Genomic DNA, 72,089 nt, shown 5'->3' with positions numbered 1-72,089 from the left:
AGCGATGTGAATCTTTGTAAGTTACCGTACTGGAACAAATAGGTCCAACTGCTTTTAAACATTTCCAGGTTTGGATTAGGGCCTACTCGCCGTATAGACGTAAACAACTTACGAGTGGATATTCATACGTATTCATAGTACAAAATGATAAGGGTTTGACTTCAACACCACGGTATTATACGATTTTTCGCTCCAGGTGAGCGAAAAATAGTATAGTGTTAAAGTTAAACCACTAAACCCTTTTAGAGCGAATTTATTAGTTTATAACATAGGCCTAATGTTATTTAAAGCGTTGTATGCCTAATATTTGGCAAAAATTATTTTACAAGAACTTTTCCTCTCAGGAGAACCCTTGAACCTCTAAAAAAGTTCTTTTATTTTGGAGAACCCTTAAAGGTTCTATAAAGAACCGAAATCGGTTCTGTATCACATTTTTGAGGCCATTTTCGATGGTTTTGGAACCATGCTTCTGAGAGGACAACTTTAGAACCCTTTTAGAACCTTTATTTCTTCCCAGCAAACACAAAACGTTTTTGGCATTATTCGCAACGGTAGGTATAGAAAAGGTTGCAGGAAACGTTTTTAAAAATGTGTAGTTAACGGGAATATTCTATAACATTCAAAAACATTTTTTTTTAAACTTTATACTCAGTGCCCTAATATAATGTTAGGCCTACTAGTATTTAGGGGCTGTGCAATTTGGGGGGGGAAACTTTTGGCGAGCCGAAAGGGGGGGCAAGCAATTTTTGGCCAGCCGAGGGGGGGGCAAGCGATTTTTGGCATACATTCATGGGGCGTGTTTTAAATAAAACGCTCTAAAAAGGCTTCGGAAAACAGCACGGAAACGCTTTAAAGCCATATTATAACATTTGCTGAGAAGAACGCCCTCAAAAAATGGTAAATGTAATGTACTTTAGTAAACAAAGATTCTCTGCAAAAATCAAGACTTTAGGTGCTGTAGTTTTGTCAAAATCCATGATTTTGAATAAACCGCCGGAACCGTCGTATTATTACGATAGAAATATTAGTCGAACGTTGTTCATAACACAGTACTACGTACACGGCGTGCGGGACACACACACAACCCAGAGGATCGTGCTGTATACTATTACAACCGCCGGAGTAACATGCATTGGCGCTAGTAGTAAATTCCAATTTTCTTTGCTTTACCTCACTTGTTCGGCTCAAAATTAAAAGGGACATATCTGACAGTAAAAGCTAACATTTTATGGAAAATAAATACTAATCTATTTTTAAAGAAATGTTATAATATGGCTTTAATATGCAAATTTTTCGAGGTGAAGAGTATTCAGTATCACTTTTGTATACCCACGGTACCGCCAACATAATAACTCTATTATTCCATTTATATGGTAATATATATTAAAATACCAATTCAAAGTATAGACCTCTGGAAAAGGCAACCGTTACTACTAGTTTCACAGCATACCCTCACTTACGATCATTGGGTATACCGATCATCAGACGGATAATTTGTCATGATTTCAAGTTAACACAAATGCATATACAGGTATATACATTCTGTGGTGTCAAAACCAGGACAAACCGAGCCATTCCAGCACAGTCCCTACTCCAAAAGTAGTCGAAAGTGCTCAACCACTATAAATAGTGGGGGCGTAATATAAGTATTATTTTTCAGGTGACTAACTTTGGAATTAAAAGTGCTCAAACCCATTACAGGTGAGCGTGAAACAAATTCAAAGTATAGACCTCTGGAAAAGGCAACCGTTACTACAGTTTCACAGCATACCTCACTTACGATCATTGGGTGTACAAATCATCAGACGGCTCGGTTTGTCCTGGTTTTGACAGTTAACACAGAATGTGCATATACCTGTATATGCATTTGTGTTAACTTGAAATCATGACAAATTATCCGTCTGATGATCGGTATACCCAATGATCGTAAGTGAGGGTATGCTGTGAAACTAGTAGTAACGGTTGTTTATTTTTCCAGAGGTCTATACTTTGAATTTGTTTCTACGCTCACCTGTAATGGGTTTGAGCACTTTTAGTTCCAAAGGTAGTCACCTGAAAAATAATACTTATATTACGCCCCCACTATTTATAGTGGTTGAGCACTTTCGACTTACTTTTGGAGTAGGGACTGTCTCAGAATGGCTCGGTTTGTCCTGGTTTTGACACACAGAATGTATATACCTGTATATGCATTTGTGTTAACTTGAAATCATGACAAATTATCCGTCTGATGATCGGTATACCCAATGATCGTAAGTGAGGGTATGCTGTGAAACTAGTAGTAACGGTTGCCTTTTCCAGAGGTCTATACTTTGAATTTGTTTCTACGCTCACCTGTAATGGGTTTGAGCACTTTTAATTCCAAAGTTAGTCACCTGAAAAATAATACTTATATATTAAAATACCTTCATATTGAGAGAGATCGGCAGAATTGGTGATTATTTTATGATTTAATTATGAAATGGAATAAAGTGACAATAATCGAGTAGACAAACACTAACTGTCTGATTATGGTAATTTAGAGTTAGGCCCAGGGGGGCCACTTATATGCTTTTATGTGTTGTCATCATCAAGCAGACCTTCAAATTTAACACCCTAAACACGGATCTCGAGCATGTGAAAATACCTACCCTAATCACTGACCTTCTTGTAAAAAAGGGAGGCTTTTCACTGACCACTTATATTTAGGCACTCTTTTCACCGACCACCATAAAAAGGTACCCTTTTCACTGACCAGAAATGCCAGAAAAGGTGGTCAATAAACCGGCCCTTCATGTCCTCCAAATCCATACCTTCAATCGCCGACCTCATGTCCGTGATATCCATACCCTAAACGCTGACCTGTGTTGAAATGTATACCCTTTTTCCCAAAATAGCATGAAATAGCTACCCTATTCGCGGTCCGCGCGGACCGCGACTATGCGTGAAAAAAGTACCCTTTCCCGTGGATTTCTGCTCGGTGATGACAACACATATGTATTGAGTGCCCCCCCCCCCCGGGAGTTAGGGACTAATGATAACATGGATAAACAGACTAAACAGAATTATTATCTGTCTAGATCTTTCTTTATTAATTGTTGGTTATTATTAATTATCATTGAGACAATCTTTTCTCTACCTGTCCATTCTGGTCTCTTACATTTAGAATGGTTACCCCCGGTTTTCTAATTCGACTCTCAAAAATTTAGATTTGCGCCACCAATCAATGGGACAGCCAAGAATTATCTTGTGTTCATATGCTCCGAAAAACAGTGTGGGCGCTCTTCTCCACCCCGTTGTCATTTTAGCTCGCTTCGTAGCTATCAAAAGGTGTTTTTGGAATTCGCTTCGATCAGGTACAAAAAGAAAAAAAAAAAAACCCTAAAACTATGTAATGTATTTATAATTATCGTCACAGAAAAGTTGTAGACCTATGTAGTTCATTGTCTTTTTTCAAAAGGAACCCAGGACATCATAATATTCTCACATTTGAAGCTGACAAGCACGCCATTTTGTTTTTTTCTTTGAAAAGCAGGACATGCCTGTAGAACTGTAGGCCCTATATACTAAAATGTGTCTTACAAATGTAATTGTTGCGATGATTATATATCGATAAATGTTCGATCCGTTAATAATTTTGTTGACAATCTTTGCACTTAATGCTTTATAAAGTGATCTACAACTTCGTGAAGCAAAAATCCATATTTATTTATTTATTTATTTATTTATTTATTTATTTATTTATTTATTTATTTATTTATTTATTTATTTATTTATTTATTTATTTATTTATTTATTTAAGTATTTATTTATTTAAGTATTTATGTATTTATTGACTTATTTATTAACTTTTTTTTTTTAAATTTATTTATTTATCTATTGACTCATTCATTTCTTGATTTGCTTTGCAGTTGAAACCTGCAAGAAGGTATGGGTCAACCTCCGCGCCGGTTACAGGCAGGTCGTAAATGCCCCGAAAAGCAAATCGTTTTGACTCCTATTCAGGTCAGGGGCGTAACCAGACCTGACCTTCCGGGGGGCAAGATTGAAAAATTTCCCAATTTCTGATCAAAAGTTTTAGTATTTATGTTTGAGAGAAAGCTCGCTTGCCGCGAAGCGTGAAACGGTGGAGTCGGTGGGGTCCAGGGGCAAAGCCCAGGCGGGGGTCAAAGGGGCTGAGCGCCATGAAGCTCCTGGTTTTTCGCTTAGAAAATATCAGTGTTTCAGAGTACAAATTTCACAATGAAAGTAGTAGGCCTATGGATCTTCTTCTCTCTTTCTTTCCCTTTTCTCTTCTCCCTTGAGTCCCTTCCCCTTTTCTCTTCTCCCTCCCCCCTTTTCCCTCTTTTTTCTTTTCTTCTTTCCCCTTTCTCTTCCCTGTTTCTTTCCCTTTTTCTCTTCTCCCTTCCCCTTTTTTCTCTTCTTTCCCCTTTCTCTTCCCTCTTTTTTCATCCCTCTTTTTCTCTCTTTCCTCCTTCCCAATTTTTGACTCTTCTTCCAGGTTTTTTGTGTCCGGGGGCAGCTTGCACCTCCCGGCCCCCACTGGTTACGCCACTGCTCCTATTTAGACCCATTTATACAGACATTAAATCATGACAATAGTTCAATGGAGTTTACATATTATGATTTTATTAACTTCGTTAAAGAAATTCTCTAAATTTTGCTTACCTTGGTCAACGGGCAATACTTGTTAACAGTCGGGCAACGCTGTGAATTGTAGAAATATATCTTCTCCGGTTCATAGTTTTATATTCGAAGCCGCATATATTTTGACGCCCAAAACGTATTCGAAGCCGAATATTCGCCTTCGAATATTCACTTTGAACCGGCCTTAACCCGTTAAAAACATTGTACATTGAATACGTAAAATCTATAAGGCTGCGGTGGCAACGCCTCAAAAATCGGCTTAACCTTGTCCGCTTACTAGCAAATCTCATTATTTTATTTTACAGAAAACTCTTTTTAAAATCTATTTATAGTTGTATATATTTATATATTTTTCTATGTCTGTTTCAAATCTAGATATTTGTGTTGTTTGCTCCAAGACTATCAAACAGTGTCATGAAAATATAGCATGCAAAAAGTGTAAATCTTATGTTCATAAAAAATGCACCAAATTGAAACCTAGGGAGTTAAAAAGTGTACGCCATATTGAATGGATATGTCCCAAATGTACAGGGTGTCCCAGAAAAAATTACCGGGCAAACTAATTTGGCTGTAAGTTGAAAATTAAGCATCCAAATCAAAAAAATTAAAAAACAGCGTGTAGCCCATCTTATTTTGCAACCTACCTGTCAATTTTACTTGAATCGGTTGACCAATTGCGAAGAAATGAGCGATTACATAATGCATGCGTCAATGCAGTTCATTCCAAGTTTGATCAAAAGGCCCTTTTTCATATTCGCTCACCTCTTCCTAAGTTCCGTGTATCTCATTAAATCTAGTCCTCGTATCTATTTTATAATCTATAATGTTTTGTTATTCATGCTTTCACCTTTGAACGTGGACGACCTGAATTCAGTCAATGAATAAGGGTAAAGCTGATGAATGAAGACATTACATCTCAATAAAAATTCCTTTAAAAAGGAATGTGGCGCCCAATGTGAACTTGGACGTGATATGGTGAATTCCATGGTGTGTAGATTTGGTATTATAATGATTTTTCTAGGGAAGAGTAGAAGATGATCAAATGCAAGAGAAATGTGTTTGATTGGGGAAGGTGTTCTGACAACCCAAATATAAACTTAGTCCACCTCAAATGACCTGTAACAATTTGTGATTGACATTACTTAATTCACCTCGGATGACTTTGATCTGAAATTCAACATTTTCGCGCTTACACCAATCATATCCATAACAATTTTAAAACTCTTACAACTTCCTGTCAACTCTCTAATTTAAAACTTTAAATTTCTGTCTGTTTGCCTTTTCTGTCTTGTGCCATTTAGTACACTACAGTTTGTTACAATTATTAAGATAAGCAAACATTGCTGGGTAGATAACAGGATTTAGTTATTTACTTAATCCAATCATGGAGTAACCGCTATATAGATTCTATGGTAATTAGCAAACAAAAGCCATCAGTTTAAGAGGCCTCGTTAATTGATCTTATCACTATGGGCCACAAGAGTCTCATCCCAATGGCATAGTCCAATAACCTCAATTACATAATCATAGTGCAAAATTTGACCTCAAGTTGCAGAGTATGAGTTTGTGTACAAAGGATGAATGTACAAATGTATTAGGGTTTAAGAACTGTTCCCATGATAGATGAGCATGTTGTGGATCCTAGTGTGTGGTCAAATGTCACCGTCTATCGGGTTCTAAGGCACACAGTAAACTGGTTGAACGCATACAAAGGTCAGGATTTATATGGTGTTTTTATAAATCCTAATTTTGTATTTTAAACAAAGAATATACGCTCACCATTTTATCCCGTGCATATCAGAAAACAATAATAAAATAAAATCCAAGCAAATTGTGGTTTTATTTCTGAACTGGGCATAATTTTAGCAAAACAATTGCGAAGGCAATCTAGCAAGAGTGAAATTAGAAGCCGTTCACAAAGTCATGCCTATATTGTGGCGCCCTTATTGTGGCGCCTCCGTAGAGGGCGCCACAAAAACTAATAACAAGCCCAACAACTCATCCCGTCTTCCAACAATGCTTTTTGATATTCCGACAGGTTGGTTGGAGTGGACATTATTTTATAAATGATGGTTTAACAATGGGTTTCTAATTAACATGATAATAACTGGAAAACCAGCATATAGACCTAGCTGTCAAACTCAGATTGTACTTCACTTATAGCAGTGCAGTGCAGTCTATGCCCATTGCTTCAGTGTTTCTTGTCAAATATGGTTGGCGAACAGCTTACTGCCCGTCAAAGGGCCTTCGTTGTCTTAAGATATGCAGAAACACACAGTGCTGTGCAGGCCCAGCAAGATTTCAGACGGCGATATCACAGAAGGCCTCCTTGTGAACAAACAATCAGGAACAATTTCAAAAAGTATCAGGAGAAAGGTACTAGCCTCAACCTGAATGGACAGGTCACTGAAAAAGGGCAGGTCAGGGAGACCAAGAACTGTACGTACTTTGCACAACATAGCCGCTATCAGACAAGACTTCCAACGCAATCCCAGAATGAGTACAAGGCGGGCGGAACAACATAATGTCCAAATCCGCATTTAACAGGGTTACTTGTCTGGACATTTCCTTCCATCCCTACAAGATTTAAGAAGTTTGTATTACCATTTCTTGGAAATATTCCAAAAATAAGAAAGAAAACCGATATTTTTAACAAGCTCGAATTCATTCTTTATGTTGTCCATACGGTGTACCATCTCCGCCAATTTCCTTTTTAATTTCCCTTTTTTTAATTTCCTTTTTTTAATTTCCCTTTTTTAATTTCCCTTTTTTTAATTTCCCTTTTTTAATTTCCTTTTTTAATTTCCTTTTTTTAATTTCCCTTTTTTTAATTTCCTTTTTTTAATTTCCCTTTTTAATTTCCTTTTTTTAATTTCCTTTTTTTAATATCCCTTTTTTTAATTTCCTTTTTTTAATTTCCCCTTTTTTTAATTTCCCTTTTTTTTTAATTTTCCTTTTTTAAATTTCCCCTTTTTCTTTTTTAAATTTCCCCCTTTTTTCAAAAAGCAGAATCTCGGTCGAGTTACAAATAGATTTGCTGTATTGTGGTAGTAACTGGATACTAGAACTTGTCCAAGATTCTGCTTCCTGGGTAATCTACGTCGCAGCCATCAACATCAATGCCAATCACAATAGGGCCAAACATAATGTACGTCTAGAAACAGGCCGTGTAGACGACTACGACTAAGACGCCTTTATGTTGGCTTCATACTAACATGCCGCTTGCTGCTGACCGCCATAACGCATGCGCATTGCAGCCAAATGGATATAATTTAGGCTATAAATGATTGGCTGATACTTCGTACTGATTACCGCAGCGGTCAGTCCCGGCAGCGGCTTGAAAGCTGATCAGCTGGAGCGTTCGATAATAAATAAATACATAAACAAACAAATAAATGAACAAACAAATAAATAAATAGATACATAAATATAGGCATATGGCCTATAAATTAAGTTAATTAATTAATTAATTAATTACTAAAGAAATAAATAAATAAATAGATAAAATAATTAAATAAATGCATAAATAAGATGATACTGATAGACCTACTCATGATTACTTGGATCTCATTTATTCTTAAAGATGATACTGATAGACCTACTCATGATTTAATACTTGGATCTCATTTATTCTTAAAGATGATACTGATAGACCTACTCATGATTACTTGGATCTCATTTATTCTTAAAGATGATACTGATAGACCTACTCATGATTACTTGGATCTCATTTATTCTTAAAGATGATACTGATAGACCTACTCATGATTACTTGGATCTCATTTATTCTTAAAGATGATACTGATAGACCTACTCATGATTACGTGGATCTCATTTATTCTTAAAGATGATACTGATAGACCTACTCATGATTACTTGGATCTCATTTATTCTTAAAGATGATACTGATAGACCTACTCATGATTACTTGGATCTCATTTATTCTTAAAGATGATACTGATAGACCTACTCATGATTACTTGGATCTCATTTATTCTTAAAGATGATACTGATAGACCTACTCATGATTACTTGGATCTCATTTATTCTTAAAGATGATACTGATAGACCTACTCATGATTTAATACTTGGATCTCATTTATTCTTAAAGATGATACTGATAGACCTACTCATGATTACTTGGATCTCATTTATTCTTAAAGATGATACTGATTGACCTACTCATGATTACTTGGATCTCATTTATTCTTATTCGCTGATTCCAAAGATTTATAAACCAACCAGAATTACAGAACACTCAGCAACAATCATCGACAACATAATAACGAATTGCGATAACGTGCATGCTAGCCATGCGCTTCAACGGAAAAAGTTCAAGTTTTAAAATATTTTCTCAAAATATCAAGAGCTATCTTAAGAACTACTGAACCAATACTAGGCTTGTTTGTACTCATTTTAATGCCATTTTCATGCTGATTCCAAATATGGTCACGAAAATTTACATTTCTGAAATTTTTGAATTTTAAAATTTTTTTTGAAACTGTCGTCTGCAGTCGACACCCGCGTGAAGAGAGTTAAAATCGGCAATCGTGGTTACCGATGTAAGCGATCATTTGCCAACAGCAGTGATATGTAATTTGAGTTTGTATGATAAAAGTAAAAACAAAAGTAAGCCTAAGTGTTATTACAGAAGAATTCATAATGAAGATAATGTAGCAAGGTTTGAAAACCGATTGTCTAAGGTAAAATGGGAGGAAGTCTTGGATAATAACAATGCGGAAGATGATTACAATAAGTTTGTAAAATATTTTCAAGACCTATATGATGAATGTATACCACTCAAAAAATGTACGAATAAATCAAAAAAAGATCCACGGTCTCCGTGGATCACCAAAGGTCTCCTGAAAAGTATAAACACAAAAAACAAGTTATATAAACAATACCTAAGATGTCCAAACGAAAATAACAACCAGAAATTCAAAACGTTCAGAAACAAATTGCATGGCCTAATGAGAAAGGCAAAGCGAGCCTATTTCTTTAAAAAGTTTGAAGCCGTGAAAAATAACATGCGACAAACCTGGAAAACAATTAACAATGTCATTGGAAGAACAAAAAAACAAAGTCTCTCAGAACAGTTTAAATGTGAATCCGGCGCTATTATTACTGATCCATCATTGATTTCAAATGAATTCAATGATTTTTTCGTTAACATAGGGCCTAAATTGGCGTCAGAAATCCATAATTCTGGTAAAAGATATCATGATTATCTTACTACACCTTCCCAAAATAGTATATTTATGAAACCAATAGCTGAATATTGTCTCATTTTTAAATCTAAAAGACTTACTTTTAAATCTAACAGAGACTGTTATTAGTGACGAACCCTTTGGGATTTAAATTAAGTCTTTGTTAAGACTCAAAATTTTAAAACCACAAAAGACTTAAAATATAAATCTCTTAGACTTGAAATTTAAATCTTTTCAGTTTTACCTTTAAATCTTTTCAAGATTTACTTATAAATAAATCTTCTTGAGATTTAAAATTTGCAAAGGAGTTGGGATGCAGAAAAAACAACAACACAGACTCAAAATGTGCAATTTATTCAGGCACACATTGATTTCTTTTATTGCAGCTCCATAATAAACACATTGAATGACATCCAAACATAATATCATAATACTAGTAATTGTGATATGTGCCAAATGCAGAAATTGAATCCTAGGTGTATAATGCACAGGTAAGCTTATACAGCAGAAGCACAGACTACTACCTCGGCGATTGAAGATAATGTTCACATTTGCCCTTCTTGCACATGCACAACAATGTAAGCTTTCTCATGGAAGTTATAGTCACTGACATTGGCAATTACAGCATCTGGGATGCCATTCTCCAAAACAAATTCGTCCATATCACTTCATTCATTCGCTCGCCACCACACGAAATCGCAAAAGAAAGATGGCGGCTGAGCACTGGCATGGCAGTCCAGGGGGCGCAGCACTAATTCAGCGTCCCATAGGATAACGTGTGAATTCGGCCTACTTCAAGCGCCATTTCTGGAGTCCCTGCAATACTTGGCAAAATAAATTTGGTATCAAATTAAAGCTCTGTTTCTCTAGATTCCAAAACTTTTGTCGGCATATATCGATGACCATTGACTTTTTTCGCTATTTTGCGGTGCAAAAAAAATAGCTAAAAATATACTAAACTCACCACTCACATTTCAAAATCGGGTTTTCTCTTAATCCGCCACAGAGAATTGCTTTTGAGATCAATTGTCCAGTTTTTTTCTGCATGTTATCATTAAAGACACTTGTCGAATTCATATGAGCCAACATTGAGTGATTTAAAGTGAACATGTCGGTAGATATGGTCGCTACAATCTCATATTCACTATGGACTATATTAGCCGAATTTCGTTGTTACATAAAATGCGGAGTGATTTAGTGTTGCGCCCTCTTATAAGGTGTTAAAAGTTTTCAAAATCCACATTTATTACTCATTAAGTAAACTAGAGAAAATTTGAAGCTCAACACCGAAGATTTCATGTCTCTGCGACATTCCGTTCAAGAGAAATGATGTTTTAAAGACCAGTGCCGAAATGCCGAAAATCGATTATTTCGACTTTTCCTCCAATATGCGAAAGTTTATACAAAACTCACAAACTTCGTGACAGACGACAATTTGAGCACGTCTTTGAACCAAGTTTAATTTCTTTTCTAGATTATCAATGTTCCCATTTTGTTTTGGAAATCTTTTATTACTAGGTCTGAAGTATAAATACCCCCCCCCCCCCGTTCCAGTGGTAACAATTACGATCTTTTTGCGTAGGCCTACTGAATATTCAGCAAAACGGCTTCATGCAGATTAACAATGTCTATTAACCTTGAAATCCATTTTTGAGCCTTTTTGAGTATTTTTGGACGCATATCTAGACTTTGCAGGCGCCTACTCGGCCAATAAAGTGTTTTTTCCAATAATTTTTCATGGGGATGACTTTTTGTAATCTTTGTTTATCATCATGATTGAAATAGAACACATTTTGTGAAGCGCATCTCTTATTTTGCGCGAAGAATGTAAAAGGAACGCGTTCATAACGACGGCCGTTACAAGGGGGCGCAGCACTAATTCAGCGTCCCATAGGATAACGTGTGAATTCGGCCTACTTCATGCGCCATTTCTGGAGTCCCTGCAATACTTGGCAAAATAAATTTGGTATCAAATTAAAGCTCTGTTTCTCTAGATTCCAAAACTTTTGTCGGCATATATCGATGACCATTGACTTTTTTCGCTATTTTGCGGTGCAAAAAAAAATAGCTAAAAATATATACTAAACTCACCACTCACATTTCAAAATCGGGTTTTCTCTTAATCCGCCACAGAGAATTGCTTTTGAGATCAATTGTCCAGTTTTTTTCTGCATGTTATCATTAAAGACACTTGTCGAATTCATATGAGCCAATATTGAGTGATTAAAGTGAACATGTCGGTAGATATGGTCGCTACAATCTCATATTCACTATGGACTATATTAGCCGAATTTCGTTGTTACATAAAATGCGGAGTGATTTAGTGTTGCGCCCTCTCCAGGAAAACGTTTCGATTTGATCACGTGCACGCACCATCGCGTTGTGATTGGTTTACTGTTTAAGTATTTCGTAAGATTTAAAAATAGAATTTCTTTTTCCCGATCCCAAAGAAAATTTAAATCAAACCTCCGAATAAATTTTCAAGTCTCAACTAAGATTTAAATTTTAAGTCTTTCTACTTTAGAGAGTATCTAGACTTATCAAAGGCATTTGATACAATAGATCACAATATTTTACTTCATAAGATGGAACACTATGGATTCAGGGGTATAGTTTATGACTGGTTCATGAGTTATCTAAGCGATAGAAAACAGTATGTAAATTTTAATACCAGCAAATCTGAACTACAAAGTATAATATGTGGTGTCCCACAAGGCTCAATATTAGGCCCTCTACTTTTTATTCTGTATATCAATGATATAACTAATGCGTCGAGTTTGTTAGACTTCGCACTATTTGCCGATGATACAACAATTTTGTACTCAAGTGATTGTAAATGACATATCGATGATTAATAAGGAACTATCAGAAGTAAGCAACTGGTTCAAGTCAAACAAACTCTCGGTTAATGCTAGTAAGACTAATTATATGATTATGGGTACCCCAAAAATGACTTCAGTGGAAAACTCTGATGATGGTACGTCTCACAAAAATGCAGATATTATATTAGACAATGTTAAACTACAATAAGTAACTAAGACCAAATTTTTAGGAGTTATAATGGATGAAAATCTTATATGGAAATGTCATATTGATGGAATATCAAAAACAATTTCCAGGAATATTGGCATAATTAACAAACTGAAATTTTACATGCCTGAACGGGTTTTGCAAACATTATATTGTACTCTTGTCTTGCCATATATTAATAACGGGGTTCTCATTTGGGGGAACACGTGTAAAACATATCTTGAGAAAATACACAAGCTGCAAAAATGGGCTGTGAGAACCATATCCAATAGCCACTATCGGAGTCATTCTGGGCCACTTTTTCATAAATATGATTTTTTAAACGTATTTGACACCTACAAATTAGAATTAGGTGTATTTATGTACAAATACTGTCTTAATCAATTACCAAACTCGTTTAATAACTTCTTTACAAAACGTTCTGATATCCACAGCTATCACACAAGAAACAGCAACAACTATAATCAAACAAGAAATAAAAAGGTTTTTACTGATCAAGCGGTCAGAACCACAGGCCCAATCCTGTGGAACTCCCTAAACGAAAATGTCAAAGAAGCTAAATCATTGAAAACTTTCGAAAAAAATACAAATTGCATCTTTTCTTATCATACAATAACCGGGAAAACGAGACGGAAGACTACCCATACATTGAAACATATGTTAAACTTTCATCGATTTGCAATCGACTGGTTATCCTTAAATTTCTCAGAAAGCGCCGAAAAGGCCTCAAAACGAGCAAATAAAACTGGTGTTTTAACACGTATTTCAATGGGGCGATTATTTAGTGGTGTGCGCCCTTCGAAGGGCCTAAGAGTAAAACCGTGATTTTCAGAGATTCAGCCAAAATTGAAATGGCTTTTGATTAAATTGCAGTTTTTTCGATTTAAATAGATAGTTTATATGTTAGTGAATATATTTAATGCGTTTTAGATGCAAGTCGCGCTAAGATTATTCCCCCAGAGGTCTTCAAAGTTCAAGAAATTGCCACAAATTGTGTGAAAACAAGATTTCTTGGATTTTAAGCAATTTGGGCTTAAGGTTACAAATCGGTGCGTTCCTTTTAAAGCTGCCAAATCTTGGTTTTATATGGGCGGGGGGTGATTGTTATAAATCATTAACAGTAGACCCATGCAATTGTGAAACGTGATTTACTCTCATTTAAAACCGAATTTCATCAGATGGAAGGTCAAAAACTATCTAGAGAATTGGAATTTAATGCAAATATAGAAGAGTAAGCATGAATGGTCAAAATGTTGAAAATTTGCCTATTTTCGGAATCCACCATATAACTTTGAAAGGGCATTTCTCTTGAAGTGAATGTCACAGAGCAATTCTGTTTCGAGCGTTTTACTCAAAACATTTTATATTTCAAGAAAAAAATAAAAGAATTAAATTTTATGAACATCAGAAACCCTTCGAAGGGCCTAGGAGTAAAACCGTGATTTTCAGAGATTCAGCCAAAATTGAAATGGCTTTTGATTAAATTGCAGTTTTTTCGATTTAAATAGATAGTTTATATGTTAGTGAATATATTTAATGCGTTTTAGATGCAAGTCGCGCTAAGATTATTCCCCCAGAGGTCTTCAAAGTTCAAGAAATTGCCACAAATTGTGTGAAAACAAGATTTCTTGGATTTTAAGCAATTTGGGCTTAAGGTTACAAATCGGTGCGTGCCTTTTAAAGCTGCCAAATCTTGGTTTTTATATGGCGGGGGGGTGATTGTTATAAATCATTAACAGTAGACCCATGCAATTGTGAAACGTGATTTACTCTCATTTAAAACCGAATTTCATCAGATGGAAGGTCAAAAACTATCTAGAGAATTGGAATTTAATGCAAATATAGAAGAGTAAGCATGAATGGTCAAAATGTTGAAAATTTGCCTATTTTCGGAATCCACCATATAACTTTGAAAGGGCATTTCTCTTGAAGTGAATGTCACAGAGCAATTCTGTTTCGAGCGTTTTACTCAAAACATTTTATATTTCAAGAAAAAAATAAAAGAATTAAATTTTATGAACATCAGAAACCCTTCGAAGGGCCTAGGAGTAAAACCGTGATTTTCAGAGATTCAGCCAAAATTGAAATGGCTTTTGATTAAATTGCAGTTTTTTCGATTTAAATAGATAGTTTATATGTTAGTGAATATATTTAATGCGTTTTAAATGCAAGTCGCGCTAAGATTATTCCCCCAGAGGTCTTCAAAGTTCAAGAAATTGCCACAAATTGTGTGACAACAAGATTTCTTGGATTTTAAGCAATTTGGGCTTAAGGTTACAAATCGGTGCGTGCCTTTTAAAGCTGCCAAATCTTGGTTTTATATGGGCGGGGGGGTGATTGTTATAAATCATTAACAGTAGACCCATGCAATTGTGAAACGTGATTTACTCTCATTTAAAACCGAATTTCATCAGATGGAAGGTCAAAAACTATCTAGAGAATTGGAATTTAATGCAAATATAGAAGAGTAAGCATGAATGGTCAAAATGTTGAAAATTTGCCTATTTTCGGAATCCACCATATAACTTTGAAAGGGCATTTCTCTTGAAGTGAATGTCACAGAGCAATTCTGTTTCGAGCGTTTTACTCAAAACATTTTATATTTCAAGAAAAAATAAAAGCATTAAATTGTATGAACATCAGAAACCCTTGAAGGGCTTAGGAGTAAAACCGTGATTTTCAGAGATTCAGCCAAAATTGAAATGGCTTTTGATTAAATTGCAGTTTTTTCGATTTAAATAGATAGTTTATATGTTAGTGAATATATTTAATGCGTTTTAGATGCAAGTCGTGCTAAGATTATTCCCCCAGAGGCCTTCAAAGTTCAAGAAATTGCCACAAATTGTGTGAAAACAAGATTTCTTGGATTTTAAGCAATTTGGGCTTAAGGTTACAAATCGGTACGTGCCTTTTAAAGCTGCCAAATCTTGGTTTTATATGGGCGGGGGGGGGGTGATTGTTATAAATCATTAACAGTAGACCCATGCAATTGTGAAACGTGATTTACTCTCATTTAAAACCGAATTTCATCAGATGGAAGGTCAAAAACTATCTAGAGAATTGGAATTTAATGCAAATATAGAAGAGTAAGCATGAATGGTCAAAATGTTGAAAATTTGCCTATTTTCGGAATCCACCATATAACTTTGAAAGGACATTTCTCTTGAAGTGAATGTCACAGAGCAATTCTGTTTCGAGCGTTTTACTCAAAACATTTTATAATTCAAGAAAAAAATAAAAGAATTAAATTTTATGAACATCAGAAACCCTTCGAAGGGCCTAGGAGTAAAACCGTGATTTTCAGAGATTCAGCCAAAATTGAAATGGCTTTTGATTACATTGCAGTTTTTTCGATTTAAATAGATAGTTTATATGTTAGTGAATATATTTAATGCGTTTTAAATGCAAGTCGCGCTAAGATTATTCCCCCAGAGGTCTTCAAAGTTCAAGAAATTGCCACAAATTGTGTGAAAACAAGATTTCTTGGATTTTAAGCAATTTGGGTTTAAGGTTACAAATCGGTGCGTGCCTTTTAAAGCTGCCAAATCTTGGTTTTATATGGGCGGGGGGGGTGATTGTTATAAATCATTAACAGTAGACCCATGCAATTGTGAAACGTGATTTACTCTCATTTAAAACCGAATTTCATCAGATGGAAGGTCAAAAACTATCTAGAGAATTGGAATTTAATGCAAATATAGAAGAGTAAGCATGAATGGTCAAAATGTTGAAAATTTGCCTATTTTCGGATTCCACCATATAACTTTGAAAGGGCATTTCTCTTGAAGTGAATGTCACAGAGCAATTCTGTTTCGAGCGTTTTACTCAAAACATTTTATATTTCAAGAAAAAAATAAAAGCATTAAATTGTATGAACATCAGAAACCCTTGAAGGGCTTAGGAGTAAAACCGTGATTTTCAGAGATTCAGCCAAAATTGAAATGGCTTTTGATTAAATTGCAGTTTTTTCGATTTAAATAGATAGTTTATATGTTAGTGAATATATTTAATGCGTTTTAGATGCAAGTCGTGCTAAGATTATTCCCCCAGAGGCCTTCAAAGTTCAAGAAATTGCCACAAATTGTGTGAAAACAAGATTTCTTGGATTTTAAGGGGTATAGTCCATACAAGATCCCGCCGAACGATTTTTCTTAAACTTCGTACCAATTAAATTTCATCGATATACTTCGAATATCTAAAATAAAAAAGAGGGGTCACGGAGTTAGTTTTCGAGAAATAACCATTTTAAAAATGCTGTTTTTGGGAAAAATTAGTACAGGCGTCTATGGGAAAATGGCAATTTTAGACATGTTTTCGATTATAACAAAAAATCTACCCGAACAATTTTGCTTATTTTTTGAATATAATATGCGCACTGATAGGATATTTCATTAAAGCTAATAAAAAATAGGGGTCACGGAGTTACTTTTTTCGCAATTTGAGCAGAAATGACATATTTTTTGGTTCAAAATACCAGTCCGATATCATAGCGCGTCACTCGCAAAAAACTTGTCGCAGCTCATACGCGTATTTTTGTCCGCGTATGCAGGTGATATCGCAAACACCTGCAACATGACAGTGAGGTGATTTTCTTCGGTTTTATTAACCCTCTTGATTCAAAAGTTCTTTATAAATCGAAAACCAAAAGTGGTTAAGCCATGCGCCAACAAACAAAATGAGATATTTTACATAAATCTGTAATTTCAAATTGAATTGAATTTGAACTTTGTTAGACTTGTTTCAAGTCCTTTGGCGTCCACATTTTCCAAAAATTTCTGTTTCAAAAGTTACTCTTTTGAAATATTATTTAGCATCATAACTTTGTAAAAATTGATTTGACATTTGAATTGTGGACAGATAGTGGACTTTCTTATCTTACTTGACTCCAGGCATACTGTGCACTGCAGGGGTAGTATTTGAGCAAAATGCCCACCACGCCCACCCCACAAGGCACACTTCCTCCCTAGCTCATGTTGCCAGACGGAAGACTACCCATACATTGAAACATATGTTAAACTTTCATCGATTTGCAATCGACTGGTTATCCTTAAATTTCTCAGAAAGCGCCGAAAAGGCCTCAAAACGAGCAAATAAAACTGGTGTTTTTACACGTATTTCAATGGGGCGATTATTTAGTGGTGTGCGCCCACCACTGAATAATGTGCCGTACCATTCATTCCACGGAGCTTTTTGAGGTAGCTGGAGGTATTTGGTATTTTAACAGTCTCATCTCTCGCTTATACCTCATCCAAATAGTCCATACAGGACCAACGCAATATATAGCACTATTATCAACGCCGTCAGGCGTTGGTCCTTATAGATTGGTGCTATACCCCCAGCAGCGCAATCGAATTACTATAAGCAGTGACCTGAACCAACCCAGTTAATGACAACGTAATAACTCCAAATATGGTTGGTAACCACGCCCTTCATTTAACCGCATATGTTATGTAACTGGGACGAGTACGCTAGTCATCTCAATCGATTGATTTTGAGATTGCATGGATCAAAACACTTCACACTTTTGAAGTAGCTGGGTTTCGATAGACCAGCAGTGTAGGCCTAAACCGTGATATCATATTAATTTATTTTGTAAAATCAGTGTTATTTTATTAGTCTGGTTCTATTTTGGAAATGTGCTTATTTAAGCATCAAGCGGCAAGTTCACGTAAAAGCTGGCAACCAGATTGTTTTGTTTCGTTCGGGTATGCTGAATTCAAAACTTTTGTCAACCATTGGAACTCCGTGACCCTCAAAAAAGACCCTCAAACACCCTACATGCTCATAGTCATATATATAGGGGGCAAAAATTAAACATGCTCCAAATTCACTAAAAACATGTCAAATTATTTGTCTAGGTCCAAGGATTACAAAAGTAAAACATATTTGCACGTAGGCCATATAGTTACCAAGTTTTGAGGCTCGACAGGTCCAAGGTCAATTTGCATGCTAGGGGTGAAAAAGTAAAAGTCACTCCGATTTTCGAAAAATGGATGCAAACTGTTCTTCAAGTTCAAGGGATTCTTTGATTAATCACTCAATCGTTGTTTCATTCAAATAACATCCGCCCAATAAGTATTCAACAAACAATCAATAAAACAATCAAAATCATTTAATGAATTGATTAATGAATTATTTGATATGGAGGTCATCCAATCAATCAATATAATATAATAATATAATATAATAGAATCACAATAACTTATTATATTGATATTTCGATGAATTAATAGTCAGTCTGATGAAATTAAATTTGAACTACTCATCAAGCATCAATCAATAATCATTCGCTTGATCAATCGATGAATTATTAACAATTTACATTGTAGTCTCACAATTAATGTACCGTATCTTGGTGTTCAAATATCAATCAAGTAATCGAGTCAAGCAACCACTCAATAATCAGTCTCCATGGTCTTACACTAGGATCCACAACATGCTCATCTAATAAGGGCACAATTCTTTAACCCCAATACATTTGTATATTCATTGAATGACCTTTGACAATTTGGGTACAAAAACTCATACTCTGCAACTTGAGGTCAAATTTGCACTATTGAGTATTTAATTGAGGTTATTGAACTATGTCATTGGGATTAGGTCATTGTGGTCCATTCGCCACTTGCACGGTTCCGCCATTAGGCTGCGTTCACATAGAAGTATACTATTCGGGTATACGGTGCACGTTTTACAGGTGCACGCGTATATAGTTAAATCGAGCAAGGCAATTTCATAGTACCGGGTCACATAAGGCTACGATCGCATAGAAGTATACTATTCGGGTATACGATGCACGTTTTGAAGGTGCACGCGTATAGATTAAATCGAGCAAGGTAATTTCATAGTACCGGGTCACATAAGAGCTATTCGAAAAGGCCGTATACCTGCGTATAGTATAGTATAGTGGGAATCGCGCATGTTCGATTTTTAGTGCAGCGTATACCGTCCAAATTGTAAAAACCTAAACCATATGTGGGCAAATTCATTTTTTTAATTGATGCACTATCTAATTCTGCACATTATGACACCTCATTGAATGCAATGTGACCTCAAGAAGTAAAGTTACAAGCATTTGATAAGACGAAGAAAATGGGTAAACTGACATACTCGATATTCGCTATACGAAATACGCTCATTCGATCAGGCTGAGTTCACATAGTATACTCCTATATGAACTCAGCCTGAACGAATGAGCGTATTTCGTATAGCGAATACCGAATACCGTATACTTCTATGTGAACGCAGCCTTATGCACTATATGCGGGAGAGCCTCGAACTGGCAGCATACATGAAAGGAAGAATTACGTAACCTTACACAGAATGTTATATGACTGGTTCAATTCCCATTCATGTATGCTGCCAGTTCGAGGCTCTCCCGCACATAGTGCATAATGGCGGAACCGTGCAAGTGGCGAATAGTGTTAGATCTGGCAATCTCAATCAGTCAGCCAAATAGTTATTGACCGCTCATAAATTCATCAATCTCAAATTAATCAGTCTCACAATCAACCAATCTACCAAAAAGTACCAATCATTCATTCGTTAATTTAATTACATTTTGCATTCGTTTATAATTCATATGCATGATATTCATTCATTAGTGACTGATTAATCATCAATGGAATGACAATTCGAGCAATTTTAATACTCTGGTTCAGATATGATTAGTCTTTGATCTAAAAAAAACTCTAAACAAAAAAGTAAGCAAGCAGAAATGAAAGAAATCGTACTGAATTTCTCGATATAAGCTCTATTATTTATAGGAAACAAACCAAAAGTTCGATGACGTCATATAATCGATTTTTCATTTAGCAGGGGAGGGGTTCAAAAAGTTTATAAAACCATATATTTTGGGGTCAAATATCGGTCAAAATTGATCTTTTGGTCTGAAATTCTCAAGCAAAATTCGTTTATAATACGTCGTCGACCTTTGATTTGTTCCTTTATCTAATATAACACCTTTAGACAGAGAAAACGTGACAAAAATAAGATTGGAGATGATCATTTGATCAATCGAAAGATTAATATAATATTAATATATGTGACGTGTCATGTCAAAAGGAGACACTTTTGGGCAGAGTCGTAAACGGAGATATAGCCAAAAATCTGCCCATGGATAATTTTTTCACAATTTAGGTTTGTTGCGAATTTGTGATGTTATTAATGTTTAAAATATTGTCTGATAGTTTCAGACCGGAATATAACTGGCATCTTGTATTTTTTGAGACATTTTCCAAGGTAATTCCTACACTCAACATTGTCAATAATATTTTTAAAGGCCGATATCTCAATTTCCAAGTTTATAATACCATAACTTACGAACTCAATATCTTCGCTTAGGAGTGTCCGATTTCATTGGGGAAAACGGCGTTGTGGAGCAAAATATCTATATATTTAAGATATGTAAAAACCTCAAAATTGATAACCTGCCCAAAAGTGTCTCCTTTTGACATGACACGTCACATATATTAATATACATTGATCGAAAAAATAATATAAATTTAATGTAAATAAATAATAAATAAATATTTTCTTTATAAATAAATGGATAAATAAATCAACGAATAATTCGAATAAAATGAATAAAAAACATAAGCCTGATAAAGGGCAATATATAAATCAATCAACGAATAGAAAATAAATAAATGAATAATAAAACAAATACTGATGAATAGAAATAAATATATTAACGAATAATTAATGAATACACATTAATAATAAAACATAAATGATGATAAACGAAATAAATATAATTATAGGCCCGTATTAAATAATGAAAGAAAGAAAGAAAGAAAGAAGGAAAGAAAGAAAGAAAGAAAGAAAGAAAGAAAGAAGGAAAGAAAGAAAGAAAGAAAGAAAGAAAGAAAGAAAGAAGGAAAGAAAGAAAGAACTTGCTGAACTTATTATTTTCAAGAAAGGAATTAAAGTAAATAAATGAGTGAACCCCAAAGTTTTTATGTGTGTCCTCCAATTCTATATTTTTCTTAAACATGTTAAACGAATAGGCCAACTATCACAATTATAGAGGTTGTGCATATGACGTATCATACCGTAAATATGGTGCACTACTCAAATCCATTCAACAAAAGCATGATTGCAATCTACTGAGACAGTTCGTCTCACACACATAACAAATGCACTACGATCAAATAGGTTGATGACAACATTTGATTAAATGGACTGAACTGCCCCATGATGACGGTGAAGGACACCGGTTCAATTCCTTTGTTTGTAGCCAATCAATAATTTCAAGCACAACCTCTATACAAAAATAGTAACGAATCGTGGTTAACCAGGACAATATTAAATGTAGTGATGACAAAAGGAACTGATTGTGTGCAGGTCAGTGAACGATGAGGGTAAGAAGAAAATCGAGTATTATAATAGCATTAACACATATGCAATTGAAGAGGATTAATAATCAATTTTGTTACGCAATACTTGTGTCAAGAAGCTAGTGTTCTGGTAGCAGGTAGGCAAGCCACACCTACTGACAGCTATTGATGATATTCAGTCAATCGGGTTGGCTGAATATCATTAGTAGCTAATCAGTAGGCGTGGTTAGTCAGTTGACATTTCCCCGACTTTCCGGGAAGGATATGTCCAATGTAGAAGGACCCACGCCTGACGGCGTGGACTATCGTACTAAATGGAGCGTGGTCCTCCTTGAAGGACTACATCCAAACTGAGATTTGGCTATCATACTTAGCCCATTTACTTCCAATTTTACTAATTATATTTAGTACACTGTGTGAAAGAAATACGGGTAAAAAACTACGGGCAAAACGTGGGTGAGGGGGGGGGGGGGGCATAAATCACCGTAATGATGTACAATAGGCCTAAGGGGCTGTGCAATAATTATGAGCCCTGGGGGAGGGTAAAATTGGGGGGCAAGAAATTTTGGCGAGCCAAAAGGGGGGCAAGCAATTTTGGCAAGCTGAGAGGGGGGGCAAGCGATTTTTGGCACACATTCATGGGGCGCCTTTTAATAAAACGCTCTATAAAAATTCCCTTTAAAAGGGAAAGCCAGCCTCAATGTAGAAGAGGTCTTGTAATTAGTTTTGGTCAATGTGAAAGGCATTTTTAGGATCACGCTTACATCTACATGACAGTCCACCAAACCATCAACGATGAGAACATGCACACTGAAACAGCAGAAAACATTAATTCCTAATCTCATGTCAACTCTTTTAATTCATTACTCCAAATTGTTCTGGTCTGTTTTTGTTGTTGTTGTTGTTGTTGTTGTTGTTGTTGTTTTTGTCTTTTCAGCTTTTTACCCACGACATCTCAATTTCCAATTTTGTAATACCAGAACTTACGAACTCAATATCTTCCCTTAGGAATGTCCGATTTCACTGCTTTCGATATACCACTTCACAAATACACTGCCGGTTTGAGTTAACTTACATGTACATTTTATTTTAAAATAACTTAATTAATTCGCAATGTATAGTTTAAGCCTACTATATTATAATAGATAGTGGCCAGCACATTTATAAAGGACTGGTTACTCACTACAATCTTCACTCTTAAACTGTGTTTTTCTGAATGTGCTGATCATGTTGATTGCTAGTCGGAAACTCCTGCGAAGCTATGGACATGGCATCTTACATACTCCATTCTATAACAGTCTGCCTATAGTGCCTTGTGTGTTTTCTCTTCAATAAGTAAGACAATTTATTTATCTATAAGTGCATGTCAAATGGGGTACATTGTTCAATACTATAGGCCTACATGCATAAATTATGCCCATATTATAGCTAGGCCCTAAAAACTTTATTTTGCATCGGATTTTTCCCGTTGAAAAGACAAAACTGATGTTTATGATAGCAACCATTTCATCAATAACATTTTGAGTCATTTTTATCCATAAAACGACACAGGATATGATAGATAACTACTTTCACATCAATATGGTCCATATGATCACAGATTGTTGAGAATCTGTGATATGATCCGGGGATATGATGACGATTTTGATTCTATTCGCCACTTGCACGGTTCCGCCATTATGCACTATATGCGGGGAGAGCCTCGAACTGGCAGCATACATGAAAGGAAGAATTACGTAAACTTACACAGAATGTTATATGACTGGTTCAATTCCCATTCATGTATGCTGCCAGTTCGAGGCTCTCCCCGCACATAGTGCATAATGGCGGAACCGTGCAAGTGGCGAATAGATCTGTTATCAACATGATATCACGCTGTTCAGTGGTCAAGGAGTAAGGACCCCCGGTCAAGGACACTAATATGATATCATAGGTGATGTCAGATTTTCTTCTGCTGACCATATGATGCTATATATTAACTATTATTGTTACATTTAGGCCTATACCTAGAACTTTTAAAGTCATAATTAGTTCAAACATAACTTTGGTAATACCGGTAATACTCACTCGTTTTCGTTCGTTGAAACGGCAAAACATACTTACTTTTCCTTACAAATCGAATTAAAATATTTAAAAAAAAATTCAACCACAAAAAGTTTTAAACAAAAGTCATTCCAATACCAATAAAAAATAATCTCTTGAGCATACAAGCACCATCCCAGAAATAGGTACCAGCCCGATGGGCTGGCGAAAAAGGCTTAGGAAAACAGTACGGAAACGCTTAAATATGCAAATTTTCCTGCTCGCTGCGCTCGCAACAGGTATATAGACCATTTAAGGTTTGCAAATTGGGATCCCAAAAATTTGGCATGCGCAAGGGGGGGGCAAAGAATTTTTGGCGGGCCGAGAGGGGGGGCAAGCGATTTTGGCAGGCCGAGAGGGGGGGGCAAGCGATTTTTGGCGAGCCGTTTGAAATTTTACCCCGGGGCTCATAATTATTGCACAGCCCCTAAGACATTTCTTTTATACGTTTATTATTATATATGCCTATATAGGCCTACCAAGTTGTATATGCAAAGCACATACTTTTGGGGAAATATTTTGCATAGGCCTAATCATGCAAAATGACATATTTTGCAAACGTATGAAAGTTGGCATAATTAGTAAATTAGGGGTAAAAGTGGTATGGTGCATAACCACCACCGGAAATGTAATTTTTAATAATGTCTTAGTATATTCTATATTAACAAACGTATAATAAGTTGCATAAGCAACACACTTTTAGAAAATGTTATTTTGCATAACCATGCAAAATGATATATTTATGTATGTGGTTTTGGCAAAACAAAAACAGCCTGAGGGGGTGGTGCATAAACCACACCAAAATATAATGCACTGTAAGACATTAGGTCTTTATAGTATATACTAAGTTGCATAAGCAAAAGCACACACTTTTGGAAAAGTATGTAATTTTGTATAACCATGCGAAATGACATACTTTGCCAAAGTATATGGTTTTGGCAATAAACGGGGGGGGTGCATAAACCACCACCAGAAATGTAATGTATTATAAGACATTATGTCTTATATACCTTTATTATTATAGTATAGACTAAATGAGTTGCATATTAAAGCAAAAGCACACATTTTTGGAAAAGTATTTAATTTTGTATACCGGTAACCAGGCAAAATGATTTTGCAAAAGTATGTGGTTTGGGGGAAAAAACGGGGAGGGGGTGCATAAACCACCACCAGAACTATAATGATACTATAAGACATTAGGTCTTACATATACGTTTATTAATATAGTATAGGCTTGAGTATGTTGAATCAACAAAAGCACACACGTTTGGAAAAGCATATGTAATTTTGTATAACCATGCAAAATAATATATTTTGCAAAAGTATGTGGTTTTATAAAAACGGATGGGGTGCATAAATCACCACCATCAGAATTATAACTGTATAATGTACTATAAGACATTAGGTCTTATATGTTTATTAATATAGTATAGACCTATACTAAGTTGCATAAGCAAAAGCACACACTTTTGGAAAAGTATGTAATTTTGCATAACCATGCAAAATTACATATTTGGCAAAAGTATGTGGTTTTAGCCAAAAGGGGGGGGGGTGAATAAACCACCACCAGAAATAGAATGTACTATAAGACATTATGTCTTATACGTTTATTAATATAGTACAGGCTAGATGCATAAGCAAATGTACACACTTTTAGAAAAGTATGTAATTTTGCATAAGCATGCAAAATGACATATTTTGCAAAACAGGGGGGGGGGGCTGTGCATAAATCACCACCACCAGAAATATTATGTACTATAAGACATTAGGTCTCATACGTTTCTCTATATAATATATACTAAGTTGCATAAGCAAAAGCACACAATTTTGGAAAAGTATGTAATTTTGCATAGGCTTAACTATGCAAAATGACACACTTTGCAAAAGTATGTGCTTTTGGCGAAAAAAAGGGGGGTGCATAAACCACCGCCAGGAATATAATGTACTATAATATATGTTATAGTATATGTCATGTAGGCTAATAAGGCTTGTTATGTCTCAAAGTCCACGACAGTTTCAAAAACGAATGCGAAATTAGGTGTGTGTTTTTAAGATTTTTTTTTTAAATTTTCGATTGCTCAAAAGTACACAACATAAAATTGTGGTTGATTTACACAATTGAAGTACAATATAATATTCATTGTTTTTTTGCCTAAACAATGCAAGTATTGAATCAAGTAACTCTTCTTCCAAATTTGTCAGAATTTCATGATTTTACGGCAAAAAATATTTTTACGGCAAAAAATGAATTTGCCGTTTCTTAGCCTAAACAAACACCAAATAAGTCTGTGAGCTAATCATGTAGTTGGACTTCTCACAAATTATGTGCATTTTTTCCACTTGACAAGAAGAACAGTGTTCAACTAGAAGGCTATATATTTGTACACAAATACGGCTATACCCGCATGTTATCGGTTTACACAAACTTACAGTGCTTATTTGCTGAGGACTTAGGTTGCTGTTGTCAGTCTCTCTAATTCACAGTGTGGGAGGGGAGAGCGTGGCCTTGCGGTTAAGGCATAGCTTATAAATAAATAAATGTCGGTGATTTAACGTGCGCTTCACCTAAGTACCAGCACACTTCAACAATTATTCCGCTGCCATTAGGATATATCAGAATCATTTTCGCTTCAACAAGTCCGCAACTGATGCGCAGGTACTCTCAGCCGACTTAGATTGTGATTACCCCCAGCAGCTCCCCATTTTACACCTGGGTGGAGTGAAGCAATTGGGAATTAAGCCGTCTTGCCCAAGGACGCAACACTGGCCGTGGTGGGGCTCGAACCCGCAACCTTTTTTGATTATGAAGCTCGCGCCCTAACCATTAGGCCACCGTGCTTCCCATGCAATTTAATAGATTGAAATTCACAATATGCAATTTGATTAGGGAAAGCTATTCCAGAGGGAGTATGTAAATTAAATGGAACAGCCATTTCAGAGGGAGTATGTAAATTAAATGGAACAGCTATTTTGGGATCATTTCAGAGGGAGTATGTTAATTAAATGGAACAGCCAAAGGTATGTAATTTGAATGGAACAGCCTTAACGCTTCACACATGGTATTTCCAATTATCATCATCTATAATTATTATAGGCCTAATACGCTATTGAAATTCACAATATGTAATTTGATTAGTGGAAAGCTATTCCAGAGGGAGTATGTAAATTAAATGGAACAGCCATTTCAGAGAGAATATGTAAATTAAATGAAACAGCCTATTTTTTGTGTGGCCATTTCAGAGGGAGTATGTAAATTAAATAGAACAGCCAATGGGTATGTAATTTAACTGGAACAGCCTTAACGTTTATGTTATCTATATTATAATTACGCTATTGTCTGTGAATCTGTTTAGTCCTACGTGTATGGGGTGGGATGGGATGGGCGTTATTAACAATATAATTCTCAGGTGCAATCTGTGTACAAACTCTGAGCCCTGAAGCTGCTTTATTTGATGACAAACGGACGGCCCTTTTTAACATTTGGGGACCATAATATTTGACTTATGAGGCTCATGTACATATGTTGAAGTATAATTCTCAAGTGCTATCAGTAGACTCAAGCTGGGCACTGTAGCTGCTTTATTTACTGAGTAACGGCTGGCCCTATGTTTTAGCGTTTTGGGCCCTGGGGCCAATGGAGTGTCATATGGGGCTCATATGTACATATAACAATATAATTCTCAGGTGCAATCTGTGTACAAACTCTGAGCTCTAAAGTTGCTTTATTTGATGACAAACGGCCGGGCCTTTGCTTTAACATTTGGGGCCCTGGGGCCCATAATATTTCACTTCTGGGGCTCATGTGCATATATGTTGAAATATAATTCTCAAGTGCTTTCAGCAGACTCAAGCTGGACATTGTAGCTGCTTTATTTACGGAGTAACGGCCGGCCCTATGTTTTAGCGTTTGAGGCCCTGGGGCCCATATTATGTGACAAATGGGGTTCATATATACATATAACAATATAATGCTGAAGACCTATTAGTGTACCAAATCTAAACCCTGTAGCTCCTTTATTTGCTGAGAAACGACAGGCCCTTTGTTTTAACATTTGGGCCATGGGGCCCCTAGCCTTAAACATCTGGGGCCAAAATGCCATTTACAACTTAGGGCCCATATATGTGCCACATATGAGCTCTAGTGGCCTTGTAGTTTTATAGCTAGCCTTGTCAATCTGTTGTCCCCTATTTTAACATTTGGGGCCCTGGGGCCCATAATATATGACATGTGGGGCTCATGTATACTTGTTTATATAGAGTACCCCTGGATCTATCAGTGTACCAACTCAGGGCCCTGAGGCTGCTTCATTTAATGAGAAACAGCATGCTTTGTATTTTTACATTTGGGCCCCTGGGGCCTGTGACCTTTGACCTCTGGGGCCAAGATGTGCAAAGGATAAATCTACGGGGTAGGGCCCATAAGTGTACCACATATGGGCTCTGGGGCCCTTGTAGTTTTAGCGCTAGCTCTTTCAATCTGTTGCCCCTTATTTTAACATTTGGGGCCCTGGGGCCCATAATATATGACATATGGGGCTCGTGTATACTTGTATATATAGGGTACCCCTGGGGCTATCAGTGTACCAACTCAGGGCCCTGAGGCTGCTTCATTTGATAAGAAACAGCATGCTTTGTATTTTTACATTTGGACCCCTGGGGCCCGTGACCTTTGACCTCTGGGGCCAAGATGGGCAAAGGATAAATCTACGGGGTAGGGCCCATAAGTGTATCACATATGGGCCCTGTGGCCCTTGTAGTTTTAGCGCTAGCCTTGACAGAATGTTGTGTTTGATGGAGGAGGAAGAGAAGGAGGAGAACTAGAAGGCTATATATTTGTACACAAATACGGCTATGGATTGAAATTCACAATACGCAATTTGATTAGGGAAAGCTATTCCAGAGGGAGTGTGTAAATTAAATGGAACAGCCATTTCAGAGGGAGTATGTAAATTAAATGGAACAGCTATTTTGGGACCATTTCAGAGAGAGTATGTAAATTAAATGGAACAGCCAAAGGTATGTAATTTAAATGGAACAGTCTTAACGCTTCACACATAGTATTTCCAATCACCATCTATAATTATTATAATACGCTATTGAAATTCACAATATGCAATTTGATTAGGGAAAGCTATTCCAGAGGGAGTATGTAAATTAAATGGAACAGCCATTTCAGAGGGAGTATGTAAATTAAATGGAACAGCCTATTTTGTGGCCGTTCCAGAGGGAGTATGTAAATTAAATAGAACAGCCAATGGGTATGTAATTTAACTGGAACAGCCGTAACGTTTATGTTATCTATATTATAATTACGCTATTGTCTGTGAATCTGTTTAGTCCTACGTGTATGGGGTGGGATGGGATGGGTGTTATTAACAATATAATTCTCAGGTGCAATCTGTGTACAAACTCTGAGCCCTGAAGCTGCTTTATTTGATGATAAACGGACGGCCCTTTTTTAACATTTGGGGCCCTGGGGCCCATAATATTTGACTTATGAGGCTCATGTACATATGTTGAAGTATAATTCTCAAGTGCTATCAGTAGACTCAAGCTGGGCACTGTAGCTGCTTTATTTACTGAGTAACGGCTGGCCCTATGTTTTAGCGTTTTGGGCCCTGGGGCCAATGGTGTGACATATGGGGCTCATATGTACATATAACAATATAATTCTCAGGTGTAATCTGTGTACAAACTCTGAGCTCTAAAATTGCTTTATTTGATGAAAAACGGCCGGGCCTTTGCTTTAACATTTGGGGCCCGGGGCCCATAATATTTGACTTATGGGGCTCATGTGCGTATGTTGAAATATAATTCTCAAGTGCTATCAGCAGACTCAAGCTGGACATTGTAGCTGCTTTCTTTATTGAATAACGACCGGCCCTATGTTTTAGCTTTTGGGGCCCTGGGGCCCATATTATGTGACGCATGGGGTCTCATATATACATATAACAATATAATGCTAAAGACCTATTAGTGTACCAAATCTGAACCCTGTAGCTCCTTTATTTGCTGAGAAACGACCGGCCCTTTGTTTTAACATTTGGGCCTCTGGGGCCCCTAGACTTAATTAAACATCTGGGGCCAAAATGGGCAAAAGGCAATTTTCAACTTAGGGCCCATACATGTGCCACATGTGAGCTCTAGTGCCCTTGTAGTTTTATAGCTAGCCTTGTCAATCTGTTGCCCCTTATTTTAACATTTGGGGCCCTGGGGCCCATAATATATAACATGTGGGGCTTATGTATACTTGTATATATAGAGTACCACTGGATCTATCAGTGAACCAACTCAGAGCCCTGAGGCTGCTTCATTTAATGAGAAACAGCATGCTTTGTATTTTTACATTTGAGCCCCTGGGGCCTGGACCTTTGACCTCTGGGGCCAAGATGTGCAAATGATAAATCTACGGGGTAGGGCCCATAAGTGTACCACATATGGGCCCTGGGGCCCTTGTAGTTTTAGCGCTAGCCCTGTCAATCTGTTGCCCCTTATTTTAACATTTGGGGCCCTGGGGCCCATAATATATGACATGTGGGGCTCGTGTATACTTGTATATATAGAGTACCCCTGGGGCTATCATTGTACTAACATAGTGCCCTGAGGCTGCTTCATTTGATGAGAAACGGCATGCTTTGTATTTTTACATTTGGGCCCCTGGGGCCCGTGACCTTTGACCTCTGGGGCCAAGATGGGCAAAGGATAAATCTACGGGGTAGGGCCCATAAGTGTGCTACATATGGGCCTTTGTAGTTTTAGCGCTAGCCTTGACAGAATGATGTGTTTGATGGAGGAGGAAAAGGAGAAGGAGAAGGAGAAGAAACCATAGAATGGCAATATACCCGTTCATGCTTCGCATGCGGGTATAAGAAACCATAGAATGGCAATATACCCGTTCATGCTTCGCATGCGGGTATAAATAACCATAACCAGGAACTGGTATGCTCTGCTGTAGTGTTACTCATTGAATCACACAAGTAAACAATTCACAAATAACATTATGTTTTGATAACCTTTATTTCCCAAATCACTGTTGACAACAATGTGACAAAAAATTGCAGGTAATACTTTGTTTCACCTTGTATTTGGTAATGAAGTGACGTCCGTTTGTTGTGTGTTTACGTAGCGCCCTTGTACATACAGGTAACACAACTTTTAAAAGTTTCCCCTCATAAATGTTTTTCAAGCGAATATGTAATTTTATGGCATGTTGGGCATCTTCAGTGTTAAATATGCAATGATGCTTCCCATGTTTCAGAGCAATTGAACAAAATTTGAAATGAAAAGTTGCAATGGCATGATATCAGAAGGACATTCTTCGTATTCAGAATGCAATTCGATTTGTTTGCTGTGCTCTCATGCCACACAAAAAATACTGTGCAAACGCTCATACCAGTCCAGAGCTTTACTGTAACTTTTAAAACATGATATAAAAACTGGGAAAATCTGTTCCAACTGACCAGCGGGGGAATCAAAGGATGTATCCAAAAGGATACAACAGTGTCACACTTACCCACTAGCAATGGATGAAATTAAAAACGGGGGAAATATCACAACATCCATGGGGGAGTAACACTAAACATATAAACAAAGTTTAAAATCCGATGTTTTTAAAAGACAATTTTTTTCTTTTTCAAGGGATTAAATAAGAGCCCTGCTCTCAATATAGTGGAGAGCAGCTCTCTTAAAACATTGTCAAACTTTGTTCAACTACTCATAGTAACTTAAAATAGCTTGAATGGATTTCCTTAAAACACTGAAGATGCACAACATGTTTTTTATATATTATGCTTTTTCTGTTTTTAAATTGGCTAAAACTACATTAATTTATTCAAACATTTATCAGGGGAAACTTAGAAGTTGTATTATCTGTATGTATGAATAATGTTTATACACTCTGTAGATTTGGGACAGCAGGTGCGATTCAACAGCAACGTGAGTCAAATATTGTTACCGAGTCGTCAAGGCCAAACACACCTTTCACCCAAATTCACTTCAGAATGCACAAGAAAAAAATGTTTGAAAAGTTAACAGTATTTGAATAAATAAAAGTAAAATATGATTTATAATGTTCTGATACATAAAAATAAATAAATGCCCAGTTCTATTAGCACATTACATATTCACTCTTTCACAAAATACGATGTAATCTGGAAATTCCCAAGCCTAATTTTAAACATTAACCTTTCACTTCCTGGGGAATTTCCAAAATGATGTTATATCTACTTTACACTAGGGAATTGTGAGTACATAAATAGTCCTGAGTTTGTTTACTGTGATTACACGGTAAAGGGAATTCCCAACTTTCATGCAGTAGCTTTAAATTGTAAACAAAGAAAAATTTTCAAATTTAATTACTCAGGGCTACTGTAATAATGTTCTCAAGCAGAAGCAGATGTGTCTAAATGTTTAAAAACCTATGCCTTATGATAATGTGACATGTGGTCTCAACAATTTGGTTATTTTGATACACATTTTGATCAAACTGGGTAACAATGTGTGACCTACAATCCCGGAAAAAAATGTGTTCGAACACCCACTGTAATTCCCATGTTCTTCTTAGTATAGTGTGCAAACTATATCCACTGGAAACTAAGGATTATAGATTTATAGTACTTAGTGTTGTCTCAATGTTCATCTTAAGCATACTCCCTCCCCTTTCCCCACCAAACAATGTTGGGAGAAGATATGGTGAAGATGCGCATATTGGGCATGCTAATATTGTACGGGGGTAGAAGGGGGACCATTTCCAATAAGGCCTTAAAAGTGTTCAAACAATTTTTTCTAAGATTGTAGTTCTTTTTACATGATAATCAGAAAGAGCAGAAGGACACAGCTGAAGTAATTTGCTGAATAGTACAATAAAGTATTACTTGACTTGACTTGACTTGGCTAATCATTCACAAAATCTAATCATTCACAATATAATTATAGTTTACATTATTTGCCAAATATTAGTTCCATATGTTTTAATAACATGCTTCTCATTCTAATAAGGTAGGGATTTGACTTGAATTTTTAGCCATGCTGTCAGCTTTACAATGAGTTCTGCTAACACTGGTAATATGAAATGACCAGTCACTGACATTTCCTTCAAAACAAATCCATGTAAATGTGCTGGTCTTAAAAGCCTTGCATTTTTAAATAGATATAGTGTATATATTTGTTCATCATATTTATGCAGCTTGTATCATTCATTTTTATACACATCTGTTTCCCCGCTGCATGCTAAACATGAATGATTGTGTCGCTGTTGTCACTTGTTCCCTTGTAGCATCAATGAGGGCATCAAATGATTCTATGGATAAAAAGAGTCAGAGAAAGAGAAGATAATAAGAAATACATACATTTGTACAATTGACTGTGGATACTCATGAATGTGTTATTAGCATTTTGGAACAGTAAATTCTATAATTAATGGAACTTAATTTAATGTCCTGATCTACTAGTACTGTTAGCCACACTCCAGCAATAGTGAAATTCCTTTCTTTTGTTTGAATAAACATAGTTCAAAAGCATTTGGGACCAGGTTGCTTTTGTATTACATTAATTTGAAAATGGCACATGGACACTTAAAATGACATGCATAAGAATATTTGTGTTGCGTATCTGGATAATATTGTTTCCAGAATTGGTAAGTGGAATAAGATTTATATAGACAAAGCAACTTCAAATAGTGCAATAGGGGAGACCGAGGAGTCTTTGCCCTTTTTCCGACTAGTATCTATGTCAATTTTAAGGTTAGAAGGGACCTGACTGACCCATATTAGAGCCACGTGTCTTGGCTACATACAAACCCAATCTCAGGACTGCAAGCCTTACAATACTAACAGAGTAAAGCAGACAAACAAATTTAGGGAGCGGGGCAGGATGGCCCATATGGTAGGGTCAGTTCGCCCTAAAAAGTTAAAAATAACAAACATTTAGTAAAGGGTATATTGGGCAGTTATTTACTTCCGGGGAAGAACAGGGTAAAGGCAGTTTGACCAATCTATGATGTACGGTTATGGAGTTATGGGCAAAAGAGTAAAATTGGGACGTCATAGGTCCAATTTTTCCCCTGATGGGGGCTAAAATGAAACTTGCTCTGATTTTGATGAAACTAGTCTCAAATTATTTGTATTGTTGCAAGAAATAGTTTTAACGATCTTGGGATTAATAGGGGCTGTCAGCCAATTTCACCATCTTGTGGATACAAATCTGTGTGTTCATGCGTTAGACACTACGTGCACGTTGCAGCTTGCCACGCATCGATGGTGCGTTTAGCTGTTCACGTATGGAGATCGAACGACCATCGCAGCGTGCACCCACAAGATAGCAGCATACAACATCACACTGATTATCGGGAGCGATCGTTATTTATGGCAGGGGGGAATGGGTAAATTTAGGGGGAACACGAAATTTTTTGTGGTCTTGAGGGGGAACCTGAAATTTTAGTTGAACCAGGAGGGGGATTGTTAAATTTAGATGGAGAAAATTGGGAAAACAAGGGGGAACGCGAAAATTTTGAGCGGACACGAGGGGGGAACGCGAAATTTTTTGTCGATATTTTTGCCAAAACACCCATTCCCCCCTGCGGAAAATAACGATCGGTCCCTAATATAAGCAAAAACTCAATATGAACTGTGAAAAGGGCTAGTGTAGGTTCATGGCTAAAGCCCCAAGAAGTTAGAGAATTAACTGAAATTGCAGGGCAAAAATGCAACCTGTAATTATAGAAATGTATACAAATAAGCCTGAGGGGGGGGGGTCCAGGGAGGCATTTACTTTAAAAGACCTTCAGCCAAAAATATTCCAATTATATGAAAATATAGGGATTATAGGGCTTTTAAAAACTTTCTAAGGAAATAGAAAAATCTTTAAAATATAGGAAATATATGGCTGCTTGCAGCCCTGCTCATAGAGCTACATGATACACCTTACCTGACTCAAGCACCTGTAAAATGTACAACATTGTCTGATTGCAGCTCTTGTAGGGTTCAACAGAGAGAACATGAAAGTATTTTTGCAACTGTTACAGCACTCTTGTTGTATTAAATCTCGTTTCACATTCAGCTCCGACTACTTTCAACATGCAAAATCTGGAAAAGAAAAAATATAGGTTGAAGAAGAACTTCTCATAACAATATATTTATGTTACCATCCACAGTTTTTAGTCTTTCCTACAATGTTTTTTGCCTATACATGCATGTTTGATTTTATCTCTAAGCAGCAGCGAACTGTTTGATTAGCCTATCAGACAGGAAAATATTAATGAGCTAATTTGCATAATTATTTTGCCTACATTTTCATTTATCCACTCTGCAGCTTAATCGCAAAGACCAATCAACTCCAACCTTGGTATAGTGATTGGATATGGTGACCTGATGTGTTGTATTTTTGTGTCATTTTATTTGCATATTTATGAATATAAATGAGCTTATTTGCAAATTTTACCTACATTTTCATTATTCCACTCTGCAGATTAAACTCCATCCAATTTTATATCAAACTTGGTATTGTAATGGTGGCCTGACGTGCAGTATAGTTTTGTGCCATGTTATTTGCATATCATTATGAATATTTATGTCCTTATTTGCATACCGTAAAACCCCGTCTACAAGGATATACCTAAGAAACGCCCTCAATAAAATTGGTTGCTTGTTGTATTTGGAGTTTGAGCAAATATATACTGGCACTGGGTGGCTATGCATTCCATCTAAGTATGTTGTAACACCAATCAATTGTATTGACATAATAACGACTGTTTCGTATATCAGGATCGTATAGCTCAATTGATAGAGCGTCAGACTTTGGAACTGAAGACATGCTGAAGAGAGCATGGTCCGGGCACCGGTTCCGTTTTTTCATTCTCGTTTAATTTTAACTTTTTGACATGTTCTTTTTATCTTTCTTCAAATCTACCTTTCTACTTTTAATTTTAGGTGTGTTTTTTTAATTTTTTTTTTTAAAGTTTTTTTTATAGTTTTTTTAGTAATTTTGTGGTTTTATAGAAACTAGTAAAAGCATTTATTCTAAATAATAGCGAAACCCACGGTTAGACAGATGTGTTGTAACTACTTGTCTGTCCTCGTCTTTGCAATAAAAACCTATGTTGCACCTTTGTGCCATCCCAATTCTTGAGGAATGGTAGGTAGGGTGCGTTTTTGGCTTAAGCACGGTTTTGTTTCTACTTGAAATGAAATCAAAATAAATATTGTTCTGTTGCCACAATTGCAGTTTTTTCAATAAAAAAAAATAGATGAGGAATAATAATTATTCCCTATTTGAATCTATTGTCCCATCAAGAATAGAGTGTCTTCAAAAACTTCAATCAATTCATCTGACAAAGGAAACTATTCTGGTCATTCAATTTTGTTTCGCTTGCACCTGTTATATCACAGGCGTTGGTAGAGAAGGCACACTTCTCTTGTCTTCACCGAAGTAGTGATGTAAACACTATTAAACATGATTAATTACCATAGCTAGCAATGGACATACACTATTTTTTGTTCCACTTGAACCCATACTATAGGCTATTCGCTGTCGATGTGACGTAATTAATCGGATTAACTACCATAGCAATTGATGAATACAATTTCGAATATATAGCCCTGCACTTCATCGTTCACGTGGCACCTATGCATTAAACCATAGTTGTCAAAGAAATGCTAATCACTCGCCATGTAAGATTAGTATTTATGAAAAGAGTGGTATTCAATCTATGTTTGGTGACATACGCGGGTGATGTGCAATCTGCTTGATGGTAGTTATTGCGATTATTACGTCACTTCGACAGCGAATTGTAGTATAGACGAATCCAACAAGCCAAGTGATGGTCAGAATTTATTCGGCCATTATACGCTGGTGAAGTTGCGTAATTAATCGGATTAATTACCATAGCAATAGGTGAAAATTTTTTTGAACATATCGCGCTGCGCTACAAGCAGGTTACACTCATCACCTGTACTGTGTATGTCTGCAATCATAGATTGAATACAATACTGGTCTTTTCAAAGATCTTGCAGGTGCAGCATGATATGGTTCAATGAAGAGGTACCGCCTGAACGTATCAGTGTATAACGCGGTATATTCAAAAATTGTTTTCACCTATTGCTATGGTAGTTAATCCGATTATTACGTAACTTCGCCAGCGTATTGAAATAAAACAGGAGGATGTGAGTTCATAAGGGCAATGTCGGGGATTATAGGTCACAATCGATGTGGAGAGATGAGAGGTCCGACCAACAGCCATAGCGAATGGTTCATGTTCAACTAATTCCAGCGGACGGTCTGTGGCTAGTAAGGAATCGTCTTTGACCACATGCGCAGATCTGTCTCGTCAGGAAGATATTTAATATCCCGAATTTATAATAGGCCTATGCCTACCAGTTCCATCGTATAACCGATCTGATAGAGAATATTTTGTTACCATGTTTAATAAATTCGTATTTATCGTATAATAAAATGTAGCCAAATGTATATTATGTGTCACACGGTTTTCTGCTGAACCACTAGCAGGCTATGTTACCACATCTATGACAATGACAAAGGTGAATTTTGATGATTTTTACGATCGTCCGGATGAGCAAATCACTGAATGGGTCTTTAGTTCCCTCCTCTCCTTATCCTGCCAATATTATATGAATCAAAGAAAATAAAGAAAAAATAAAATTAAACAAGAAAAAAAAAGACAAAGAAAAGAAACAATAAAAGAAAAACAATAGAATAAATTAAACTAAATATGAAAAAAAAATGATCACGAAAGGAGTCTTTAGAAAATGCAAGAAAATATAAATGAAAAGTTTGAACAATATTTTGTTTATAAAAGTTTGTGTGACCGTGATGAGGCTCGAACTCACCATCTTCCGATCTAAAGAACCAAAGTCTTATGCCTTGCCAAGTGAGCTATGCTCGTGAGATGCGAAATAAAGATAAAATAATACATTGTATACCTGCTTGTGTCGGTAAATGATTTGCTCAAATTCCATAAGGATATAATATTGTGGAGGGCGCTAGCGTGAAATATGCTATCATCACAGTCGCTTCTATTCCTTATAGACGGGTTTCTACGGTATTAGTATTTAAAAACCTTTGTTATTTACAAATGTATTTGCATTTGCATATACATGTATGCAAAACCACATACTTTCAAAAAAGTATGTAATTTGTTTTGCAAAACCATGTGGTTTTGCATGCAGTACTGATCTCCCTCTCTTAACTTTGTATTGCATTTTTATATGAAAATGGAAATGGTCGTGTGTAATGAAATGGTGTTCCTTTGTGCAGTAAATTTCAAGGATCGCGCATCATATTGCATTGAAACACTCCTAATTTACTAAATATAGACCCTATCATAGTAAATGTATATATTTTCTGAAAGGAAAATGTCCAGTCTGTCCAAATATGGCATTTAAATGTCAGTAGGGGCAAGTCTGTGCAAATCCTTGTATGCATGAAAATGATGTCAACAAGAAGCACCGCCTCAAAAACATGTAACATCTAAACCACAGCACATATAAAAAAAACCCAACCTTATCAGTGCAAAGTAGAGGCAATGGCCCACAAATATATACTTTGAAAAGGTTGCCACTAGTTGATGAACTGTTATGATGTACACGGAATGACATATTACAAAATTTTCAGTCAAAATAAGTGGAAAATACAGGAATACTGCTTGGACTGCTTAAGACTTGGCCTTTTTTGGGAAGAGTAGACTTCTTTCTTCAAGAAAATGTATAATTTTGCTATAATATCATATCGTCTATAGTTTGTAAATTATGAATGTTTCACTTGAATGTATGATGGTGCGCGATATGTGTGCCAGGAACCAGGGGAAGTGAGACCGATGGAACATCTATTGAATTATTTACGTAACATTGTATAGAAGGTACACACCAAGCTATTGTGCTAACAATGTAGTCAGCCGCACAGCATGCCTTTTCAGTGGATCAGGTATACCGCTTCTATTTCAGTTTGTTTATTTACAGGTTTATATTATTATTGACAAAAATTGTTTTTTTTTCTCGATTAATTTTCACATGTATGTCGCTTTATTTATTCAAGAAAATGTGACGGTAGTTAACATCAAATTTATAGTCCATAAATTGCACAAAATCAACCCAAAATAATCATATTCGGCCATATGCTTACAGAATTAAAATATTGGCAGTCATTTACATTTAAGGGGTACTACACCCCTCGATAAATTGTGTCTATTTTGCATTTTCTCAAAACTAATAACACAGTGGTAACAAAAGTTATGTATATTATAGGGGCAAGGAATCCAATTACGACACTGGAATTTCAGCGCCCCAAGACAAGCGGTTTGTTATTTATGATCAGAAATAAGGTACCGCTAGGATGTACCTCGTTTCCTTATCATATATACTGAACCGCTTGTCTTGAGTCACTGAAATTTCAGTGTAGTAATTGGATTCCTTGCCCCAATAATATACATAACTTTTGTTACCAGTGTGTAATTATTTTTTGAGAAAAGTGCAAAAATAGTCACAAATTTTACCACATGGGTGTAGTACCCCCTTAAACCGCCAATTATTGCTATTAATATGCGCATTTGACACATAAATTACATTGTCAAATTAATCTCACATCTGTATGTGAGCCCAGGCCACCCCAAAATTGCTGTTGAATGTTCTTGACTCTTGAGTCGGGTATTAATAATACTATTATATTTCCATTTTGCGTAAAATAAATTTCATTTAATTTAATTTTCTGTTTTGTCACTGCTATGAAAGTATGTATTTTTGCATGTATACCCGGTACATGTTGTACAAATTGCATAAATGGCTACAGGAGACTGACTACATAGGGAAAATTATTTTGCAAAAGTATGTACTTTTGCATACATGCATGTACATGCAAAACCACATACTTTTGGAAAAGTAACGGGTATATGTAAACCGTAAACAAAATTTAACAGCAAATACTACAGTATATGTATGTGGTTTTGCACGCTGCCAGTTTTGGGTCAATAATGAGATAAAGTAGCGTACGGTATGCATTTTTGCATCCTTTGTGACCTGAACCGAGTTACTTTGAGATTAACTCTAGCGTCAAATTTGCACATGTAGATACGAATTCCATGCTAGAGTCCTTTGCTATTGCTTTTTTTTGGTCGATCAGCGTTGAATTAATATCATAAGTTCATAACTTAAATCATGAAATGTACGGTTGTCGGTTGGCATGACGTCACTTGTGATAGATCGCTTTTGCTGAGATTTGGCTGAATTCCATTTGGCTCACCCCCCTCAGACACGGAGGGGACACATACCGTTGCACCACAGGGGAAATTGTCTTGAACTAAGAGGTCCTGCACAAACCAATAGGGATTTCACGAGGGTGTCCCCTTTGACAGACATTCTCTCGGTCGGGCTGTTTAGATCTATTGGAGCACCCATCAGGGGCGGATCCAGGAATTTTTGATAGAGGGGGCGCCTTTTGGTCGACGACGAAAAAATGGTGTTATGGGGGTTACTCAACGGTTTTGGCCCATTGTTTGCTGTTCATGGCCGAATTTGTTCATTTTTTTTAATTTCTTTCATTTTTTGTATTTTTAAGTTAGGCCGGCGCCCTTTGCTAGTCAAAAAATAGAGGGGGCGCGCGCCGGCTGCGCCCCCCCCCCCTAAATCCGCCCCTGCCCATGCACTTTCGGACAATGCAATGGCATGTTTTGTGATTTCACCCACTGATTGCAACAGCAATTCAAGTGTCCCCTTTTTGTAAGACAGGGGCCGAGATGGAACAGCCAAATCTTGGCAAAAGCAACCAATGGGTTATTTGAGAACTCCAGCTTCAAATTTGCACAAGATAGTTAACGGTACTCATTCGATGCTAGAGTGCTTTGCCATGTTTTGTTGGTCATACAGCGGTGCAATTTTTTGCACCGGAGGTTATTTATTGTAATTTTAGCAACATTTTTGATGCAATCGCCTGTGGTTATCGGCTGTGTTTACTTTTGAACTTCCAATGCTTTAATTTATATGGTGTCATGCTTCAGCGAATCCATCTAGATTTTGAATGCAATGGTCTCTAGCCTAGAATGTGAAGCTATCGGTGAGCAAATTCTTGGCTAAACTTCTCGAGCAATGGAAGAAGCGATCTATCACAAGTAACGTCAGGCCGACCCGTCCGACAGAATGACTGAGAAGTGGGCAAGTGATCTAGATGGAACTAGCCTCCAATGTGATGTGAAGCTTCATGTACACCGACAGCGTGTTCGCCTATGAGTGCGTACCGCAGTGAATCCAACCATGGCCATGCCATCGCACTAGTGATTAGTTTAGTACTATAATTAAGACTTTAAAAAGCCATATTATATTTTTTGTTTATTCAGGTTTCTACACAATTGTAATGTACTTTAGTCAATAAAGATACTGTGCAAAAATCAAGACTTTAGGTGCTGTAGTTTTGTCAAAATCCGAGATTTTGAATCTAACGATGGAACCGGCGTTTTACGATGGAAATATTTGTCGAACACGTATGCACAGTACGTACATGGCGTGCAGGATCTACTAATCTATTTTTACAGAGACGTTATAATATGGCTTTAATTATTGTATCCACGACAAGGGTTGTTCGTTCGTGTTGTAGTTTGAAATTTATCATCATGTGATAGGACCTAATTTGATCGCGGTTGGATCGTCACATGTACAGCTGTTCAAGCAGTGTTTAACTTTGAAAGCTCAAAGCTGTTGAGATTTCTAGCTGATACATAGCCTACATCAAACGTATGGAGCTGCAGTATATTAAAAGCCGAAACTCACATACCTGATTGACATGTACTGTATGCGATGCATGGATGTATTCCCTTTTACGATCGTAGATCTGATTTCCGCTATTAACGTGCATAATTAAAGGAGGATAGTCCGATTAACAACCTTAAGTTATCCCAACAACCTTAAGGGCTGGGGTATGAACGTTTGGACAGTATTTATTTTGGGACATAAGAGCACATCAGACATATCGAATTGCATTCTGAATACGAAGAATGTCATTCTGATATCAAATAATTTTGATTTTTGAAATTCGCAATTTAATACACATTTTATGGCAAATCATTAAAATTGATATTTTTGATATTTAACAGTACTTGAAGTAAACTTTATAAATCTGATGATTTATACTTAAAAAGTGTATGTAGGTGGGATGAAAAGCCGACGATCAATTGAAAATTTTGACCTTTTGTATTGAAGATATGGATTTTTTCCCAAAACACCAAAAAAAAATTAGGTCTTTTGGGAAAAAATCCATATCTTCAATATGAAAGGTCAAAATTTTCAATTGACCGTCGGCTTTTCCTCCCTGCTACATACACTTTAAGAATATATCATTAGATTTATATAATTTACTTCGAGGACTGTTATATATCAAAATTTGAAAAATATCAAATTGTTTTAATTTGTCATAAAATTTGTATTATATTGTGATTTTCAAAAAATGAAAATTATTTGATATCAGAAAGAGATGCTTCGTATTCAGAATGCAATTCGATAGGTCTGAGGTGCTCTCATGTCCCACAAAAAATACTGTCGAAACGCAATAAACGCTCATTTTGGATCCCTTAAGTTATCCCCGCCTTTTGGAAGAGTTTGGTATCAGTCCATAAGCTCCCATATTTAACCCATTGACCTTTGACATGATAATTGCTATTTTTATTCCGACCGCCACCGATACACGCTCCTGGTGCAGACCCTGAAGAAACACACATAGACGGTCATCTCGTAAAGCGCTCGCATGCGTGTCATTAAAGCGACTGATTTCTGGAATTATAATAAAATAAAATAATTTTTGATCTGACTTTTCACTATTAACATTCAAAATTAAAGGAGGGTGATCCGGTAACAAGCTCATTCCACTTTTCTCTTAGTATCAGCCCATAAGCTCCCATATTTACCCCATTGACGTTTTGAAATTTTAAGGCTGAACGATTTTTATTCTGATTGTGTAAGCCAAAATGTGTAAAAATTAGGCAAACCCTTCTATTACTCACACATATTAAACATGGCAAAAGGATTGACATACCGACTTGAAACTTTATAGAGATAGGGCCGGTGGAAATAGTACATGTTGAAATCGGACCATGCTTTTTTTAAGATAGGGGGCCCCCTAATTATTGCAAAATGAAGAATATTACAATCTGTGGTGGTGGTATTTAAAACAAAATAACAAAATTCAATAAAGCATGTAAGCAAAACCATATACTGGTATTGGAAATGTGTTCACAGCTATTATTTGTCGTCTAAGTTTCAGTGTTCCTATTATCATGTTTATAAGGGGTAGCGTCTTCCATTTACATAGTCTGTGCTACAGACCATGTATTATATTAATCATAGGGAGATAAACTACTGGGAACCACACACTCTTGGAAACCATGCCCATACGACAGTTTATACTAATTTGACCTCAGGTGACCCCTGGTGCCCCTGAAATTACCTTCCAAAAATTTGACTCCAATTGTTGACTGTACCCACCAAGTTTCATGCCCTTACAACAGTTTTTACTAGTTTGACCTCAGATGGCCTCTGGTGACCCCGAAATGACCTTCCAAATATTTAGCTCTAATTGTTTGAAAGTACCCACCAAGTTTCATGCTAGTCCGACAGTTTTTACTAATTTGACCTCTGGTGGTGACCCCGAAATGACCTTTCAAACATTTGACTCTTAATATTGACTGTACCCACCAAGTTTCATGCCCATCCCAACAGTTTTTACTAATTTGACCTCAGATGACCCTTGGTGGGTGACTCCGAAATGACCATCCAAAAATTTGGCTCTAAATGTTGACTGCACCCACCAAGTTTCATGCCAGTCCGAGAGGTTTTTCCTAATTTGACCTCTGGTGACCCCAGAAAATTTGGCTCTAAATGTTGACTGTACCACCAAGTTTCATGCCCGTCCAACAGTTTTTACTAATTTGACTTCAGATGACGTCTGGTGATCTCAAAAATTTAGCTTTTAACGTTGACTGTACCCGCCAAGTTTCATGCCCATACGACAGACTAATGACCCCTGGTGACCCTGAAATGACCTTCCAAAAATTTGGTTCTAAATGTTGACTGTACCCACCAAGTTTCATGCCCATATGATAATAATTTAATCCAAGATGACCCCTGGATAACCTCAGGTGACCACGGATGAACTTCCATAAATTTGGCTCTAAATGTTGACTGTATGTACCCATCTAAGTCTCGGGTACCCACCAAGTTTCATGCCCATATGACAGTTTTACTAATTTGACCTCAGATGATCCCGGGTGACCTTGACCCACTAACCAAAACAAACCTGTTCTCTCTCGGGTCAAGATGCACGTTCGAGGAACGTGCGACCCCTAGTATCCGAAAAAATAGGCGGACAGACAGACGGATGGACCTGGCGGATCAGTGCCGCCGACAAGGGAGGGTAACCGGGTGCGTTACCCCGGGGCCCGGGGTCCTAGGGGGCCCGTAAAAAGTGAAGAAAACATACTTTACTATGGAGCAGTAAAATCCAAGAAAAGGGACATCAGGGGCCCGTAAAAGGTAAAGAAAAGATACCTTGTAATTGTGGCTTATTTTCTTTGCTTTACTATACGGGCCAACAAAGGTCTCTTTTCTTGTCCATTAGGCCTAAGGTATCTCTTTTTTGCTTTTTACGGGCCCTCCGAGGTCTCTTTTTCCTTTTTATGGGTCCATTAAGGTATCTTTTCTTTTCCTGTTATAGCTATACTCAATAAGGTCTCTTTTCTTTCCTTTACGGGCCTATGGTATATATTTCTTTGCTTTTAACGGGCCCACTGCGGTCTTTTTTCTTTATCTTAGGCCTATAGGTCTGTTTTCTTTGCCCTTTTACGGCACATAAAAAGCAACCAAACGTAGCGGGCCCGTAAAAAACGAAGAAAAGAGACATGCATTTAAAAAAAAACCAAGATAGCTTTTTAAGCATACTCTAATAAATATTTCACTTGAATTTACTGTTTGCTTTTGCAAAATGATCATACTCGATATAATGAAATCTGCAAGAAATAAGGGGAGTGCACCGAGCTTAATCGTGGGAACACAAATTGCAAATTTTCTCGCGCATTGTGCCCTTCAGTTTATTATTTGACCATTTACCTTTAAATTGGCAATTTTTCCGCGCTTCGCACGGAGTTTGTTTCAAAAAGTCCAATCTGGGAGCAAAAGTTGCTAATTCGAATTACAAGTTTTCCCGCGCTTCGCGCGCATTTGTCCAATTCAACGATTCATACTTGGATCATTTTAGCTTAAAATTGGCTTGAATTGGCTAATCTTTTGCACTTCGCGTGGAAGTTGTTAAGAGAAACTTAATCTGGGAGCATAGGTAACCCAGGCAAACCTTAGTTAACACATTTGCTAGTCAGCCAAATTCGCCGACAATATCAATGCATTTTTACATAGAAATTTAAAACAAGTGCCCGAAGAAAGAAACCTACATAAATATGTTTTCTATATTTCACTTGACCCAAATATGTGATTTTTTATGGTGATAAGTCACCCTCACATGGAGTTTTAGAGGGATTTGGATAGCAGTTCCATTAAAAAAAAGCTGCTATCAATGAGACTTAAGATCTAGAAACACCCCGAAATGCCGTTTTGGGGGATTTTGCTAGCTGAAACTTTTTGATGAAAGTCAATCTTTGACACGATGTAACTTTGCTACGGAAAGTGCTATGAAAAATGGTTTTCAGTTTTGGCTTTGTTTACTCAAGGGCTTTAATTTGATATATAAAATGATGCAGTTTGATGGCAAATTTGAATTCACCTAGCATACCTACAAAATGCCACTTTCAAATTGCATATTTGTGCGCGCTTATTGGCAGCTAAACATGCTAATTTCGCTCCGGTGCAACATATGCTCAAGGATTTTACACCAACCTCCCTCGCCCATGTCACAAAGAACCCCCTCTTATGAAGTCATGCACCGTCATCACTGATCAAAGGGGCCCGTGCGTTCACATTGCCCCCGGGTCCGTAATGGCTCTCGGCGGCACTGTGGCGACATACGCAACGTCTAGACGTTGCGTATGTGGGCACAATTAATTTTTTTAATCTTATATTAACTATAACAATATTACTTATACTACAAATATTTGGGCCGTCATAATTGATTATTTCATTTGTTTTGGATATGTTGTAGCCTTGAAAAAGGCTGTTTGATTTGGCGAGTGAATTCACTCAGTGGCTAGTATAAATGCGACTTTAATACCATGCATGTTTACGTCCCGGGTTTACGTACCCATGATGTACCAGTGGTTCAAATGTCAAAACTGCTCCAATTGTGTCAAAACCACGCCAAAGTAATTCTCTGGTAATAACATTTCAAGCAAATAAGCTATAAGCAAAAGAAGTCAGAATTGGGGGTGGTCAGTTTTTTGGCTACACAGGGGTCAAAAACAAAAAGTGCCCCGATTTCAATAATAATGGTCTCAAATTGTTTGTAAAGTGAAACGAAGTCAAACAAGGAACAGTTCTCATCATCTGGATGTTTCTTTACCTAGGAAACATTGCAAAATACGTGAAAAAGGTCATGGTCAAAAGGCCTTTAGGCTACAATGGGGGGTACTACAAGCATTAGATATTGATAAATTATTTGAACAAAAATAAAGCAATTTAATCATTTTCAGAAATAAATCTGTAATAATTTCCACATAGATGTGGCCTACCTTTTTAAGCAAAATTAGCCTTTCTTTTCAGACCGTTTCCGACGTACCAAATCTGTATTCGTATTAACCAACACATCTGTGTAGAAAAGTGGTTGTGCGAAATAACGAATATCTAAAAATTGAGATTTTTTGTCAAACATTTTTTGAATGCCTAAAGTTGGTGTCGAATGTCTAAAAATGGTGTCAAATGACTCCAGGACACGTGATAGGTATACAAAAGTGGTTTTTAGATCGAAATTTAGCGAAATAACGAATGTCTAAAAATTGAGATTTTTTGGTTAAAAATTTTAGAATGTCTAAAATCAGTGTCGAATGTCAAAAAATGGCATCATATGACTTAAGGACACGTGATTGGTGTAGGAAAATGGTTTTTAGTACGATATTCTGCGGAATAACAAATGTCTAAAAATTTAGATTTTTTGGTCAAAAATTTTTCGAATGTCTAGAAAACTGGTTTTCAGATCAAAATTCTTCGAAATAACGAAAGTCTAAAAATTTTAGGTCGTAATTCGCCCAAATAACAAATTCAAGAAATATAGAAAGTTTTGGGCCATACTTTTTGAAGATTCAAAAACGGTTTCCCAGTCCTCTAGAACTCAAACATTTTGAAAAATTGTGGGCCAAAAGTTTTGAAAGTCCAAAAAGTGTCAAATACTCTAGTATACTTCATTTTTGTCCAAAAACGGTGTCAAAATCCTGAAGAAAAGTGGTTTTCAGGTCGAAATTTCCCTAATTAAGCAGTTCAAACATTTTGAAATTTTTTGGCCAAAATTCCAAAATTGGTGTCAAAATACTCTAGAATACTTGATCGGTACATGAAATTGGTTTTTAGGTCGAAATTCCCCTAATTAAGCAAGTTCAAACAGTACTACTCAAATTCAAGTTCAAACAGTACTACCCATCAGTTGGCATACATGTGTATTAATGGTATAAACACCCTAATTTGGTTTTAAAACTTTAGCTTCTGAATAAAAAATAGTGAAAAATAGTGAAAAAACAGGAGCAGTGAAAAAACAAGTCACCCTCCTTCAAGCACCTCAAAAAAAACCATTTTGATAATTTTAAGTCTAAAAGCGGTGTCAAAATCCTGAAAAACATTTTATCGATACATAAAAGTGGTTTTTAGTTCGAAATTTCCCTAATTAAGCAGTTCAAACATTTTGAAAAGTTTTTTTAAAGTCCAAAATTGGTGTCAAAATACTCTACAATACTTGATTGGTACATGGAATTAGTATTTAGGTCGAAATTTGCCCAAATAGGCAAGTTCAAATATTTTGAAATTTTCGGGCCAAAATTTTTTGAAAGTCCAAAACGGTGTAAAAATCCTCAAGAACATTTGATCGATACATAAAAGTGGGTTAAGGTCGAAATTCAGCCAATTATAACGAAGTTCAAAAACTTTGAATGTCCAAAATAGGTCTGAAATTTCTCCAGTACACTTGATCGATGCAGAAAAATAATTTAAAATGTAATATGCAACATAATAAAGAATGTCTAATCTCTAATCTCGAGCCAACTTCACCGTGCCGCTTCTTGCTCGTTCGCGTTCGCGCGCAATAGGGCATGCGATGGAGCAAACTGCAACTTTTAAATTGGCATCTTCCTTGGCTTCGTCGTGTCTTTATTGTTTGAATAATTTCAACAAATGAGGTCTTTTATGACCTTGCACGTTGATGGGCAACGGATTTATTGGCTGCTGGTTCCAATTATGATATTTCTGTCTTTGTTTAGGATATACTGAGGTGAACATAACCGGTACCTTAATTCTTTGCAATTTAAGTCGTAATATAAACCCCACATTTTGGCGCAAAAGGGGGGTCTTTATTTAATTTTAAAAATATTTAGATAGAATATTAAAACATCAAATGAAGAAAGGTAAGATACGTGTGGTGCAGAAAATATGCATCTTTCGATTGGTAAATTATCAAGCTTAAAAAATTTTGATGAGCATGAGTGACAATGTCATGTTGTGACATGTTAATTATTCACTTCTCGATCATCTTCTCGCAATAAAAAAATCCGACCCACATATTATCAGTGAATATTATGTGATTTTTTTTCTCATTCTGAATAAATTCTAGAAAGTTATTATTTCCACAAATGCTGTAGAAAACAATTAATCTTATTTGCGAACCGTGATTCAGCAAAAGCAATTTGAAGTACAACAAAATTGCTATGCAAAATTTGTAAATTGCTAAACAAATTAAAATTTGCATAGCAATTTTGCTATACGAAACAAAAATCGTTAGGCGGACCCTAAATAGCCCATTAACCGCAGCTATAGGAAAAAAATATGTAGCTTACTTTTTATTATAATATTTTTGATGACGTGTCACATTTATACTATTAGATTTTTTTGTTAAAAGTTTGTATATAACAGCAGCCTCAATCGAATAGCGTCACTTATTCAGCTAGCAATCCTCGTTTGTTTTTAGTCTTGATAGTTGATAGTTCCATGGTACGTACGTGTTTAGGTAAGTACATTTTCAGTTATTTCATTTATTTACTTTATTTTATTTCTTATTTAGCGCTATTTGCATCTGATATAATGATAATACGCGTGAATGCTAGAGAAACGCAATTCGTTTAATTTTTTTTACTCTTGAAGTTACAGTCTTATGATATTTAGTTGTAATTTTGTATGCTTTAGAACCAACAGAGAGGTTATTATTTTCTCTTTTTTGCATATGTTTTACACATGTTTAATAATAACAGGTAGATCTATAATAGATCTACCTGTTGTTATTAAACTTGAATAATATTTATTATGGCATTTATGTTATTATTAAAACTTTATAATATAGCTTTATGTCTTGTAGCAAATTTAACAAAACAGTTATGTTCAACTTGATGTTTAAAATTGGGCTAATTTTGAAAAAGTCGAGCATGGGATTTTTTAAACTTTGAAAAGAGATCATTTGCAGTCTAATCTTAGGGGTCGTCCATAATTTTCACTTACGTACAAAGCGTACGTAAGAGGGGGAGGGGTAAAAATTCTGGGCATGTGTAAAAATGGCGATTTGTTTGAGTAATAAAAAAATGAAAGTGAAAAGCATGATATTTTTCCAATATTTTATTCCAATTGACCAGAAAAAAGAATTATTCAATCGTTGCAACAATTTCTAAAACATGCCAGCAGTGATTTTCTCTTTAATTTTGGGTCTAAGAGTCAGTAGCCCTATATACTGCCTTTGGTTAATCTATTTTTCACACCAAAATACATGAACAAAACATTTTCTATCCTGCATGATCAATGGCAGGCAGCAAGGGGCTAGGCCTATTCCAGAAAATAAGTCCACACCCCCTATATAGAGGAGTAACTTTTCTATCAAAGAAATGTCTGGATTTCCACGTCTGCTTTCTGAAAACGACTGGAATTCCAGTTGCCAATGTCACTTGAAAAAGCTTGGAAATCCTATTAAATGAAGGAAAATCACGGAAATGTCTAAAATGAGCTCTCAAATTGAGGATTTCTGATTTTGAACTATTTTTCTGCTGGATTTTTTCGCCTTTGGACACTCTATAGTCTGGATTTCCAACAATCACGACTGGACAAAAAATCCGGAAATACGAACTCATCTATAGGGGGTGTGCATCTATTTTCTGGAATAGCTCAATGGCCGTCTGTCCTGAAACTGTAGATTGTCACTGTTGTGACGAGATGAAACCAATAGTGTAATTGCAAGATATACCAATGGGATATCCCCTGCCCCCTTTTTTTGCAAACGAGTTCCTGGCAACGAAGCATGAATACCAAAACACCCTTGTCATACATATTTTTTCTTTCTCCTTTGTCTTTCTATTCGTTTCTTTAATTTTTCCGTTTCATTCTTTCTTTTTGTTTCATTCTTTCCTTTTCTATGCCTTATTCTATTACCTCCACGACCCATTATTCAAAATCGCGCACTGTGATTTGTTGAAACGCGTCACGTGAGAGCCCATTATTCTGCAATAATGGGTCGAGCGCCGTAACACATTCTACGCACAGCATCACGCTTGGTTACGCGAGCAATATTTCTGAGATACGCGCTGTCACTTACGCGTACGCGCTCCACCTTGAAGTAAACAACTTAAAATATTTGTGCCAAAAAATGATATTTTCTCTTTAAATCGCACTATTTCCTGGTAATAGAATAGAAATAAAGGGTGCAGCCCTTTACACGCAAATAATGTGTCCTCGGCAGTAAAACGTTTAAATAATGGGTTCGGCTGCGCCTCACCCATTATTTACGTTTTACTGCCTCGGACACATTATTTGGGTGTAAAGGATAATGCATTACCCTTTATTTCTTAATGAGGTGATGTCTAGAAATGTATTTATCAAGCAAAAGCCAAACTATTACCGTCGACCAACTGCTCTCCTGGAGCACAACCAGATGTCCTCCTGGAGCACTGAGCATTAACCCTAACCTCCGGGCTGGGGTATGAACGTTTGGACAGTATTTATTGTGGGACATTGGAGCACACCAGACATATCGAATTGCATTCTGCATACGCAGAATGTCCTTCTGATATCAAATAATTTTGATTTTTGAAATTCGCAATGTAATACACATTTTATGGCAAATCATTAAAAATTGATATTTTTGATATTTAACAGTACTCGAAGTAAACTTTATAAATCTGACGATTTATACTTAAAGTGTATGTAGGTGGGATGAAAAGCCGACGATCAATTGAAAATTTTGACCTTTCGTATTGAAGATATGGATTTTTTCCCCAAAACACACAAAAAATTAGGTCTTTTGGGAAAAAAATCCATATCTTCAATATGAAAGGTCAACATTTTCAATTGATCGTCAGCTTTTCCTCCCAGCTACATACACTTTAAGAATATATCATTAGATTTATAAAATTTACTTCGAGGACTGTTATATATTAAAAATGTGAAAAATATCAAATTTTAATAATTTGTCATAAAATTTGTATTATATCGTGAATTTCAAAAAATGAAAATTATTTGATATCAGAAAGACATTCTTCGTATTCAGAATGCAATTCGATATGTCTGATGATGTGCTCTAATGTCCCACAAAAAATACTGTCGAAACCCTCAAAACGTTCATTCCAGATCCCTTAACCTAAACCCTAACCCGAACCACACCCACTTTTTCTATGGAAATACTTCGCATTTTATTTGTACGTAACTCGAGGGGGGAGGGGGGAGGTGGGGGCAAGAAGTTACATACGCTTTGTACGTAAGTAAAAATGGCGAAAATTATGGACGGCTCTAATATATAACTACCCGGCCACTAGCAACTGCGATACAGGGACCCGGGAAAGTATACTGTCCTAAAAGGAAAAAAAATGGGAAAATCCTTTTTTTTAATGCAAACAATGCTCAAAATTAGAAGAATTTTTAACTTGCCCAAAATGGTTGTACAGAAATATATTATGGCATAATAATTATTGAAAGTGGAACTGAAACTTTATGAAGAGTATATTCGTAGTTTAGTAGAACTACAGGTCAATAAAAAAAATTGGATTTTAAGAATTTAACAATTGTTGCCACTAGTAATTTTGGTTTAATGTGAAGTACTGGTTGTAATGAGACAAGAATATTGGTTTAAATTGGCAAACAATGATTACAGTTTAATGATATGTTGTAAAGTATTAAATTCGAGATATACATGTTATAGGCCTACCATTCAGCATTGTTTTATACATTTTATGTTTTGTAGTCAAAAATATCACGGTATAACAGAAGCTTATATGTTTCTTGTATATAAAATATTAAATATATTTCCACGGGCCGTTGCATCACTTTTTAAAGTCTTATTTATCAGTCATTGTTTCTAAAACTAAGGGATATAATGGTAGTATGGACTTGAAACTTAGTAGTACTGTTAAAATAGACATTCCCTTTCATATTTAGCAGAAAATCACCTGTTCGTGGATTTTTTAGCCAAAAATCTATGTTTCGTCCAAAAAGATATCCACCTAATTATTGTTACGCAATGTATTTGTTTTTATTTCTTTTATATTACCACTGACTAGACATCAGAAGATAGGAATGGCGCGACTTTGCCTGGTTGTTTTGGTTACAGTATTCCTGGTGTTAGCGATCCAAACAAATGCATTGTCTGAAGAAACGCAGATACAAAAGCGCGAGCGGCCATGCCTAGCCCCGTGCCCTCTACCCTACAGATACGATATTAATAGGTCGTCATGGCCGTATACAGGTACTAACATACATATATTATAATTATTTAATAAACACAACACAAGGCACACCGACATCGCCTGGTTAATAATTACATTGTACAACAGAGACACTAATATCAATACCCGGGATCGATACACGTGAATTTGCTATGCATGATTTGATATTCAGACGATAAATCTTTGGATACCGGGGTAGAAAATGATGAATGTCTCCCGTAATTGTGTTATTCTAAAGAAGCTGCTTTCTATGCTTGCACTTGAATATATGTGTTGAAAGGATATGATAGTCGTTAGCTTGCGCATTGAGAAAGAACCGTGCGTATTGAGCTCAAAAACTGACAAAAATTCTGATTTTATATGTGCCGAACTATAGCGCAGCGTAGGCCAATGGTGGTGGCAGTCCAAAAGCAGATGACCTCATGGCGTATACCATGCTCACTGACATCTACAGAGATCAGTCACCAGGCTATTGTCAATAGCCTTAGTCGGATGTCCCTCGGCCCATTATGCGTCTCAAAACTATTAAACAGGTCGGAACAAAATGGCTGTGGATTCAACCTACTATGGCGATTTCTGCCATGAAGATACCGGAGCGATGACACTGTTCAAGGCCTCACTTATATAACCCGTCATATAATATAAACCTACCTTTGTTTTGACAATTTGATTGACACAATCGTGTGCAGCATCTTGTTAGCTCCAATTTGATACTGCATTTGCTACCAAAAGCTCCAAATTAACAAAGATTGATATCCGAATGTTATGATTCCCTATGAAGTAATGAGTACGCTTTCCATTCTGCAACACTTCCCGGTAACATTGAGCACAGACCCGAGAAAAAAAGCATCTACTGAGAGCCAGCATTTTGGCTGAAACAGTCCCTTCCTATCATTTGTGAACATGTCTCAAAATCACATCCGGTGTGAGCAGATGGGCAAAGTTCAGAAAGTTAGGCAATGAAAAGAACTCTTCACGGTAGGTGCATATCTTTTGTAAGCTATTGTGGTATAGACGAATCCAATTTCACGCATTCCTACACCTCAATGGCAGCCATATAGCTGGGTCCCCGTCGGCTCTATCTCACCTAAAATGTGAAATGACGCGGCCTTGGAGGGTATTTTAAACTGCATTCTATCACCCGTGTTACACGTAGACAAAAGAATGATGACAGTTTACAACACAAAAGAATCTAACATCGAATTTTAACTTAAGCGGGTTAAATCCACCCAATTGGGCACTCACAACACCTGTTTGGTGCATGCGGGGACCCATTAATGGCCGACCAAATCTTGACCATATATAGGCCTAGGCCTATCTTCCAGCAAGTGACCGGATATGTCAAACAGGTGTACATAAGCGCGGATATTTACCTGGCATTGTCTGAGTATCGATATCGCGAGTATAGGCCTACACGTATGTACATGCTAAATGCAATAAATCCATGGCAAGTGCGATTATCTTGACGAATGCATTTGCACGAGTACATTATGCGTCATATACTTTGAGTGTATTAAAAAGGGTTTTTTTTATAAAATTCGTTTTACTAAAGCGCTGTGCCATTTTTCAAACACGCCCCTGAATGAAATTGATGATCAAGTACCCTAAAGCCTTAATAAGCCGTACGTCGTGCGCTAATTTGACATATTATTTAATTTTCTTTTAGGTGGTTCCCCACACCTACCCACCGGCTGGACTTACCATGATGACTGTAAAGTTTACCAGAACGATGATGGAACGATATACTGGTCCTGTTGTAAACATGGTAAATAGGCTACTAGTAGACGTAAGTAGGCCTACATATCGTTATGAACACGGCAGAGTGCCGAATACGCAAAATTGCTGTTCTGAGTAAACGGCGTTTGAAAATATTGGTACCATTCCATTGGTCCTTCCAAAAATTGAGAACATTCTTGAGCACTCATTTGAAATGTATATTATACTGAGCAGTGAATGTGCACGAATTAATTGCAATAATTAGATGTTCTGAAACAATCGATCATCCCTCAAAACGGGAATTTACAGCTATTCGGCTTTATGCTGAATCCAAAATGTCTCTATCGCTGCGCAAATAGTTGTATACGAGGTCGAATACGCATTCAACTACGTGTAAACCATAGCACGCATTCTTGATTTGGGGATTTCATGTAGAAAGACCCGCTATATTTGACCAAAAGAGAGCTCCGAAAGACCCTTGATTTCGATAATTTCAGAACTAAAAGCCCCCAAAATTGCTCATTCCTCATATCAATGTTTTTTCAGGCGATTTTCAACCAGAAAGCCAAGAAAGACCCTTGATTTTCACTGTTCGCAGCTCCAAAAGTCCCTATTTTACTTGTTCGCAGCTCCAAATGACTCCCCTCTTAGGTTAAATATCACTAATAGGCCTGGGCGATACATGGAACTACGACGAGTAAGTATTTGTTTGCATGGCATCTGAAAAGACTGCATTAAAATCGCTGAAATTGATCAAGTTGTATAGCCCAAAAAGTACTTTTTAGGGTTTGATGCTTCAAAATGGTATATTTTCTCTCATTATTATGACATTTTTGTTGTAATAGTACCAAAATTCATACGCACGGCTTTGGTTTTTAGTAAATATTCGCCCTACCATATTGTAACTTTCAGCTTCGAGAGCGCACTGCCATTTTAAGTAGTTTACGGTTCAGTGCGTTAAAACAAGAAAAGTCTCAGGTCAACCTATTGTTACGAGTCGTACTTGACTCAAGGCCAAAATCACCTTTTACCCGAACTCACACGAATGCACAACACAAATACACTGTTCGTTTAAGCTAACAAAATCTAAGTCTTTAATTGAAAGCAAGTTTCGTTTGGTACAATATAATGACTACAAATGCACATATACATTAATCAAATATAATCACTCTTTATCTATTTTGTACTTAGCCAGCATTCTTCTTCTTGGTGATCATAAAGTTCTTGTAATGTTCTGGACGACTGATGTAATATATCTCTATTCACTTGTCCTGCGACAATCAGCGAAGTCCTTTGTACACTTGCATTGATAACTCCTTGCGTATAAACTCCTTACACGAAAATGGTGTTCTCCAAACACGTTTACAACTCCTTGCGCAATTCTCCTATACTAAACTCCTTGCGCCGTCCTCCTATGCTAAACTCCTTGCGCCGTTCTCCATGCTGAACTCCTTGCGCAGTTCTCCAAATTTAACTCCTTGCGCTGCTTTCTCCAAACTTGGTGCTATTTCCACCTTTCACACAATATCTTCAGGAAGCAGGACTGCGATGCAGTTGTCCCCACTTATTTTGACAGTTGTGTTGCTCCTTTAACCAGACTTCAGCAAATCGGCAGAAGAATATATTTCCTTTCTTGGAAGAAGTACGTTCTTTGACGTATTATAGATCTTCTCCGACAACACTGGCAAATAGTAGTACTTTGACTACATAAATTAATTCTGGTTAGCAATTTCCTTTCTTTCAAGGAATTGGACTGTAAGCATAGCCCAGATCAACACTATCAACTGTGACAATAATTGTGTTTACATTTCTTATATATCAAGCATGGGAAAAACCCATTCTATTATGGGCCATTTACTACCTTCACATTATGCTCAATCTGGGAAATTCCAAAGTCTTAATTATAACATTAACCTTTCACATGACATCACTTCCTAAGGGGAAATCCCATTACATCACTTCCTGAGGGGAATCCCATATATGATGTCATCTCTTTACAATCTGAAGGGGTTTCCAAATATTCCAAATTAGATATGATTCAACTTGTTTTGCTCAATTTGAGAGGGAATTCCCTAAAATGTCATCACTCATGTAACTTGGTACACAGAGATAAAGCATCAAATTAAATTACTCAGGGCACATCACGCCCTCCCCCTTAAAGGCAGAAAGTTTGAATGTAATGAAAACTTTCTTAAATTTTCTTCTGTTACATCAACTTCAACATAATATTAACTTCGAGTGCTTAACTCAACATACACAGTGACTACTTGTCACACAAGTTCCTTCTTAAAGGAATTTTTTTTTTTTTTTTTTTATGCAATTCTGGACAAGGAATCAGCCATTACATTGTCTTTTCCCTTAATATGTTTGATGTCCAGATTGTACTCTTGCAAGGTCAAACTCCACCTCACCAGTCTTTGGTTTTTGTTCTTCATCCTGTTGATGAAGGTGAGGGGATTGTGATCTGTGAAAACAAGCACAGGGTATACTGTGGTACCCAAATACACATCAAAATGTAGCAGTGCTAATAGCAAAGCTAGACACTCCTTCTCAATTGTGAAGTAATTTCTCTGGTGCTTGTTGAATTTCCTTGAAAAGTAACAAATGGGGTGATCTATTTGATCTTCACCCTCTTGCATCACAACACCTCCACAGCCTATGTCACTGGCATCAACAGTCAACTTAAACTGCTTCTGAAAATCAGGTGCAGTAAGTACTGGTGAACTCATGAGTATAGATTTGACTTTGTGAAAAGCATTTTCACACTGTTCTGACCAAATGAATTTTGCATCTTTCTTCAACAAATCAGTCAAAGGACTTGCTACCTCTGAAAAGTTTGGACAGAACTTTCTATAATAGCCAACCATTCCTAGAAATCTCATGAGTGCCTTCTTGTTTACAGGTGTGGGGTATTGCTCAATTGCTTCAACTTTGGCTTTGATAGGTTTCACATGACCTTGACCTACAACATATCCCAAGTATGTGACTGTGGCATGGCAAAACTCACTTTTTACCAGATTGACTGTTAACTGTACTTCAGACAGCTTCTTAAACAATTGATGGAGTTGTTCCATGTGTTGTTCCCAAGTTTGACTGTAAACAATCAAATCATCTACATACGCTTCACATCCCTCTATGTCTGCCACAATTTGATTTACCATTCTCTGAAATGTTGCAGGTGCGTTTTTCAACCCAAATGGCATAACTTTGTATTGGTAAAGACCAAATGGTGTACAAAAGGCAGAAATCTCTTTGGCACGGTCTGTGAGTGGAACCTGCCAGTACCCTTTCAAAAGATCAAATTTGCTAACAAATTTTGCATTCCCAATTTTGTCAATGCAATCATCAATTCTTGGAATTGGGTACGAGTCTGTCTTTGAATGAACATTTGCAGCTCTCATGTCTGCCACCAATCGGTATGAACCATCAGGCTTGGGAACAAGAATGCATGGTGAACTCCATTCACTACTACTTGGTTCTATGATATCATTGTCTAGCATGTAATTGATCTCATTTTTGAGATGTTCCATTTTCAATGGATTGACTCTGTAAGGATGTTGCTTGATTGGTTTTGTATCACCAACATCTACATCATGAAATGCAGCATTTGTTCTACTTGGCGTATCAGGAAATATATTGTCAAATTTGTGAATCAAATTTGCAATTTGACTTTGTTGATCTTGAGAAAGATGACCTAACTTTGAGTCCAAATTAATGAGCACATCAGAATTGTTCAATTTTACATTATACTCTTTGTGCTCCAGCTCTTTATCCTTGTCAAGTGTGACATCAGAATTGTCATCTTTACTCTTGTCTACATTGGCGATTTTGTCTACATCGGCATGTTTGTCTACATTAGCATGTTTTACTGTACACACAAGTTTTGGAATGCCACTGTCACTTCTTTCAACATACTCTTTGAGCATATTTATGTGGCATAACTGCCTGCTCTTGCGTCTACCAGGAGTCTTGATAATATAATCTACTTCACCCACTTTTGACTCTACCTCACATGGGCCATGATATCTGGCTTGTAATGGGTGTCCTGGAATTGGAAACAATACTAGAACTTTGTCACCTGGTTTGAACACTCTTTCTCTGGCATGTTGATCATACCATTGTTTCATTTTGGCCTGACCCTGTTTCAAGTTTTCTTTGGCGATATCAGTTGCTCTGTTAAGCCTATGCTTAAAATTTGAGACATAATCCAATAAATTGATATCTGATTTCTCATTGAGCCACTTTTCTTTCAACAACTTTAAGGGCCCGCGCACTGTGTGTCCAAACACTAACTCAAAAGGACTAAATCCTAAAGTTTCCTGAACTGCTTCCCTAGCAGCAAACAACAACAAGTGTACTCCCTCATCCCAGTCCCTCTGAAATTCCAAACAATATGTCCTGATCATGTTTTTCAATGTTTGGTGGAACCTTTCTAGTGCACCTTGTGATTCTGGATGGTATGCACTTGAGGTATACTGTTCTATACCTAATTGATACATGACCTGCTGAAATACTCCAGAAGTAAAGTTTGATCCCTGGTCTGACTGTATGGACTTGGGGAGCCCCACAAATGTGAAGAACTTTGTTAAAGCTTTCACTATAGTCACTGCTTTAATATTTCTCAAGGGTATGGCTTCAGGAAAGCGTGTTGACGCACACATAATTGTCAGAAGGTACTGATTACCTGACTTAGTCTTTGGTAAGGGGCCTACACAATCAATAATAACCCTACTAAATGGTTCATCAAAGGCTGGAATTGGCTTTAATGGAGCAGGAGGTATTTTCTGATTTGGCTTCCCTACTACTTGGCATATGTGACATGTTTTGCAATATTCAGAAACATCTTTTCTGAGAGTGGGCCACCAGAAATGTCTCAGAATTCTTTCATGAGTTTTCTTAACACCCAAATGCCCTGCCTTGGGACTATCATGTGCTATGTTAATAACTTCAGTGTGGTAGACTTTTGGTACCACAATTTGGTGCACTACCTTCCACTCTTCATCGGCAGGTGCATCAGGGGCCGCCATTTTCTCATTAGCACATCATCTTGTTTGTAAAAACAGACAGAATTTTGTTCTGCTTCTTCTAGGGTCAATGCCCTTTGATTGATCTCTTTGAGTTCTGGGTCATTTTGTTGCTCCAGAATTAGCTTGTCATGACTTAATGGGTCTCTCAATGTTTCCCCAATTTGTTCATGCTCAGAGGCTGTGTCATTTTGAGGGGTCTTTTTATCCCCTGGAGAAGGAAGTTTATCTTCTTTCTCATTTAACTTTGACACAAATGTGTCTTCCAAAATGTAGCCTATGTCATCAATTTGGTTGTCCTCAATTGTTTCTACAGAGGCCCTCTTACTCATTGCCCGTGTAACTGCACATGCAGGAAATATCTCCTTTTCTTCACTACTATCATCCTGCAAACAGGGCTTATCTGTAACTATTGGGTCAGGAAAAACCTTCCCCCCTGCCAAGTCATTTCCTAGCAACATGGACACTCCTTTGACTGGCAGTTCGTGTCTAACTCCTATGGTTACAGGACCAGAAACTAAGTCAGATGTCAAGTTAATTTTGTGGAGAGGTACATTAAGTATTTCCATCCCAATACCCTGGATCAGAGCATTACCTGCTGAACTATCCTCATTAAAGGGCAAAGTTCCTTCCAGAATCATAGACCGTGCACAACATGTGTCTCGCACTATCTTAATGGGCTTTGGACTACCATTATCACCAAGTGATACTACTCCCTCTAACACAAATGGTTCAAATTCTTCACACACCTTGTCTGTCTCACCTCCCTTTTGTGGGAATTCTTGTTTTTGATTTGACTGACTTGTTTCTTTGACTCAAGTGACACTGCACATCCTACAGTATTACTAGCAGTTTGCTGCTGTTTTTGTGCATCTTGTTTGGTTTTTAAGCTCCGACACATGGTCACTGTATGTCCTGGTTTCTTACAGAAATTGCAAACTAATTGGGATTTAAATTCAGTCCCACCTGTTGGTCTGGTACCTGAACTCCATGGGGTCCCTCTACCGGGCCCTCTACCACCAGCACTATGCTGTGAATTAGACCAGGATCTGTGATTAGACTGAGATCTCCCTTCTTGTGTACCACCCTGATTTGCTCTAGGTTGGTTATGGCTGAACCTGTTTGAATAACTTCTGTTATGACTAAATCTACTCGCATTCAATTTGTGAGTTAAGCCATAGTCGTCCGCCATTGTCGCCGCCTCGTTTAGGGTCTTAATTTTACTAGCGCTTTCATCCAAATGGGTTTTAATGTCAACGTGGACACATTTCTTGAACTCTTCTATAAGAACTAATTGCTTAAGTTGGCCGAAATCATCTTTGACTTCTTTTGAACCAAGCCACCTGTCAAACATTTGTTCTTTTACTCTAGCAAATTCTACATGGGTTTGATCTGCTTGCTTTCGTGAATCTCTGAATTTTTTGTCTATATGCTTCAGGCACCAGCTCATAGGCCTTCAGGACTGCTTGTTTGACTTCTTCATAATTATTACACTTCTCTATTGGTAGAGCTGAGTAAGTCTCCCTGGCCTTCCCCACAAAACTACTTTGCAAAAGTAGGGTCCAATGCTCTTTAGGCCATTTCAAATTTGTAGCTACCTTTTCAAAATGTTGAAAGTACTCGTCAACTTCTTTCTCTTTGAATTTAGGCACAAGCTTTACATACTTTGTAACATCAAACCCTGACTTTGACTTTGAGGAGAAACTTGATGAGTATTTGTCACCTAGTTTTGCTAACTTCTCTTGTTCAAACTCAATTTCTTTTTCTTTCAAATGTGCTTCCATATCAATTTTAGCTAGTTTTTCCTTTTCTTCCATAGCCAATCTTTGTTGTTCAAGCACCATCTTTTCGTGGCGTGCTTTGTCTTCCATTTCTAATTTCTTGTTTTCCATGTCTAGCCTTTCTTGTTTTTCTTTATTTTCATTCTCTAATTTGATCATTTCCAGTTTTTCTTTTTGGTCCATTTCTATTTTCTTTTGGTCCATTTCCATTTTCTTCATTTCTAATTGAATTTCCAACTCTTTCAATTTAAATGCTGAGTCCCCACCAATTTCAGTTTCTACTGCAAGTTTCTCTTCCAAATAGGATTCATCAAAAATGTCCTCCCCGACCAAAACATCAATCAAGGCATTTTTGAGTATTTGCTTTCTTGTAGCTTGCTTTACTTTCAAGTCATAATGTTTGGCAAATGCCAATAAATCAGGCTTCTTCAACTCATCAAACTTCTCCCAATTTATAGTTTCAAGAAACTCTTCTGCTTTGAACTCTGCCATACTGTACTTTCACTTTCAAGACTCAGTATATTAATGTCAACTTTTTTACAGTGTATTTCCCGGACGAGCCCCCAATTTTGTTACAGAGTCGTACTTGACTCAAGGCCAAAATCACCTTTTACCCGAACTCACACGAATGCACAACACAAATACACTGTTCGTTTAAGCTAACAAAATCTAAGTCTTTAATTGAAAGCAAGTTTCGTTTGGTACAATATAATGACTACAAATGCACATATACATTAATCAAATATAATCACTCTTTATCTATTTTGTACTTAGCCAGCATTCTTCTTCTTGGTGATCATAAAGTTCTTGTAATGTTCTGGACGACTGATGTAATATATCCCTATTCACTTGTCCTGCGACAATCAGAGAAGTCCTTTGTACACTTGCATTGATAACTCCTTGCGTATAAACTCCTTACACGAAAATGGTGTTCTCCAAACACGTTTACAACTCCTTGCGCAATTCTCCTATACTAAACTCCTTGCGCCGTCCTCCTATGCTAAACTCCTTGCGCCGTTCTCCTATGCTGAACTCCTTGCGCAGTTCTCCAAATTTAACTCCTTGCGCTGCTTTCTCCAAACTTGGTGCTATTTCCACCTTTCACACAATATCTTCAGGAAGCAGGACTGCGATGCAGTTGTCCCCACTTATTTTGACAGTTGTGTTGCTCCTTTAACCAGACTTCAGCAAATCGGCAGAAGAATATATTTCCTTTCTTGGAAGAAGTACGTTCTTTGACGTATTATAGATCTTCTCCGACAACACTGGCAAATAGTAGTACTTTGACTACATAAATTAATTCTGGTTAGCAATTTCCTTTCTTTCAAGGAATTGGACTGTAAGCATAGCCCAGATCAACACTATCAACTGTGACAATAATTGTGTTTACATTTCTTATATATCAATCATGGGAAAAACCCCATTCTATTATGGGCCATTTACTACCTTCACATTATGCTCAATCTGGGAAATTCCAAAGTCTTAATTATAACATTAACCTTTCACATGACATCACTTCCTAAGGGGAAATCCCATTACATCACTTCCTGAGGGGAATCCCATATATGATGTCATCTCTTTACAATCTGAAGGGGGTTTCCAAATATTCCAAATTAGATATGATTCAACTTGTTTTGCTCAATTTGAGAGGGAATTCCCTAAAATGTCATCACTCATGTAACTTTGTAAACAAAGATAAATCATCAAATTAAATTACTCAGGGCACATCACACTATGTTGAGTTTTTGATCATTTGGCATCTAAATCACATAGTTTCACCTGATATTAGTGGCATTTAACTGTGAGAGTTCTGAATATGAGAAAATTCCACCCGAAATTAGCCATTTTCCCATTGAAACCCGTGCAATACATAATTAGTGGTATTTAACCTTTACCGGTACGCCGTCAGCTCCCAAAGACCCACCACCTCAAAATTCTGAGGGAACATACCCACCAAAATTTTTTGATGTCCCCCCGGGAATTAACGCTTATTAAACAACTGTTTTCGAAAATGTAGATGATGATGTCATGATAGGGGGGGGGAACTATCGACCGGTAAGATAAATCATACTGTGGATATAGACTAATTCCAATCAGCCGTCTACACTTCGCATGTACTGTGTATGCTTCGTAGTGACGACTGATTATCTTACAGCCCAAATCATGACGGACTTCTGAAAAGTATTCAATGCGACTTTGGTTATGCGCCGTAGCGCGACTGACTAGAGGCGCGCCGCTGTGACAAGATCGCGCTCTGAACTTCTAAAAACAACAAACTCGGTCAAAAGGTCAATTTGGACACAACTGCGCACGCTCTATGCCACAGGAATCCTGTTGCAAAATCCGTCACTTTTTTTCCACGTAGTTTTCTCAGTCGTCAATCCAGACGGTTGACGACTGAGGGCAGCAGTCTACTGTGGATAGGTCAATCTACTTGGGTTGTGTCAAGTTGCGATTGACCAATGCATTGGTGATATTCGACTAGACTATCATGATTACCGCGAATTGCAGAATAACAGATTAGGTCCACAATCATTCTTGATTAAGTTCATCAGGACTGTAATAAGTTCATCAGGGCACCCAATCTATGAACAGAGTTGATGGCACATTCAAATTAAGCCACCTTTATGATGTACTGATTTCTGGTGATGAGAGTCTTACTTCAATCAATACCAACAAGAAGTCAACTGGCAACCCAAGCAGATCAGTGCATCATCTGGCTGATGAAAAGAGCAGACCTTAGCTCTTGAAACGTCCCATACAGTAAGTGTTTCAAATGGACTTGTATAGAAGAAAGGCTGAATTAAAGGTCCACAATCATGTTGAATCGCTTTCAATTTTGATTTACATTTATATCCACCCCAATCGACAAGGTAGATTCGGACCTATCGTCACACTTGACCTTGTTGATTCCTATCAACATTATAGACTATGCCATAGTCGATGTTTGATAAATAAAAGCATGTTATTAATCATGATGAAAGCATTCAGTTGAACTCGAAATTATACTGATAGTTATTACATCAAAATACTAGTATACAATTGTGAAGAAAAAGTTTATATAATGATATTAGTGACAGTAAAAGTAAAGTGTACGTAGGCTTATATTATTGAATGCAACATATCATAATGTAATAATAAATTATTATTGGCACTTCAATACTGAACAATTCTGATTTTAGAATCTACGAGTTAAAAATCTTGGGAAGCTAACAAACAGAGGGGGTTCGGTAACTGGAAAGATCAGTTGTGAAAATCTATCAATTGTGCACAAATTAATTAAATCAGAGTTTTAAGCTTAATTACAATATCCAGAGTATACACAATGGGCAAGTGGACTACGGAGTATCAACATTATTGCGTTTGATGTAATATTACGTTTGACTTTTTGGTAATTTTAATCTGAATTAAATTAGGACCAATTTCTCGAAAAGTTTAGATGAGCTCTAATTAATTATGCAAAATGGAATTTTGGCCATTTGTGATTGACCTTTGGAATGATCATTGCTATTTATTTATTTATTTATTATTTATTTATTTATTTATTTATTTATTTATTTATTTATTTATTTATTTATTTATTTATTTATTTATTTATTTATTTATTTATTTATTTATTTATTTATTTATTTTTTTTTTGTTTGTTTGTTTTTGTTTTTGTTTCAGACCGCCGCCGACACACGCTCCTGGTGCAGACCCTGAAGAAACACACATAAATGGTCATCTACACTACGCAAAAAAAAGTTTCTTTATGGTTAGGAAATTTACCCACTATTAAAATCTAGCGACTAATTTTGTACGTTTGCTAAATAATCTCATGCGGGGGATTATCCTGCGCATTTGGACACCTTAATCACTACACTACGACACCCCTGAGAAAAGGTATGAATGTTTAGGTAACACGAGGTCGAAAAATAAAAATTGCAAAAAGGCCTAAAGTTTTCAGCATTTATAAAAGAACACAAAAAACAACAAACATGCAGATAACATTTTTTGTTTACTTGCTAAGCACATTTCAGGCATCATACTGCCGCTGCCAACTTCACTACAGATTAATCTCTTTCTTTACCAGTCTTTCACGCCGGGCGGTTAAATCTTTTTTTAATTGCCCAGAAATGAAAGGAATTTGCCATGTTTGCTGTGAATGTTTTTGCCTAGCAATATTGATCACAGGTTGATTGATACAAATGGTGCACATCAATGACCAAACTGTCTAGTTTTATAATTATTTGAGCATGGACACTTGTGTAAGGTCATAGGAAATTATATAAAGAGGCCTGTATATATAATGTTGCATTTCGGCTCACGCCCTTTTTTTCTCAGCCGAGATTTCATAACTTTTCCTTGGGTCGATTTCCCCATCATTTGGCTACAATATGTTGAAAACTCCCAAGAAAGAATTATGATACCTATTTCGGACTTCGGAGCTCAACATATGCCTTAATATATCTCGTCAAGGCAGACAATTCGATGTGATTTTGCAGGCTCGGAAATGATAATGTCTACATGCTATTTTGTTAATCAAAATTCACGAATTTTCCCACTTGTATCTGCTGGTGATACTAAAAAAACATTCTTTGCAAAGTGTTCATAAAATAGTCGCTTCGATTTGCGACTATATAGCAGGGACCGGCTTATTCAAATTCTCAAATATCAAATAATTTTTGAAATTTGCGATATAATACAAATTTTATGACAAATAATTTTAAAATGATATTTTTGACATTTAACAGTCCTCGAAGTAAAGTTTATCAATCTAATGATATGCACTTAAAGTTGAAAATGGATACATGTCTGGTTCACTAATGTATTTCACTAATTCATTTTATTGGCTTGTCATTATTTTTAATTATCTACAGCTCCATGAAAGTACACACTAGGGTCATTAATGTCATTAAGTTTATGGTATTGATGGTATTGATGGTATTGATATGCAAAAACGAATACAAACTCTGCAAAAATGCATAAAATGCACACAGGTGCCTACAAATTAATATCTGTAAAATGTAATGATAATAATAGAAGAACCCTTTTGATTTACTAGAGGGGTAGGTTTCATTTAAAATGTCATTCCATTTAATTATCATTTTAGATAACTCCATAAAAGTACACAGAACCTCTTTATTAAATGTTGAATGAAATGCACACGTGTTCCTACCATCTCTTAACCTGTCGCACAGTACCGCAAAATGTGATAAGATTTCTGCAACTTAAGTGATGCAAAGGTGCATAAGTTGTCGGCAAATTGCATAACAAGTTGCATACAAATTTCATTACAAAAGATTAAACACACTCTTCACGAACTAAATGACTATAGTGCTCAACTCAAAACACTAAGATGTTCAGTCCATAAACAGGGTGTTTATTTTCTACAAGCAATATTCAGGGTGAGTCAAAAAAGTGCAATAGAGCAAAGAATCCATCTTTATTCTATAAGGCCAAATAAAAAAATAAACATGTTTCACGTCCCCTCCCGCTTCCTTTTTTGAGGTTTCCTCAAATATATTTTTATTTTTTGAAATTCAGTTATAACTTTTCAAACAAGATATTCCTGAAAAAAATTGGTGTCAGTTCCAATTTACAATGTAATTATTATTTGAATGTAATGTTAAAGATGGAATTGCATGAGAAGTTTTGCACTGCAGCACTGACAGGAACATTTAGTGGTAGTTCATTTATCATTAAATAAGTATACACTTACATACGTGTTTTGGCGCAGCGTCAGCCTTCTATTTTAGCTAAAAATGTTTTTAAAAATAAACAATATGCAAATGAGGTAGCTAATTAGCATATTTTGCAACAAAAATCCTATGGGATCTTAAGACTGCCCCTTACCACCATCCCACCAAGTTAAATCTCTATACGCCTCACCAGTTCCAAAAAATGGCAAAAAGCCTTTTTTAAAAATAAACAAATTATGCAAATGAGGTGGCTAATTTAAATATTTTACGACAAAAATCACGTGGGATCTGAAGACTGCCCCTTTACCACCACCCTACCAAGTTATATCTATATACCCCCTACCAGTTCCGAAAAAGGGCAAAAAGCGTTTTTTTAAATAGAAAAAAAGGAAATGAGGTGGCTGATTTGCATATTTTGTGACAAAAATAGCATCTGATCTTAAGACTGCTCTTAACCATCGCCCCACCAAATTACATTTCTATATGCCTCACCAGTTCCGAAAAATGGCCAAAAGCATTTCGACAAATAAAAAAATTAGCAAATGTGGTGACTAATTTGCATATCTTGCGACAAAAATCGCATCGGATCTTACGACTGCCGCTTGCCACAACCTCATCAAGTTACATCCCTATACGCCTCACCAGTTCTTCGAAATGGCAAAAAAAAAACACCCAAAAACTATTTTTAAGTTAAATATGCAAATTAGCTACCTAATTTGCATATTTTGCGCCAAAAACTGCATCAAGTCTTAGGGCAGCCACTTACCACCACCCTACCAAGTTACACCCCAATACACCTCACCAGCTCCGAGAAACTAACCTGGATGCCAAAGGCATTTAAAGACAAAGTTCACATAATACAAATGTATAAGACCCCATTATAGCATAAGGCAATATATAAGTCATTTTAAATGATTTTAAATGTGACGTATAAAATTTGTCTATAACACAGGGAGATATAAAATGTAGGGATTTGGGTACTTTTTGTTCAATTTTCACAGAAATTGAAGGATTTTGACCCATGTTTACCTGTCTGTTTACCCCAGGGTCGCTGAAACAAAGAATTATATTAATTAAATCACCTAATTTATAATTAATAAAGGACAAAGAAAGACAAAAGCAAAAGTATGCTTCATTTAGTTAAACAATAGTAAAATCCCTGTTGTGTACAAAAAATAACTCTATACGACAATGCAAATCAAGATCAATTCATGGACTAAGTGAACAGGGAAATGTTGATTTCTCAGCGGATGGAACAGCCAGTTTTTTCAGAGGGAGTATGTAAATTAAATGTAACAGCCAAAATGCCAATGGGAATGCCCGGGTGGGTATGTAATTTAACTAGAACAGCCTTAAATTGATATCGATATCAATATTGACGTCGCAGATTCGATTTGTCACGTGATCGTCAAACCTGTACTAGGAGAAGGTGTCAGTTCTGCAGGAACAAACTGACACAAAAATATGTCTAGGAAGTTGGGATGCTTGCTATAGCCTTGTTAAGATACAAGAAACATTTTAGTATGGTTTTGTGATCAGTAGAGGGGGTGTAACTCTCAGAACAACAAATAAAAAAGGGCCTCCTCCTTTTTCCAGGCATTATTGTATACGCTAAAAAATAGCTCCAAGTATGGGTATTTACACCAATTTTGCGATAAAAATAGAAAATAAAAAGCCCCTCTTCCTCCTTTTTTTGAAAACCCGGACGTGAAACATGTTTTATTTTTTACTTGGCCTAATAGGTGTACATGTGTGTAGTAACAGCTAAACACTGAGCTGAGCCTGAGAGGCCTGAGCTGTGGGAAGTCTTCAAATGACACGTCGCATCTTATAACTAATTTGCAAAGACTTACCTGGCTACGAGGAATGAATCAACCACACCAACTATCTGACAGTGATGCACAGATTCTCACATCGAATAAATATACACTACTTCGCCTAGCTGAGCGATGTAAAGCGGCGGACATTATTATAATTATTGCGATTTGCGAGACATTGGTTGACGAGCTGTTTATATTGGAAAGCACCGCACACCACTAAAATCGTCGTCATAGATTTTGCCACGCAAGTTCCGTAACTTTTTTTTATGCAAAACAAGATTTTTTTCTTTACAGTTTCGAATTATAAATTCTGTATCATCTTAGGGAAGAATATTTTTCATAACAAAGCATGATTGGCTCAATATTATGAACATTGCTCGTCTACTAGTTGAGAAAACTAGCGATACATAAAACTCCGACTGCTAACTACATTTTGGCCTTGTATATTCATGCGCAGATAGCCGTAAATATTGACCAAATATTCCTGTTTTATTTTAAGCTGTGTGGCATTCACATTTAGAAATTCTATTCAAACATGGTTTTGATCACTAAAATTGCTAATATTGTATCAATTTGTCACATTTTGTATGTAAAGATGGCACTATATGACTGATAAACTTAGGCAGAAGTCTGATTTAGTGGTATAAGCCCTGGAATTAAAATGACCACGTGGTGATACATAACTGGGTGGAATATTTTCTAAAACAATGCAAACATTCTTCAAATTATTTGCGAACCACGCAAAAGGGTAATCAAAATTGTTAGGATATAATGCAATATATTTCTTAATTCACAAGTTGACAAATATTTTTAAAGTTATGAACACGTATATTTTATTATTTATCACCAAACTCGATTGAAGAGTCTATGCAAAATATCATACTTTAAAAGTATGTACTAAATTATGCTATACCGGTACCCATGGCTTTGGACTCGTACTCGTACTCAGGCCCTATTTTGTCTTCGGACTCATGGACTGGGACCCGTACCGGCGTACCCGTACTCATGGCCTGGGACCCGGACCCATACTCATGGCATGGGACCCGTACCCGTATTCATGGTCCGGGACACGTACCCGTACCCATGGGTACCATACAGTATATGGCTACACAAATGCAGGAAATCCCACTGTGAGTCCTCTGATCATAAATACAAATCGGTTACATCATGGATGGGGTTGGGTGGGGAGTAACGCATGGATCCAGATAGCAAGCTATAGCAAGTGCCTTATTTTAGCCCGGTCCTGGGCCCTGAAAAAGGTAAATCCAGCCCTGGCTACACAAAATGTACATGAATGCTACACACATGTCATGATTGTGGTGGTAACAGCCTGTGCACACACCCCTACATTAGAGTCATGCGGTAGCATGACCAGCAAGTTTTAAAAAAACGACTGATAAAGAAGAATAAGCAGATGCACCGCAAGACTATATTTACACGAAACAAAACGCTATTGTTCTATGATATTTTTCGCTGGGTACAAAATATATCTAAAACCATGCTAAATCTTATTTACTGTCCAAAGTGTAATATTTTAATAACTCATTAATTCAAAAAGTTACACCAATCTTACAGTCAATCCGATTATTTCATAATAAACAAACATTCTTGTTTATTTCACGCGGTATTTCATAGCCAAAATTAGTGGCAAATCATAGCTAATCATACTGATATCCAGAATCTTTCGTCACTGCTACAGTCATACATGGCTGTCACTGTCGCACTACTTTTGAGATTCACTTTCAAAATATACCCTAGCATTTTCCTGGATACCCTACATACAAATTCTGGATCCCATTCGCCAAAAAAATCAAGTTTTTCACAATTCTTTTATTCTTTCCGGACCACAGCATACATTCATATTAATAAATACTCCACTTTCACACGTCGTTATATCGAGACGTCCACGTGGCGAAGTGGTTAAGGACATGGACTTCTAATCCACTTAAGAAGTTTTGCTCAAGTTCGAAACTTCCCATCACCTTTTTTTTTAATGTTTTATTAACCAATTTATTGTCATAAATCAAGAATAACACCATTTCGAACATCCATCCCAGTGGGCACAGGTTAGGATTTCGACGTTGTATCAACGTTGATACAACGTCGAAATCTAACCTAACCAGATTTCAACCTAGAGATTGGTTGAAATCAGGTTGAAATTTCAACGTCGATACAACGTTGAAATTTCAACCTGATTTCAACCAACTTTCAATGCAAAAAATTAAGAAGGTTGAAATCAGGTTGAACTTCAACGTTGATACAACGTTGAAATTTCAACCTGATATCAACCAATGTTTCAACGCACAACTTAATGGCCTTTTTAATACATAAAATATTATTAGGACGAAATAGGCCTATGCTTAGTATATTAACATGATTAAAGTAAATTATATCCATGCCGCATGATCTCCCGATTTATACCGTACTTCCGTTTCTCTTCTTCAAAAGTGGCCCGCCGCGGCGTTCACTACCTCCAACAAGCATGTAGGCCTAATGACTTACGCGAAAACACCGGGTGGTACGGGGTATGCTATACGGCCCCGTCGCCGCTCAATTGGCGGGCTGATGTTGATATGGGAATTCCTACAACTTGGTGGAAGCTGGTGCGACAAATACTTCTTGGGGGATGCAAAAAAAAAGGGGGGGGAGGTGCTTAAAAGTTTTGACCCTTCTAGGGGGGTGGCCTTGAAAAAAAATAAACTAAACATTTTCCTGTGAAAATTGAGTTTACATGATTTTCGATGGGATTGACCCATAACTTTTATGTCAAAAAGGGGACCCTGAACTATTTGAGAACTGATAATTTTTTTTGCATCAGACCCCCTAACAAGTGTTTTTGAACGGTCCCTAATAGGCCTATTGTTATTTCGCATAATCTTTTAACCATTTTACTAACCCGTGATATCGCCCCTGGGTAATGCCCGGTATCGTTGCCGGCGTAGCCGGCGTCAGAGGTGCAGAGGTC

The 72,089-nt window shown here is 36.6% G+C and overlaps 1 long non-coding RNA gene across 1 annotated transcript; it reads right to left on the bottom strand.

Annotated features, from left to right (window-relative positions):
- Positions 1 to 31,209: 31,209 nt before the first annotated feature.
- Positions 31,210 to 69,277, bottom strand: LOC140162812 (uncharacterized). The gene is made up of 3 exons (XR_011860351.1): positions 69,158 to 69,277; positions 35,204 to 35,361; positions 31,210 to 33,578 (listed from the first exon to the last, which is right to left on the bottom strand). It is a non-coding gene; the product is annotated as an uncharacterized lncRNA (long non-coding RNA).
- Positions 69,278 to 72,089: the final 2,812 nt, after the last annotated feature.

Source organism: Amphiura filiformis, chromosome 10 (assembly GCF_039555335.1).
Source record: "Amphiura filiformis chromosome 10, Afil_fr2py, whole genome shotgun sequence".
NCBI lineage: Eukaryota > Metazoa > Echinodermata > Ophiuroidea > Amphilepidida > Amphiuridae > Amphiura > Amphiura filiformis.
The sequence above is the reverse complement of the archived record's forward strand: the minus strand, read 5'-3'. Positions and strand labels throughout refer to the sequence as shown.